The sequence below is a fragment of the Aotus nancymaae genome, unplaced genomic scaffold (genome assembly GCF_030222135.1).
Source record: "Aotus nancymaae isolate 86718 unplaced genomic scaffold, 86718_ANA_hifiasm-v0.15.2.pri h1tg000043l, whole genome shotgun sequence".
Taxonomy (NCBI): domain Eukaryota; kingdom Metazoa; phylum Chordata; class Mammalia; order Primates; family Aotidae; genus Aotus; species Aotus nancymaae.
Genome location: NW_026988457.1, coordinates 14702863 through 14774951, shown reverse-complemented (window position 1 = coordinate 14774951; position 72089 = coordinate 14702863). Strand labels below are relative to the sequence as shown.

The 72089-nt window shown below is 41.8% G+C and overlaps 1 protein-coding gene across 1 annotated transcript; it reads right to left on the bottom strand.

The window, feature by feature from the left end:
• Positions 1-19305: 19305 nt before the first annotated feature.
• On the bottom strand, positions 19306-52491 carry TNFSF11 (TNF superfamily member 11). Its single transcript, XM_012473568.3, has 5 exons — positions 52158-52491; positions 45412-45579; positions 26140-26185; positions 25956-26054; positions 19306-20824 (listed from the first exon to the last, which is right to left on the bottom strand). Exons 1-5 carry the CDS (start codon positions 52374-52376, stop codon positions 20403-20405), a joined length of 954 nt encoding a protein of 317 aa, XP_012328991.2. The 5' UTR covers positions 52377-52491; the 3' UTR covers positions 19306-20402.
• Positions 52492-72089: the final 19598 nt, after the last annotated feature.

Here is a 72089-nt window from a genome sequence, read left to right as displayed (position 1 = left end):
GAAGCAAAGCTGCCCAGCCAAGCCCAGCATACATGCCCCTGTGTGAGCCACGACAATGAACCATTGTTGTTTAAGGCCTCTGAGTTGTGGGGTAGATTTTATTTAGCAATAGGTAATTAATAATATAGGGATGAGAACACTAATATATCCCCAGGTCACAAAATTAGTAAGTGGAAGAGTTGCCTTTCAAACTCAAACCTGGCTGATTTCAGCGCTCACTCTTAACCATTAGACTGTCTTTCTAATACCACCACTTATATAACCATTCCTATGTGCCACACCTAAGTTGTTTTCTGTGCGTGGCAATTGCAAATAACACTTTAGTATACACCTTTTTACATAGAGCTTTATCCCCAATACTAATTTCTGTAGGATAGCATTTCTCTATGAAAAGACTTGGGCTTTTTAAGGAACTTGCTGCCTTTGGACTGAATGATTTTTAAAGGTGATTTGTATCATGCAATTCGTTCTATTAATTAAGAAAAATCCCATTACTTAATTAAGAGTTTAATTAATATTTCCTACAACCAGCATTATAATTTTAGATAAAATATGTAACGCATCAGAAATGGATTCTTAGGCAATGTTCATGCAATTTAAAATGCATGAGGAACATTTATAGTCAGCCATGGAGTTTTATAGTTTTATGCATGATGCAATTCATTTGTGTTTTATATTAGATATCATAAGTTGGTTCTTATATCTGGAGAAATGAAACCCACTTCTATAGCAATTCATTTTCAGGAGGCATTTTTAGGGATAAATCCAGTAAAAAAAAAAAAAAAAAAGGACCTGTCTAAACAAGACACTGCCTGAAGGAGAAGTTAGCAGCAATTGTGTAGCAGCAGAGGGGTTAAAGCTGGCTGAAAGGTGATTTTTTAGAGGGTCTGTGTCTAATAAAACGCATGTCTAAGAGTGACACGTGAATAACGTGACTTTGCCACTGTAAGCCTCAGTAAAAAATATAGATAGATGCAAATGGCTTCCCAAAGCCAGCGTGTGACCCCAGTGTTTATTTGCACTTAGCATAACCACTTCAGTCTATAGATCATCACTGTCAAACCCCCCCTCCCATGGGTGACGGTCAGCAAAAACCAGTACCACGAAGAAAGACCATCACGGTTTCGCTAAAGGGAAGGCAGAGGAGACGGAATAGGTAGACCTGAGGCGAGAAACTGAACTGGGGTTTTACATTTTGGAATACATGTTTTGATATTGCCTTTAGATGACATCAGGGGCTGAGCCAACACCACCTCCTCTGCCAAGCCCACCTGCCAGGGAGCGCCCAACTCTGAGACTTGCTGGAGGACAGCAGAAGCCTAAGACCAGTGCAGTCACACAGGGCCCTGCATGCAGATGGCCCCCACACTTGGCACTGGAGCTTCTCAGTAATTTTATATTTTAATTTGTGCTTTACAATTGAAGTCTGATAGAACAATGGAGTATGCTCAGGGGGCTTGGAGTGTCCCCCACAGCTCATCCCTCTTCTCACTCCCCCACCCCTCACGGCCAGCACAGCCCCCACCCAAAGTGATGACTCCCTCCTTCCCTCCCTCCCTCCTTCTCTTATTAAATATTTCTTGGACAGCTCCTAGTTACTGGTCACTGTGCTGGATACCATTACAGAAACATGAATAAGACACAGGTCCCACACTAGCGAGGGGACAAAGAGGGAACTGAGTAATTACAACACAGCCCTCAAGCCCTATGCCACAGGGGCCCAGAGGAGGGACTAGCTGACTTATGGCCATAAGCGTGAAGAAAGCTTCATGTGGGCCTGGCACAACAGTTCCTGTCTGTAGTCCCTGCACTTTGGGAGGCTTAGATGGGAGGATTGCTTGAGGCCAGAATTTAAAACCAGCCCAGGTAATATAGCAAGACCATATCTCTACAAAAAAATGAAAAGTAAAATAAATTAGCTGGGCATGGTGGTGCATTCATCCCGGCTACTTGGGAAGCTGAAGTGGGAGAATTGCTTGAGCCCAGGAGTTTGAGGTTATAGTTAGCTGATCCAATCACCACACTCCAGTCTGAATGACAACAGAGTGATATCCTGTCTCAAAAACAAAAACAAAAAAAAAGGGAAGAGAAGGGAAAGGAAGGTTAAAAAGATGTTTGAGTGTACCTCGAGGATGAGGAGCAGATAACGAGATAGAGAGAGGGGAAAGGCTGCCCGGATCAGGATGTACAATTATAGGTGTGGAAGGGCATGCACGATTAATGAGGTAGCAGGTGGTATTCTGGTGAGACTGGGGCATAGCCCGTAGAGGCCAGGGGACAGAGAGTTTAGGAAAAAAGCTTGCAAAAAGAAGTTGATGCCAGTAGATGTTTTGCATTTAATCTGTTGGCGTTGAGAAATGATGTGAGGCTTTGGGACAAGTGATTGACAGGTCTCTAACCCTGTTTAGAAAAATTACCTTGCTGGATGCTATGGAGGAGGGCTGAGAGCCTCCTCGAGGTGGGAGTTGGGTAAGAAGAGCAGACTAGGGCTTGGCCACATCAACTTGCTGACATGAAATCAACTTGTTGAGTTGAAACATGTTTCTCAGTCATTTTTGTTTTTTTTTGAGACGGAGTTTCGCTCTCTTGTTACCCAGGCTGGAGTGCAATGGCGCGATCTCGGCTCACCGCAACCTCCGCCTCCTGGGTTCAGGCAATTCTCCTGCCTCAGCCTCCTGAGTAGCTGGGATTACAGGTACGCACCACCATGCCCAGCTAATTTTTTGTATTTTTAGTAGAGACGGGGTTTCACCATGTTGACCAGGATGGTCTCGATCTCTTGACCTCGTGATCCACCAGCCTCGGCCTCCCAAAGTGCTGGGATTACAGGCGTGAGCCACCGTGCCCGGCTTCTCAGTCATTTTAATGACCAGTTTCTGCAGCCATTTATGCCAGTTGTGCAGCTGATCCAAAGCTGTTATCAAGTCATCTAGGAACCCAAAATGGTAATCGATCTCATGTTTTGAGCAGCCAAGTAAATCTGGAAAAACAAGCTTTGATTAGCCTCCACCAGGCCAAAAAGGGCTAATGTTAAAGGAATGGAACATTTTCATCCCAGATCCTCAGTGTATTGGCTAGAGCAGAAAATCTAAAGGGATTTTTTCATTCCAGAAAAATAGACATGTGCTGGAAATTCAGTCCCAAAGCATTACATGTAAGCCAAGCAAGCATGGGTGGGGGTGGTTCAGAAGAGAGTCACACAGCTGTGAGTGCAGTGGTACTCAGTGGGGTTTTGCTGCAGAGAAATCTTCTAATTTGTATTCTGTACACAAAAGTGGCATAACAGTCCCTATCAGTATAAGCTAAGCATATAGCTCTCCTTTGACTTCTGCTCAGAGGCTGGTTCCTGAGAATTGCCAAACCTGTTCTTTTCACTGTTGGGGTCCCTCAAAGACCCTGGTCAAGCCTGGGCCAGTTGTGCTTCTTTTTGCTGAACAGCCATAAAGGAAAGCATCGTCTTAAGTCCAAGGGAAAGGTAGCCCTCTGTATCTTTCAGGGTAGGCTCAATTAGGCGGCGTCAACAAGCAACTCCAAATTCAAAAAACCAAGAGGGGGTTTCTTGCTCACACTCCATGTCCATTGGGATCAATGAGAGGCTCTCTCTTACTTCATTCCTGCTCACTCCAGGACCCAGGATGCTGGGAGCTATGCCATATGGAAAGCTACTCATTTTGGTAGCAAAGGGAAGAGACCACGAGATATTTTTGCATCAGAAATTAAATGCTCCTTCCCAGATGTGACACATGTCACCAAGCCTACAACTCATGCTCACCAAGCCTACAACACATGCTCCAGAACCAGTGTTATGACCCCATCCAGTTGCAGGGTGGTATAGATGTTTAATCTGCCCGTGTATTGGAAAGGAAAAGAGAACTGAATGTAAATGAAGACTAGTAGTTGCTAAAAGCAGAAGCAGGCATCCACTGAGCTGAGCTCCTGGGGAAAGCTTCTCACTGTATAGAGCAGGAAAAGAAACAGGCGTGGAAGGGTTGGTTCCCAAAGGCCTCAGGTGTGACGGCTCCATGGTGTGACCTGCTCGTTTCAGACCTCACTTTCAGTTTCCACAGGAGCCTACCCGCTGCCCTCTGCCAAACAAATGAGGGCAAGTTATACGGCTGATGTTCGAAGAAAGCCATTCTGAAGGATAATGTTTCTGTTCACTTCACTTTTGACTGTTAAGGAGCATGGGGAACTGCTCCCTGGTGTGACAGGGAGGATGCCGGAAGACTCTGTGAAGCTGCTGTTGGTCCTCAGCCCAGTATCCCTAGCTCCATACCCCTTCTCTGCTCTATCTTACTGGAGCTCCTTTCCTCTCTTCAATTGCCCAATGGCTCCATATTCTTTCTTTTCACTTCTCACCCATCCGAATTAAGTTCTACTCTCCACTCCTTCTCTCCAGTCCTTCACCCGCTTAACCCTACCCAAACTTTACCAAGGTTGGCTCAGACATTATCTCCTCCTGAGCCCTCTCTGAACTTTCTGGGATGGACACTGTACCTCTCTTTTGTGTTCCAAAAGTCTCAGGGGCATCCAGTAGTACCCCCTTATCTGGGGTTTCAGTTACTCCTGGTCTGAAAACAGTTGAGTACAGTACAACAAGATATTGAGAGAGAAAGAGAGACCACACTGACTTAACTTTCATTACAATATACTGGCATAATTGTTCTATTTTATTATTAGTTATTGTTGTTAATCTCTTACTGTGCCTAATTTATAAATTGAACTTTATGCATGTATGTATAAGAAAAAAAACATAGAATATGTAGGGTTAGATACTATCCAAGTTTCAGGCAACCAGTGAGGGTCTTGGACCACATACCCTGTGGATGAGGGGTCCACTGTATTTATATTATGACACTTTTCACATTACATGGAAATTTGCAGTCTCTTCCTCAAAGGTCCTGAAAGTCAGGAGGCCTGTCATTCATCCTTTTGTCCCCACTGCCTGTCTGGCACTAACAGATGCTAAACAAATGAAGGCCGAAATTTCCACAGAACCTCTTGGCCTAGGATAGTACCAACAAATATCCTACAGAAATCCCGCATGCCTCTTCCCTCCAGACAGAAATTTCAAACACCCCAAGAGTTATGAGTTGCAAACCTGCCAAAGCTACGCATTCTTGAGATTGGAATATTAATCTCTAATGCCTAGAAAGAGAACCAGGCAGAAAACAGGTACCTGAACCAGGAACACCATTTCCACTAGGAGACCTGGAAGTTTGCTGCTCATTCCCAACATTTTTTCCTTCCATCACAGTCCCTTGTTCTGGCATCAACTCATCACATAGAAAGGGGAGAGGGGAAGTGAAAAGGAGGATGGAGAACCTGGGACCACCGCCAAAAAACATCTTAGACCACAGTGGGATCACACGTAAAGAGCAGGAAGGTGCCAGCTCTCAGAAGAATTGATCTGCCCCAATTCAAGGCATGCAGCTCTTGCTGGAAGAGAGAAACCCATCAGAGCCCCCACCCACCCCAATTCCCGTATCACCAAACCCTGCTGGAATGACAGCTGTTCCCCACTGGGGATTTCATCAGTCTCCTACTTGGCAAAGCTTCCATAGATACTTTTATTAGCTAAGGAAGCCACCATTACATTTTATATAAATCAGCAATAGGCCATTATTTTTGTTCCCAGAAGACCAAAAATGACACTATTTGAAAGAAGAGGGACATGAAGAAAAAGAATTAACTCTGTTCTGCAAAACAGGACACATGTCAATTGTGCTGAAAGCCAGTACTTTTCTTGCTCTGTGGTGAGAGTCTTGCAAATTGTCTGAACAGCTGGTAATGTGTTCCTCCTCTTCCTAATGAATTTATACTATATGAGCCTAATGACTTATGCTTGTCTTTGGAAGATGCATGTGTGGGTGTGTGTGTGTCTTATTTAGCGGTTACTCACTGAAAAAGTAAGTAGACTAAAAAAGGCTCTCTGCAACTCCCACTGTGATGGGATCTTCCACATGCCTGGAACTGCAGTCCCATACTCTAGATGTCTCTGTGGGACTCAAAATGCAGAGAGCCTTCTACCCAGGCTCCTGTCTCCACCATCAACCTCAGACTAGCTGAAAGATTTGTAGGGCAAGAGACCACAAACTGTCTGCCTGCCATCTGCCCAAGTGGGAGATATGTTTGAAATCCAGACTGGTCACCAAGCACTGGGACTCTTTGCTAGGAACTGGGAATTCAAGAGGTGGCATCTTGCCCTACGCTTGTAACCCCCAAAACTTTCATCCCTGGTACTACACAGGATTAAGAATAGGCCCTTGACCCTAGGTCTCTCCCTGGCCAGTCAGAAATAGGAAGATATTACCTGGGGTGCTTTAGGAAAAGTTACTCTGCTCCTTACAAGGCAAGATGAAGGGATAGTTCCCTTCTTCCTCTGAACATGGTTGCATCTGGTTTTGATGGCTGGAACTGCTCGGACCGTTTGGTTACCATCATGGCATCATGAAGGTGAAGCCAACACACAAAAGGGAAGCGAGGAAAGGCGATAATAAGTGGAGCTGGAGCCCTGACATACCACATCGGTAGCTTGATCTACTGCTGGGTTGCTTATTATGTGAGAAAACAAATTTCCTAATTATATTTATTTAAGCCACTTTGAGTCAGGTTGTCTGTTACTTATATTAACAAAAGCATCCCAAGTTATACCTCTCAAATACACGTGGACACACACACACACACACACAATATCTTCTCTAGCTAGTCTTTGCTGTCGGGAATGCTATTCCTTAGTGAACCATCCCTTTCATTGGGGAATATTCTTTCTCCCATTTCTGGGAAATGTTTTCCCAAAGATGATTTCTGGTTCAGAAGGTGACACCAAATCCCCAGAAATGATGCTGGTTCAGGAGCCAAAGTGGGAAAGCAACTGAGGAAAGCTTCTAGATGTTCATCGGGTCAAATTGTGTAACTAACTGGTCTTACTGACTTCAAGAATAGGGCTCTATTCAATTCCTATTATATTTTATTCTTTATGATGTGTTTGCACATCTATTGTTTTACTTGAACTCTCAACAACTCTGCAATATAGGTAATGTGGCTATTAATATTTCAATTTTATGAATAAAGAAATAGTTACAGAAAGTTTAAGTGTCTTATCCAAAGTTTTGAAATGATTATTGAAGAGACCGGACTAGAGCTCTTAACTCCCAACATCAAATTCATTCATCTTTCCACTGTGTCATATTTTGCTGCCATGGGATAATATGTAAAGGCACTACACCTGAAAAAACCAACAATGAAAAATGGCCCCTTTGTCTCCAACCCAACCCTCTCCACTTACCTAATTCTATGTGGTTCCAGCAAGAAATTGGGGTGAGAATTTGAAGGACCCTTAAGTGCCACATGGCAAAAGCTGGGCTGTAGATGCTCACAGTTGACCAAGGACACAGGTGAATTCAACAGTCATGTATTCAAGAGGCCTCTATGGTGCTCATCTCTGCCCTTATTATGCACTCAGCACCTTTGAGAATACAAAAGAAGCACAGAGAACACACTCCCCCTGTGCTAAAGCAGCTCACATGTCTCTAGGAAGACAAAATAAGACGCGGGAAACAATTAGTGGGTGGTCCAAGACAAGAGATAATCATGTCTTAGATCATGTGATGAAAACATAAAGAACAATAGGAGTTCACAGAAGAAATAGGTCACCGATGGATTCATAGGGGAGGTGGGGCTAAGACAGAGGTTTGAATGATGGTGGGAATCTGGCCAGGTGAGAAGTGGGAGGACAGTTCAGGTAGAAGGAACTACCAGTCACATTGTCTGTGACAGCAGAGTGCAGCAAAAAAAAAAAAAAAGCCCTGTGGTCTTGTATTCAGATCCCAAATACACACACACACACACACACACACACACACACACACACACGAACACATGAACACACACTCCAGATGTCACAACATTTATGAGTCTGTAAAATGGGATAATGATGGTTACTGCATAGAATAATAGTGAGGGTTTAAAGAGATTATGTATGAGGTCAGCCCCTAGCACAATGCTCAGCACAGAGGAGATTCTCCATACTTTTCGGCTAACCTGAAGAGAAAAGGAGCATGTCCCGCTACTGCCCAGTTCATAATTTTTAACCGTTACACACATGCTGGCATGGATCTTTGAAAAGAAACAAACCTAAATATTTCTTAAACATTGATCCTTGTTTAAAAACACAAAAAAAGAAAGAACACAAGGTGGGTGTGGTAGCTGATGCCTGTAATCCCAGCACTCTGGGAGGCCTAAGTGGGTGGATCACTTGAGGTCAGGAGTTCGAGACCAGCTGGCCAACATGGTGAAACCATCTCTACTAAAAATACAAAAAATTAGCTGGGTGTGGTGGCAGGCACCTGTAGTCCCAGCTACTCCAGGGGCTGAGGCATGTGAATTGCTTGAACCTGGGAGGCAGAGGTTGCAGTGAGCCAAGATCACGCCACTGCACTCCAGCCTGGGCAATAGAGGTAGACTCTATCTCATAACAAAACAAAACAAAACAAAAAACACACAAAAATGCTTTAATGGACAACTGATAATTTCTGACAGTTGGATCTAAAATAGTCCATAAATCCTTTTCAGTGATGACAGGGAAGTTACTGTTTATGGAAAGACTGGTGACTACAGTACTACCTTTTACAAAGCCAAATTGAAAGGACCAGAGAGGCTGGTGCCTGAGGCACTGGAAATTTAAGAAGATGGGAATGGGGAGAATATATTTACTTCTTGATGCAGAAAGAAATTCATTTTTGGCTCCAGGGGTCATCTGTAAGTCAGGCTCCTAAGGGGGACTTGGAGGGAAAATAATAACCCCCGTAAGTTTTTAGTTGGAATAGACCCCTGCTGCAAAAGACAGATTAACAAGAGAAAAATAAACAAGTGTATTAACATGCAGATATCATATATAAGTGGCAGACACCCAAAGAAGTAGTTCCCAAAGAGGTGGTTTTGAATTCCAGCTTATATAATATCAACAAATAACAGTAAATGTTTAGAGAAGTGAGAAAATAAAGACAAAAAAAAAGAAGTTGAGTTTCTAAGGCAGCAAATTGTGGGGGAAGGCAAATAAATGAAAGGTAAAGGCTAGTCCCATTTGTTGATGTAGATTTCTCTGCTATTATCTCCAGGCTGATGAGGGTCTAAAGCTGTCTTCAGTGGCTAACTTTGTTCTCTCTGGTAGAGTAGGGAGGGGGGCAGGATGCATTTTGTTTTTGTAAATCTCTGCTCTGCTTTTAAGCAAATAAAGGGAGGGCAGAGAGCTTTCCTGCATCTGCTTCTTAATTGCCTTAAACTCAACAAGCCTTCATATTTCGGTTTGACATATACTGAACTCCCACAACAGTTTCCTCTAACAAAGGGAGCTGTTCAGATATCAAGGGGGATTCTGGCGGAATTCAGGAATTCTTTCACTGAGTGAGCTATGCAAGTCTGGGCCGGATTTGAACTGCTCAGGGCAGCCAAGAGGAGGCTTCCTGCCTCCAGCAGCAACGCAGCAACAGGCTTCTCTGTCCTTTCATACACATTGTTCTTCTCTCTCCTAAACAAATCTTCAACAGATATTTTAAAATATTTATTTATTTATTGAGACAAGGTCTCACTCTGTCACCCAGGCTGGAGTGCAGTGGCGCAATCTTGGCTCACTGCAACCTCCGCCTCCAGGGTTTAAGCAATTCTACCATCTCAGCCTCCTGAGTAGCTGGAATTACAGGCGTGCACCATCATGCTTAGCTAATTTTTTTTTTGTATTTTTAGTAGAGACGAGGTTTCATCATGTTGGCCAGGCTGGTTTCGAACTCCTGACCTCAAGTGATCTGCTCGTCCGCACCTACCAAAGTGCTGAGATTACAGGTGTGAGCCACCATGCCCAGCCTTAAAATATTTATTAAAAGTAGACTACATTGGTCTGCCCCATGTGGTTCAGGACCTGCATTCTGATACATCCAGGACATTGAATGACAGCAAAAATCTCCCTAAATCTCCTATAAAAACAAAATTACGTCATAAGAATTGCTTGTTTTAATAACATAAAGGCTGTAGATATTAACAGTGCATAAAATTTTCAAAGGATTTTATTGTAAAGCACAAATGAGAAAGATTTTCTCGACCCTATTTGCTTGTTTTTCTCCCTTTAGCCAGCTTTCACTAACAAGAAATCTGAATTCTTCCAGTGCTCTTGGGCCACAATCTTAATGCTCTTTTCAGGCCAGCAGATGGTCTACAGACATTGCAGCTCGTAGAGTTGGATGTTATGGGCCAGTATCTGAGGCTTACTTAGGAATTCCTAGGTTTGAAATGTCAAGCTTTCTATTTTAAAAGAAAGACTTTCTCACAAACCCTTATTATATCACACAAAAAATGTACGGCTGACTTTGAGTTCCTTTCAACAATCCATTAAACACACACAGTCACACACACACGCACACACCTTACTAAACAGCCACCCCACAAGGATACCATCTTTTCCCGAGCAGCTTACATGCTACAGGGACATTTCAATTAATATATCTCTGTCTGCAGTGCTTACTCCCTTGTTGATGGCAGTAAACAAGGTGAACAAGCTGTCGAGTCATCTTTTAAAAATTAACTCCAAGCCTCTTGGGTTTGTTTAAGGCATTTAGGAAAACATCTTCCTTTCATACTGCCCAGCTTCCTCATCCTGTCTTCTGGAATCAGGAAGAAAGGTGAGAAGACAAGTGTTTAGAGGGAATGATGGGGTGTTGGACGTTAAGCAGGATTTTCTAACCCCTAATTCTGAATACAATCTAAGTCAAAGGCTGTAAACGATGAAAGACAGCAGGTGGGGGAGAAGTCACTTCTTCCCATTCAAAAAAGCCGGCTCCTGGTTCCTCTCTCCTCCAGCTGATGTGCTTTTCCCAAGCCTCTAGTGTATTCTTTTTCAAAAATGCACAGGCCTGCAGCCCTGAGCCTAATTCATTTAGCGCTAAAAGCTGCAATCTCATTTCTCTATTGAAAAGATCAGTTTTAACGCTCTTTATTACTGAATTCAATGGCGGTGTAACAACAGTCACTGAAATTTTGAAAAGAAGAAAACATCCGTAATCCCACCTCTCCAACACAGCAAGATTCTCATGTTTGTCTCTCCCCTCTGGGATCTGTCTCCCTGAAGTCACCCTTTTAGAAATGTGCAGATCTAGGCATTCACATCATTCTTTATTTTACTTACTGTTTTCCCAATCTCAGACTCTTCCTAGTAGATTTCCCAGCTCCTCTCTGGGAGCCAGGGAAAGATTTCAGTGTCTGGCCCCATTAACACTTGGGGTTGGGACACAGTCCCATGGAGGGTGTTGCAGGCTGAATGACCCCAACCTGCATTTGGGGTGACCCCAAAAAGATATATCCATGTCCTAAAGCCTAGAACCTGTGATTATGGCCTTATTTAAGAAAAGGGTCATTGCAGATGTAATTAAGGAGCTTGAAATGAGAACATTCTGGATTAACGGGGCAGACCCTAAATCCAGTGACTAGTGCCCTTTTTACCAGTGGTGAATCCGTATGAGTCTGCAGCAGTCTCAGTTCTTGCCTCCTCAGAAGAGTTTAACTGAAGGGGGTAACGCAGAAGGAGAGACCAAGGCAAGTTTAGAGCAGGAGTGAGTCTATTAAAAAGCTTTAGAGCAGGAACGAAAGGAAGTAAAGTACATGTGGAGGAGGGCCAGGTGGGCAACTTGAGAGATCAAGTGCATAGTTTGACATTTGACTTGGGGTTTAGTCCTTGGCATACTTCTGGGCTCTTGCATTCCTTCTCCCCGAGTTTTCCCTTAGGGTGGGCTGTGCGCATACGCAGTGGCCTGCCAGCACTTGGACGGGGCTGCATGCGCAGTGTGGGTACTAAAGCTGTACACATGTTCACTTGAGGCAGTCTTCCCTTACCAGTTGAGCATTCCTAAAGGAAGGTCATATACCAATTAAACGCCGCCATTTTGCCTCTTAGTGCGCATGTGTGAGCCCACTCCGTCAACTCTTGTAGATCTTACCGGGAAGCTCCTGATCACCAGTTTCATGTGTTGCTATCTATTGGGAGTGTGCCTTTCCCTGGCGCCGGCTGAAATCAATTATTTTAGAGAGTTTGACAACTACCTGATCATCCTCTGACGGTCGTCTGACGTTCCTGGTTGGGGGTGTTCTCCTGCGCTACTCAAGTCTGACTAGCTACCTACTGTAACACCCTTATAAGAAGCAAAAACAGGCTGAGCACGGTGGCTCATGCCTATAATCCCAGGACGTTGGGAGGTCTAGGTGTGCAGATCACATGAGGCCAGGAGTTCAAGACCAGCCTGGCCAACGTGGTGAAACCCTGCCTCTACTAAAAATACAAAATTAGCCAGGCATAGTGGTGCATGCCTGTAATCCCAGCTACTTGGGTGAGAATCGCTTTAACCTGGGAGGCGGAGGCTATAGTGAGCCAAGATCATGCCACTGCAAAAAAAAAAAAAAAAAAAAAAAAAAAAAAAAAAAGAACAGAAAGAAGGGGAGAAGGCCATGTGAAGACAGAGGCAGAGATTGGAGTCACACAGCCACGGAAACTCCTAGAGCCACCAGAAGATGGAAAAGGCAAAGATTCTTCCCAGATCCTCCAAGAGGGAACCTGACCCTGCCAGTACCTTGATTTCAGACTTTTGGCTCCAGAACTGCACGAGAATAAATTATTGTTGTTTTAGGCCACCAAGTTTGTCATTATTTGTTACAGCAGCTCTAGCAAACTAATATGGAAGGTAATAGCCTTTCACAGTTTCAGGGAAGAGATTTCATAGCTTCTTTCTGAATCTACCCTCCAGGGGAGCCTGTCTTCCTATCTGGCCCATTCTACCCAGGGATCATGGGCACCTGGGGTTTCCTCCCACACCTACAGCTCCCTGGTGTCTTGACAGGTGGCACTGCCTATACCCCCAGCCATCTGAGTCTGACCCACTTCTAAAGATTCTGCTAGTCTTCTAGCCGAGCTAAATCCCTGTTTTGGAGACCTTGACCACACACAGAAATTGTTTCCATGTTAATTGCCCTTAGGCCTGAACAGACAGGGTCTCACCCTCAAGTTGCACAAGTGTCTCTTTCCCACGGACCAGACACTCATCACTGCTTCTGTGCTGTTGACTTGTGTCTGAATTCAAGATAAGACCTGCCTTTTGGAGTATGTATCACCTGTGTTGGTGATGTTGTAGAAGACAGGGAAGTGGAAGGTGCTGCACCTGTCCTGCACAAGCTGTATGTATCTGATGCTCTCTGGGGGTCTTTCTTTCCCCTGTTGCTATAGATAATGTCTCTCTGAACCTTGGCTATTTAGGTAAACTTACACAAACTCTTATCTCCTATTTCATGACTTAATTCTTCATTTAGAAATTTTTTAAAGTCCTGTTTATTATTGGGTGTCACTTGTCTGTGGACTTTTCCTCTTTCATCTATTAGAGTTTAAGATGTTTTCCTTCTAAATTTGAACAAGCTACTTTATATCTGACCTGAGTGGCCTCAGTGCAGCATGACAGTTAACTTTAGGTGTCAGGTAAACTGGGCTAAGGGATGCCCAGATAGCTGGCAAAACATGATTTTTGAGTGTGTCTGTGAAGGGCTGTCTGGAAGAGATTAGCATTGGAATCAGTGGACTGAGTGAAGAAGACCCACCCTCCACAGAGTGGGTGGGCATCACCCAATCCATTGAAGGACTGAATAGAACAAAAAAGACAGAGGAAGAGCTAATTTGCTCTCTCAGCTTGAATTGGAATGTTCATTTTCTCCTGCTCTTAGACATCAGCACTCCTAGTTCTCAGGCCTTCAGACTCAGACCTGAACTTACACCATCAGCTCTCCTAGTTCCCAAGCATTTAGGTTTGAACTAGAACGACACCACTGGCTTTCCTCGGCCTTCGGTTTGCAGAAAGGGAACTTCCCAGCCTATACCAATACTGAACACGCTGACTGACACAAGAAGGCCTCCCTACCCAGAGAAGGTTCAAGGATCTTGCCTCAAGGTACCAGCATCTCCACCCCTGAGATTGGGTCGTGGCCTTGTGCTTCTCTCTGCTCCTGCCTCTGTAGTCTGCTCCATTCCATATCTTGCAGTGCCAGTCAGACTGCCTTTCCACTGGCTCCTGCCAGTAATGCAACAATAACAAACTCATGAGGATGCTGGTAACTTTACCAAAAACCTCAGAGTCACCACTATGGTTCTCTGCTCTTGGCCCACCTGTGCCGCCTGCCTCACCCACATGATCGTCCTGTGGCCCCCCGGCATGCAGGCAGAACACCATGCTAAGTGCCAGCCCTGCAGCTCCCCTGAGAAAAGCTCCATCTGGCTGGTGTACTTTCCTCTGCACTTTGGAGCTCTAGGGAGTAATATTTTCTCCATCTTATTCCATATTTATTAAAGAGGTGAACTCTTTCAAACTGATTAAACTCTAATCCTTGAGCAAAATCACATTCACCATTAGAAGTAAGAAGTAAATACAAATCCAGGTAGCAGTCACCTGCAGAGCCAGGATGTCGTAGTGTAGGGTGGGTGAATTGTGTGTGTGTGTGCGCGCGCGTGCATGTGCGTGTGTGTGTGCATGTGTGTGTGCGCGTGTGTGTGTGGGGAAGGATCCAAAGAGTGGAGGTAAAAAGGAATGCATATGAGCCTTGTTCCAACCCCAAAATAATCTCTTGAAAACATGCAGCCCACGCCAGCACATTGTAGTTGTTCAAATGTCATCAAAATATAGTTTCATTCATATTTCAATGAAAGCAAACCCTCACTGAGTTCAACAGCTCATTGCTTATGCTTCTATTATGGCATTTATTTCATTATAATTTGTTTATGGCTTGACTTTTAAATATTTATTTCATCCCTGGACTCTAAGTTTGTTGTATCTATACTCGGTTGAATAGCGTCCCCCAAAATTTATGTCCATCTGAACAGGTGCAGACTTAACCAAGGTAAGATGAGTGAGCCCTAAATCCAATGGCCAGTGTCCTTGTAAGAAGAGAGAGATTTGGAGACACAGAGAACAGAACACACAAACAGAAAACACACAGGGAGGAAGAACCATGTGAAGAGATGGGAAGGAAGCCATGTGAAGACAGAGGCAGAGGCTGGAGTGATGCAGCTGCAAGGAAAAGAACACCCAGGGGTGCCAGCAACCACCACGAGCTGGGAGAAGCAACGGATTCCTCCTGAGAGTCTTCAGGGGGCTGTGGTCCCACTCACACCTTGATTTTGGACTTCTAGCCTCCAGAACTGTGAGAAAACATATTTCTGTTGTTTTAAGCCAGACAGTTTGTGGTCATTTGTTATCTAGGCAGCTGTAGGGAATTCATACAGTATCTATTCTGGTATCGCTCACAACGCAGAGCACAGTACTTTGCTTAATGTGGGCCCTGCACAGCATCTAGAGAGAGAAGAAAGCATAAACTTTGGTCAAGGACATAGCAAATGGGCTAGGAGGATTGTGACAGTGGCTCCTATTTGTTGAGCCTCTGTCTTGTGCCAATACTTATGACTCAGCTCGGACAGGATGACTCCTGCTTCACAAGGCAGGAAACTGAATCTAAATGATGGCCATCTGCCAAGGGTACCAGGAGATCAGACTTTAGGCCTGTGTCTGGCTGACATCTAAATCTGCAATCTTTCTTTCAAAAGACGTTCACATCTCATGAGGTGTTTTATTCCATCAACCTGAGCTTGTTGAGATCACACTTCTGAGAAAATGAAGTGTCTGCAGAATCCATAGGAAAAGGAAGAAACTGGCATTTGCCCAAGAGAGTGATATCCCCTGATTCTAGAACACTTGTAAGGGAGGCTGAAGTATCTATCAATCTTTATAGAAGACTTCTTGCCTCTGAAACCACCTCTGATGCCCCGGATGCTGCTAAGGGAGTAACTTCTAGCTCACTCCTTTGACAACTGAAAGAGACACATCTAAGAATTTTCAAAACAGAAGACCCTACAAGCTTTCTTTACAGACACTGAAAGCCAGTAGCCATATGAACAATGTTGTTATAACTTGTCCACATCTGATGATATCAAGAGACCGCCACTGGAAACAGCCAGAGCACTGGTCAAGGTGCAATAATGACAAGCCCCTGCAAAGGATATCAGTCAACAAAGGAGAGGGAAGGTGACGGTAGATGACTAGGAAATGAAAATTTTAAATTACAGGAAGAGTAGAAGTATCATAAAAGTGTTATTAATCAAAAGGACAGATTTCTGCTTTATAGCTGAAACCTAACACTCACTGTGTATACACTTTTTATTGTAAAAAAGTGACACAAGGCTAAATCATAATAATGTGAATCAATAACTAATTAGCATTTATAAATGCAGCTACTGGGAAACGTATTTCAATTCCATAGCAAGGAAACAGAAGAATCGATTAACAAGCCAAAAGTGAAGCGAGCATACGTTTGGCCAGGCTACACACAGAACTACAATTTGAGTCAAAGTTGTGCTCCCAAGATGTACAAGCATAACCTGATGCCACTAGCTCAAGCCAAACCAATAATCAGACCCAAAGAGAAAGGATATGCATGAGGTGCTCAGCTTCCCTGCAAAGGCACTGGGGAAATAGACCATCTTCTCTGGATATTTTTTTCTAGGATGGCCTAATGGAGATGAATAGAGAAAAAGAAATAGGCAAAGAAGGGGAAACAAGTATACTACACAAGAATTGCTGCACATGTGGCCCTCTGAAAGGTGCCAGAGTGCATGGTCTGGTGTAGCTGTAAGTCATTTCAAGAAGACAGATGGCTTCAAATTTAACACTCTTTCCTTCCTTCAGATTTGGCATGTGTTAGGAAGAAGATTGAAATGAAGTCATTAAAATGAGCAAACAATTCAGTTTGCCATTGTATGTGTTGGTTTTCTGATATGATTTTGTCACACCTCAACACACTTAGCTGTCGCTAAGTGCTGACATGACCTGGTTCCATCTCCATTAGAGGCAGCAGCCTCCTTATTCCCCGAGGCCCACCACGGAAATGAAATGGTCATCTGAGACAAGAGCCAGGCGTTGGGGGGAAAAGGAAAAGAAAAAAGGGAAGAGTTCAAACACACACAAAAGGGTAACAGGGATGATTGAGAAGAAAAAGCAGTGGTGAAAAAGTAGCATGTGAAGGGGAAAGTAGGGTATTGCATCCTGTATTTTAGACCCTGCAACTCAGCCTGGCAAGCCTTGAGCATGACTAGAACAAAGAAAACGCCTTTTCCACACCTCCTGGCATATCCACTTGCTACCATTGCTCCTTCAAGACATAGTCCGGTTTATACTCACTTTTCATTAAGTCATAGATTCATTCCAGCAAAGGGCTAAAACATCTCTTACCTGCTATGGTGCTAATGTACATAAAATTCACATTACAGGCAGGCTCCATTATTGGGGTCTTCTATAGAGAGGACCCTTGCCTTTGCAGGCCCTCTACCATGTTAGTTCTCCAATTTGGCTGGTGCCACCATGTCTTACCTCACTGGATTCTGGGTTTTTTTTTCCCCCCCATTCCTAGACCTTGTATTTTAGCTCGTCTTTGAGAGACTGCACATTTAGTTACCTCTAAGTTAAAAATGGTAATGGATATTCTTTATTTACTTTCTAAGCTTTTTTTAACCCCACTTCCTATCCAGTTTGATTTCTTTTTCAGACATTCTGTGACTCCCAAGATGGGTTCCATAGCCGCCTCTCTGCTCCCACAGCACACTGTGTATGTCCATATCCTAGGACCACACACACGCTTGCAAAGCTGGCTCCCAGCCTTGAATGGAAGAATGGAACTAGAATGGAAACTCCTCAAGGGCAGGGAGAGTGTCATAGCATCCACAGTGCCTGGCACAGTGCCTAGCACATAGCTGATACTCAAGAAATGATACAGAACAAATGAATGAATGTCATTCAACTTTGGAAATGACAGATTTGAAACTGTCCCTGTAAACTTTATAAAATTAATCAGGGAAGCAAGGAGGGGGAAAAGCAAAAATAAACCACACTTCCAGCACACTCAGCATCCATCACCAGGTTGGTTTGCTCTCCGACCCCTTCCTCATAGTTGTTTGCATATTTTCTTAGAATCATGTAGACTCTAAGATTATAGTTCCCTTTAACTGCTCCATAGACAACAGCTTGAACGTCACAAAACGTTAAGTTTTCCCTTTGAGATATTCTTTCAGGTCCTGCGATCAGCAAAACTACTGATGCCAGCTGGTCTGAAGAGGACCCCATGAGAAACTCCTTCACCAAGGAATGCAGTTTCCACATACTAATGATTTCATCCCTCTTACCCAATCCTGTCAATGACCCCAACTTTCTAACCCCTCACTCTCCCTTACCCACTTAAAAATCGAAGCCCAGAACTCCTCGGGGGAGATGAATCTAAGAGTTTCCTTCCATCCCCTTACTTGGTGCCCTGGGATAATTAAACTCTTTCTCTACTGCAAATCCTGCTATCTCAGTGTACCTGGACTGTTACTGTGCAGTGGGCACATGAACCTGTTAGTCCTGTAACAGAGTAGTATTATGAGAGTCAGGGTAGCTAATGAGGCACTCGACATAATAAGACACTGCCAGTGGAGAGTGGAGAAACTCTCTGATTGCTTATCAAAATTAATTTTTCCCTAAACCAAGGCTCAGCAATTGGGACATACAACACAGAAGTCATATTTTGTACCAGTTGACCTCAGATGTACTGATGGTTTTTAAATAGTAGGCCTCTTTTGGCCAAAGATTGAGTTTCACCATTGTAGCTCTGCTGTTTGAAATTTACAATTTCTTCTTTGTAACATCTGTTCTTCTTCTCCTTCTATCCTGTCACAGCCGTGTAGAAACATTTATCCATAAATGAAAAGTGCCTTAGACTGTGGTGTACAGTGCCTTCCCAAGCTGCTCATTTTCTTATACCTCTCCCACACAAGTAGCCAACCTGGGTCAGACAGCTTTCCTGTATAAATTTCCATGAGAACAAGAGTCCAGGACTCCTCTGCTTATTCCTTAACACAGCCAGGTATAAAATGTTGAGGTGTTACCCCAGGTCAAACAGTTATTCTTTAAGACATTACAAACTTATACAAAGACCCATATTTTTCTCACAATATCAGCATAATACAAACTTTGCTTTTTTGAGTGAAGCCTCCGTTTTCTATGTGAATATATCCTTGCATACAAATTCCTTGCAAATTATTTTTCAAATTCCAAGGATCATTAATTTAATTGAATCTGCTTCTAATTTTTAATTAAATCTGCATTTCTCCCAGTAACCTTTGGAAAGAGAAGCCACATTACCATATTGAAAAGAATAGGATCACAGAGCAAAAGAGACATGAAGAGTACAAAATCACAAGGTAGGTTTTCATATAAATTTATTTTTGTACCAAAAAAATTAACATTCAAAGGCAATGGTTTTATTGTACAGTATAAAATAACATTTACTAAATTAAAATTGGATTTTTTTGTTGATAAACCACTAATAACTTTTCTATTTTGAAAAAAACAAAAAATTTACAATTTGCAGCACTTGTAGAAAAACACCTGTTCAACAATTATATAAATACTCTTGACAGATTTCAGTGGCCCATTATGTATCCTCTTTGGCAATGTCAGCTTTCTAAAGTCAATTAGTTTCTAAATTTGAAAGGCACCTGGTGGCCGACATCCTGCTTATTATTCAAGACATCCATGTTAATTTTTTTTGCACAGGCTTGACAAGTCTGAAAAATCTATTCAGTTAAAAAGAATGAAGAAATACACTGCATTTGATATTAGGAAACAACATTTTTTTTCTCCCTCTTTAGCTGCAAGTTTTCCCCAGGGGATTTACAAAGTGCACCAGTTAAATATGTCTGTACATTTAAAACATTAAATATGTCAACAGCAAGACATTTTTAAATATTTTGAATCAAATACTATAGCACAAATATAATTTACAATACTTGGCACAGAAATCATTACATCTGAAATATAACTTTAGATATTATATAAAAATACATATATTTTCTCTCCTCATTAGAAAAAGTATTTTTTGCAGGTTCCAGCATGATGTAACAATTCAAAAGAATTTACCCCTTCAGATGATCCTTCAGTTGCACTAGATGATACCCTCTCCACTTTGGCTGCATAGGGGCACAGAAGCAGGGACTATCCTCTCCCGTAGCCCACATGCAGTTTTTCATAAGGTCAACCCATAATTGCTCCAATCTGGTTTAATTCTAGGAATTCATTACAAAATTTAAAAACCATTGTGTAACACACCATGAGTCCAGCATCTCCCACTGGCTGTAAATACGCGTGTTCTCTATAGGGTCAAGAGCTCGGATACTGAGTCTTGTACTGTTGGGGCCATGCCTCTTAGTAGTCTCACACGCCTATCTACATCCTTCTTGGCTTGTTTTAAAAAAAGTTTCCAAACATCCAGGAAATACACAACACTCCACAAAATGGGGCTCAATCTATATCTCGAACTTTAAAAGCCCCAAAGTACGTTGCATCCTGATCCGGATCCAGTAGGGAGGGGTTGGAGACCTCGACGCTGATTTCCTCACCAGACCGAAGCTTAAAAAATCCTCCAACGTTTATGGAATAAAAATGGTATTCAGAATTCCCTGACCAGTATTTAGTGCTTCCTCCTTTCATCAGGGTCTGAGAACGTGGGATTTTGACGCTGGTTTTAGTGACGTACACCATTAGCTGAAGATACTCTGTGGCTAGGTCTCCTGAAGTTTCATGATGTCGAAAGCAAATGTTGGCATACAGGTAATAAAAGCCATCCTGATTAACTATTAGTTTTCCGTTGTTAAAAGTCATGTTGGAGATCTTGGCCCAACCCCGATCATGGTACCAAGAGGACAGACTCACTTTGCGTGAACCTGTGGAGAAGAGATTTAAAAATCACTCCTTAAATGAGAGGGACATCTTCACAATTCTATGAGGTTAGGGAGAAAAATAGCATAGCAGTCATTATTGCAATGGGAGAATAACTTCTTGGGATTTCTTTTCTAGAAGAGGAGAATACATTCAGATTAGGCACAGTAGAGGGTACGAAGACAAAAACTCATTTTTCCTGCCCTCAAGGAGCCTACAGTGCACCAGGGTAAGTACGATACGTGTTCAGATCAGAATTAAGGCATGAGTACCAACAGGCAAGGTTCACTAACTCCTATGGGAGTTCAAAGCAGGGAGAGACAAGGACAACTTTCCGCCCCTAAGGATCAAGAATGCCTTTGTGGAGTTGCTGCTAAGCCTGAGAACTTAAGAGAAATGGGATTCAGCCACACAGACTGGAGCAGAAAGGTCATTCCAGGTTGAAGGAAGAGATTAGCCAAAGGCAACTGAGACAGGAAAGCAAGAAACTCGGATAGGAAGACAATTTCCATGTGTCACAAGTCTCAACCTTCTCTTTTAATTCATGAAGCGGGAAAGTAGAAGGGGATGAAAAACTGGGTCATAGTAACTTTGGCTAAGGTCAGACGTCTAAAGTCTATTCTCATCATCTATTTCTTCATCTCCAGTAGCCCAAATGTCTCCCTCCTTGGCTTACACAACTGAAAAGCTATCCCCAGAGAAGCTCAAAAAGAATATATTCTTGACATTGCCCTCCCTAGCTTAACAACTTCACACAATCCTTTCTGACCAAAGGTCTGTAAAGCTTCTCCTGACAGACCAGAATTCTTGTTTAGCCCCTACTCACACCTGAAGTGAGGTCACACCTGGTCCTCTTGCTACAGCTTCTGAGCAGTAAAAATTTCAAAAGTAGCTTCTAAACCAGCAGCATGTCCAATGCTTTTTCTATTTCGGGTCCTTGGTGTATTTTCCTGGGTCATTAAAAATTGGCAATACCTCTATGATAAACCCAATTAATCAAAGATTTGTATCTATATGGATACTATTCTTCCACTGGAAAAGCTGGTAATTAATGGTGGGAAACTTGTAATACTGTGGAAAGTCCAAAAATACATTTTTCCTCCAGAGGAGTTTGTAAATACTTAAGCTAAACTAAGGTCATCATCAGTTTGAAATCAGGAAAACAAAACAGAGTTGAGTCTCAGACTGCAGCTGAGAGAGTTCCTGCAGCCATGAGAAGTTCACTGCTGCCTCTCACACCCACCCACAACCTAGATCAGGCCCTGAGACACTGAGGGAGAGAATGAGCCCAGAGACAAAAGCTTGCAGTGGATTCCAGAGATCTATCAAAACTGACAACTGTCTGGTCAAGAGTGAATCCTTATGAGAGCCTCACAGAGAAAGAAACACACACTAGTTACCTTAGCAGCCTAGCCTGGGTTTGAGGGGCCTTGAACATCTACATCTTTATCCAGAGGCCCACAAGATGGAGAATGTTCTACTATTTTATCTGAAGAACTGGGAGCCTGGGATATGGTTTGGGAGCCTCGAAACTAGGCTGCAGGAATCAAACAGGCAGTTCTTCCAACCACTTGGGAGAAAAACTGCAGCAAGGGCCATCCGATGGTGGGGCAACCCTCCATGAGAAGACCAAGAATCCAGTGGTTCCAATCCCTCTGTCCAGAAACAGGATATTTCCTGAACTCCACAACCGGTCTGCAGCAGGGTCATCACAGGCCCTCTTGCCTCCTGGGATCACCACAATAAACACCCTTCTTTTTCATGGGAGGTCTTATTTCAGGTCATCCCAGATTAAGGCATCCCAGATATAAATACCATCCTATGGTTCCAAGTGAGGCAACATGATCATCACACCCTCATGAACACTAGTAAAGCAATTCCTCTAATCCATTGACAAAACCCATGACATTCAAGATGTTTCCCATCTCCAGTTACCCCATATTACCCTCATTCTTATCCCACTCTTGTAGTCAATCTGCTGTTCAATGATTTTTCTTATAGTTAGCTCTTAACAGAACAGAAATCTACCCTCTCAATGGGATGGATCAGCTGGCAGAGGAGCAAGATATGGCCTGGGAAGGCAAGGAAAGAATATGAAATAAAGAGGCAGGAGAAGATAGGAACCTTGACTGATGACCACTTCCATTGTTAGGTAAGCCAAGTGGAAGAAGTGCCCTTATTTCCAGCTAAACATCTCTCTATTTTTATGGATTGATTACTCATACATTTACTGGTTCATGCTTCTGATCAGTCATACAATATCAATGTGGTGCTTTGTAGGGACAGTCACTCCACTTGTAATTAAGAATTACATCAACCAACTAGACCTTAATGACACTTACCACTAATAGTAAATAGAAAATGTGCATATAAAATATGCATTTTTACTTCTGCATGTTGCATAGCACATGGTTGACATTCAGTTACAAGCAACTGCCAAGTGCAAGCTACAGAAATTCATGGCAAGCAGGAGAGTTCAGCTGAGGGAGGGGACAGAGAAGCTAGAGGACAGCAGGGCCTTGGGTCAGACTTGGATGGGCTGAGAAAAGGGAGGGTACTGTCGGTGAGGGAAACTGAGCAAAGAATGGAATGTGCCTGGCACGTATGGATGAAAAGGAGGAGACCCAGCCGCTGCGAACAGAAGACTCAGAAACAGACAATACCAGGAAAAAAATGAGAAAAATACGCAGTGATCACATGGTAGACCTCACATGGAAACCTGGATTTTCATCACTGAGGCACACTGACAACCTCTGACTCCAGCCTCCCAGCTTTGCCGGCCTCCCCTGCCCTGCACTTCAGTTCTCGCTGCTAAGTGCTACAGGAGAGGTCTCTGCAAATATTTAGCCTGGGTATCCTCCTAAAGAAAGCCATGTATTCTGACCTCACAAAATACTTCCCAACACATTTCATCTAAGACGTTTTGAAAACGCAAGCTGTGGCAGTCCATATAAGGCAGATTCTGATTTTACACGTGTAAATAAGTATAAAACAGAGCCCCAAAATAAACAAGCAAAATTAAAGCCACTTCCTCTGAAACCTCCAGTGCTGGCCAAAGCTGGGTAATAAACGGACTCAAGGAGCTGTGGCCCAGCCAGAGCCACCAATTCTATTTTCTTAAACAGAAGTATACACTAATTCATTTCAGTCAGTCACAAACTCAATAACTGTCAGAAAATAACCAGGAATTTTGCCTTGTGTTTTTGGCAGTGATTTGATGCTAGGTGCCTGCAGAGAGAGTTTTTTAACTAAAACATGCTTGCTATTGCCAAACAGACTTTGGCACACAGTCTAATGCAATATTTATCATATGCCATTTAAAGTGAACTGAAAAGATAAATGTAGGGTACATTAATAGCACACATAGCAGATGCATTCGTATTAATTTGATTGCCTTTGCTAACATGCAAAATAGTTTTCCACTCAGAGAAGTTAATACAGTTGCATCCATATTTATTTGATTGCCTTTGCTAACATGCAAAACAGTTTTCCACTCAGAGAAAATTAGTGTAGCTCCACCATAAGACATGCACAGACACACAGAGAGAAAAACTATTTATGAACCAAGTATCTGGGACAGAAGAGGTCGTTTGGAAAATCCTGTAAAAGCCGAAGAGTTGGTTTCTCCCTTTCTGTGTCTTCGGTCAGGAAAAAGCCCTCTCTTGTCCATGCCGTAATAAAGTTTTCCAAATAATTTAGTAAAACTTGAATTTTCTTTCTTTAACTCCAAGAAAAATTTGCCTTAAATTTTTTGTAGGAAAAAAGTGGAATATGTATAATTATTTAATTAAACTCAAAAATAACAAATCACTCTCGCAAGTGCTTACTCTGGCCATTCTTTCACACAGAATGTCAGTACTCTACCTCATTTAATCTTCATAGCTACCCCTTGAGGCAGATGCTATCATCATTCCCATTTTAGACGTGATGAAGCTGAGGCATACGTGATTTAAATTGTACAAGGTCACAGAGCCAGTACAATGGAGCCTGAAACCCAGGCAGTCAGATTTTAGCACCCCTGTTATTAGATGTTACATGAATCTACTGACAGGAAAAGAGAAACATAAGGGCTTTGACTTCTTTCCCTCTGGCCAAGCCAACTGACCACAGTACCTTGTGGCCTGCTTATGTGATAATAGAGAACACAGAAAGCAAGGTCTTAGCAATCAACGGGACCGGAATTCAACTTCTAATCCTACCATCATTGTGACCGGGAACAAATGACAACCTATGTATCATTCAGTTTCCCTGTCTGCCAAATCCACAGTGATAATCCCCCCCTTGCAAGACTGCAGTAAGGATGAGAGATAATGAGCAAGGGGAAAACGCCTAATTGACAGGTGGAAGAGTTCATCGAGTAGTCACAGACTCAGCCACCTCCTGCAGAGTGCCAGGGAGGACACCTGGAGATCCCGCTTTAAGATCTTCAAGTGTTCCGTTAGTGGTATGATAACAAGAATGTTCAACTGTCATTTTATCATAATGTTCTTTGCCATCTCTTTGATAGCTATCTAGCCCAAGGCGAAGTAACCAGTGGGGGTTGTATCATGGAATAACTGATGCACTAGGGTAGCCATAGGCAGGGAGCTCCTGGTGTCTTCATTTTCAAGATAATCAGGTCTCTAGTCCATTGAACTAAACCTTTACTCAGAGAAAATGATAAGCCCCTGGAGAAAGGGGAGGAGGTCTCATTTTCTAGAGGCTTACTGTCTCTTAAGGGTCTTAAAGGCCTCCCTGGACTTCTGCAGGAGATGACTGGGGTATGTGACTACCTGATGATTTCAGTCATCTCTGAGGTCAGCAGCAGGGCTGTGTCAACTTGAGCTTGGGTAAGTACAGATGAGCATGACAAAGGATTGTCCTTCCCGGTTACAGGCTCTCAGCTGACAGTCATTTAAAATAAGCATCCATTCTGATGATCTGAAAATGAATAGACTGATGATGTCCATTCTGACATTTTTGAGAATCACGGTTTCCAGGATGTGAATCATCAACTGAAGATAAATGGTCTTTCTTTTCGCTCTGAAGTAAGGGCTCTCAAAAATTTAGTGACAGGCTAAAAATAGGTTTCAGTATTGAAATGGGCTGATAAATGACTCTTAAAATATTTTCAAGCTGGATGCAAATGGAGCTTACCAGATGGGATGCTGGTGGCATTAATAGTGAGATGAGCAAAAGGCTGAGCTTCAAGCTTGCTCCTCTTGGCCAGATCTAACCATGAACCATCCATCATCGCTGGAGAAGAGAGAAACCATATTGTTATAGCCAACAGAGTAGTGACCCTGTAGGATTTCATACATACATATGGATCCATGCTTACCTTTCTCTGCTCTGATGTACTGTGATCCAACGATATGCTGTAATTCCTGAAATAAAAAGGAAAAATAATTTTATTTATAAAATCATTCTTTCTGTACAGCAGTAAGAATTCAGGGCTGTTACATATGCAATAAATTAACCCTCTTTTCCTTCCAAAGGTGCCATAATAGCATTGGCAGTGAAATTCCTAGATGCTCTAGATGGCTGTCAAGGGAAGTTCACCCCAAAGAATTGATGTTGATGTGTTTGAGACCATACCCAACATCAAACAAAATACTTTAAGACAATAAGAGGAAATAAAAGATGGTGTAAATTATAAACCGTAGCATAATTGAAAATAATTAAAAATCTGTAGCAGGTACACAAATGGAGATGAAGTTAACTAGGAAAATAACAATTACACAGAATATATGACCCTCTTAAATATTCTGGAAGGCTATTTTTATGTCTATTTCATTAGTGAATTTCTGTTATAATACTAAAGCTCAGCCCACAGGAAAGAGAATGATGCTTAGCTCCCAGTGGTTAATTTTTTATTTTAAAGTTACAGTGTACTTAAAGTACTATACGGAAGTCTAAGAGCCTTTAGAGTACCAATAATTAACTTAAAATACTGCCACAAATAGAGGGTTAGAAGCACAAGCTAGAAAAAGAAAAAATCATAAAGAGCGTAGGTAATTGCATATCTCAATTTGAGCCCTGAGAATAAAGGATTTAATAGGTAACCACATGCCCCCCTGGATCCAGACATTAGCTGACATTAAAATGTCACATCTTAGGGCAAGAGTAAGGTGGAGGGGATGAAAGCTCAGGGTTTTACCTTGGTTCAAGTCCTTGCATAAACAGAGGATATTAACAGCACCTCATCATAGGGTACTTGTGAAGACTAAATGAGGTAACGTGTGTAGGGACTTAGCAGAGTGCCCAGTACATTTACATGTCTATTATATACTCATAATCCCAGCACTTTGGGAGGCTCAGGTGGGTGGATCACGAGGTCAAGAGTGTGAGACCAGCCAGGCCAACACAGTGAAACCCCGTCTCTACTAAAAATGCAAAAATTAGCTAGGTGTGGTGGTGGGTGCCTATAACACCAGCTACTCAGGAGGCTGAGGCAGGAGAATTGCTTGAACCCTGAGGTGTGGGGGGAGGTTGCGGTGAGCCAAGATCACACAACTGCACTCCAGCCTCAGTGACAGAATGAGATTCTAACCACCCCCCCCAAAAAAGAGATATCTATTATAAGGTTACTTAAAAAAAACCATTCTGGAGAGATTACCAATTTCCCTTGTTACTGAATAACTTATTCATGCTAACCATTCTCCCCATGATGTTTAAAAGATAGGCCATGCAGCTTAAGTTCTTTAAGTATCTAGAGAGGAGGGCTTTGAAACAGACAGACAGACAGACAGACAGATAGGCAGACAGAGGCAATATCAACTGTTATTAGTTGGAATGATTCTGGAGATAAGATAATACTGATTCTTCTTTCTCCTTCCAAACTTCCGAGAGAGAGAGAGAGAAAGAATCTACATTGTTTTTGATGACCGTTAGAGATGGCACAGCTGTCTTCACTGACCTGTTCTGAAGTTCTAAAGTCACAGTGTGGCTATTAGAAAGAAATCCTAGGACTCACTCACAGCCACTTTCTGCTGTTACCTAGATCCAGGGTGCTGCACTGCAGAGCTCTGGGAGCGCCATGTGCAGGGAGGGTATTCAGGCACATGGTGGCGCCTTTTGGGTGGAGTGGCCCTGACCACGCCTCGTTTTCTTCCCCACTCATGCTGACCTCCAGTCTTCCAAGTTTTTCTCAAGACCTCTGGATTCTCAGTGGTGCCCAATTTCTGGAATTTCTTGGTTTTGTCTCCTTTGCCTTCACAACAGATTTAAAGGTACACAATGCATCTTTTTTTTCTTTCAGCAGGTTTTTACTTTCTCCCTTTAAGGCTACAGTAAAATTTCATTATTAAGCAGCTCATGGTGCTCTACAACCTGCTGCATATGTGAGTGTAATTGTGCTGTCTTTCTCACATCGCAGTTTCCCAGCCATAGGGCCCCCTCTTCTTCAAACGCTGCCGCTTGTTCAGCTGGCTTCCAGGCATTTTTCTTGCTGCAGCAGGTGCAAGTGCTGTGGAAGTGTGTGCAGGGGTCTCACACGGATCAGGACATGCCTTGATAGCAGTTTCTTCTTTCTACCCAGTTCTTGTCAGGCAGGTGGATGGGTGGCCTTCGGGAATAGACCTCCCTCTGCTCCTCTCTTCTTCACTTTGGTGCCAGCAAAGGTGGATACACAGTGTATCTCTATACAGTGTGTATATCTTCATATGGTTATATATACACAATATATCTTTACTTGAGTACTGACTCTTAAAGATTGGAACAGGAGCCTTGGTGACAGAGTAGTTCTGAGATTTAACGCTACCCCTCATTTTCCCTCTAGCTCTGATCTGCCTCTCCATCAGAGGAGAGTACGGGAAGAAGAGAAGGAAGCAGAACCAAGTCTGGCATATACCTACAAATGCCTGTTTTGTGATTTCCTATATAAGCACACCTATGATCAAGAAAGCCAGGCCAGCCATGATGGCTTATGCCTGTAATCCTAGTACTTTGAGAGGTCGAAGTGGGAGGATTGCTTGAGCCTAGGAGTTTGAGAACAGCCTGGGCAACATAGGGAGACTCCCTTCTGTACAAAAATAAATTTTTTAAAATTGCTGGGTGTGGCAGCATGCACCTGTAGTCTTAGCTCCTCAGGAGGCTCAGGCAGGAGGATTGCTTGAGCCTAGGAGGTAAAGGCTGCAGTGAGCTATGATGTGCAGCTGCACTCTAGCCTGGGTGACAGACTGAAACCCAGTTTAAAAACAAACAAACAAAAAAACAAAGAAAAATGCCTTTGTCCTAGCTCAGTGGTCCTCAAAGTTGAGCATATATGCATTGCACCACCACCTCCTGGAGGGCATGTTAAAACAGACTGCTGGGACCAGCCCTAGAGTTTCTGATCCAGTAGATTTGGGGTGGGGCCTGAGAATTTGCATTCAGCGAGCTGGTGCTGCTGGCCTGGGGCCTCATCTGAGAATGACAATCCCTTTTATATCCTAAAAGATTCACAGATGCGGAGACTGGAGATTTTCTGGAAGCTTGAGACCTAGGCCAAAGAAGCAGCAGACTCAAGCCACTGACTCAAGGGACAGGGAAAGTTTGTCCTCTTCTACCTGAGAATGAACTTTGTTTTCCCTTTTCAATCAGAAACTTCTAGGTTGCTACAGACCCATTTTGTTTCAAGAAAATTCAATAACCAGCAGCACCTCTCAGATGCACTTTCAATATCTGCTTAAAAAAAAAAGGACAAAAGGCTTCATGACCCAGGAGGAATTATAACTCTAGCTAGAGACCCATGAGGTCATTCTGCTCTCATTTTCTCTCTTTTGGGTATCGAAGGATTGCAATTCCACTAAGAAATTTTATAGGTAAGTTTTACAGACATGACGTGTCTATAACCTCAAGGTACAAAGAAAGTATTCCCAGTATCTGTATCTGCACCCCAGCTTTTTGAGCCATAAAACCATTGTTATTTATGTGCACAGACATTGATCATAAAAATGACATTCTTCTAAGACTACACTTTCAGGGTGTCTTCCAGCCTTGAGATTGTAACTGAAGTTTTGTATTCAGTACTTGATGCATTCCAGTGGGGAACCTGGCTGCGCTGCAGAGCCACCTAGGCAGTTTAGAAGATACCCATACTCTAACTCCAACCTCAGCCAGGATAACAAACCCAATTAGTCTGATAGTGACTTGGCAGTTTTTTAAAGATACTCCCAGGTGATACTGATATGTAGCAGGTATTGATAAACGTTGTTACGAATTAAGTGTTCTCATGAATAGTTGTTTGGTGACATCTCAATTTAGTCGAGGGTTTATTGTAGTCTCATGACTTGCAGATATATTCCACATGTTGAAAATTTAATAACCTCTTACATTTGTAGACAACAAAGTATTTTCCTTGTTACCATATTTGATTTTATTAGAACCAGAGGCTGGAAAACTATCACTACTACTGACCTCGTTTTTCAGACTAAGGAACTGAGGCAGAGAAAGAGAATAAACCTTCACCTAATAAAGCTGAGACTTGAACTTTGGCCTCTGGATCTATACACCCATATCCCTTCACAGGGCATCATCATAAAATACACTCTTGGAAGTTGGGACAAAAATATCAAATGAGCACCCATGTCCAGCTCCCCAGGAGGATCTGTGATCTGCCTTCTCAGGATACAGCATATTCATCATCTGTTACAAGCAAAGGGCAATCCTTAGTGTGATTCCCTCCCTCAAGTAGTAATTCAGAAAAGGAGGCTCACCTTGATGGGCATCTGGCTGCTGGGGATCTGGGGATCTGACAAAAAGGGGCTGGGACATCAAAAAATACGATCTCAGAATTCCCAGGGGCTTCAGAAAACAACTGGCTCAGAAGTGCCCAAGCCATGTTTATGGCTTGGCTGATGAACCCCCAAAACTAAGACCTGCAGGACATAAGGGACATTGCATCTCCAAACATGCCCCTACTGAGTCCACTCTACAGAGCAGGAGTCATTCCATGCTGCCATCTTCTCAAAGATCAGAGACTTTGCTATACACATGCCAAGCACAGACCTTTCGCTTGTCCCCTGATATTTTTCATTTTCAGGATTATAGGAGTCCTTCTGAAGAAGAACCCAAACTTCACCCCAATTGACAATTCCATTTATTTTCTAAGCTTTGCATTTACATTTCTTTTCATCCACATTCGTCCTCTACATCTGTCAGATTAATTAGAGTGTTTTAAAATTTCTGTAGTTCTTTATTCCCAAATCTTATCATTCAGACGGCACTGCCGTTTTCTTTGAATTCAGAAAGTTCTGATAATCTAATTTTGGAAAAACACTACAAAAGAATATCCCGACTCCTTTCTTCTGAACAAATTATTCACATGAAAGAGATCTCTTAAAAAATGTATGTATGTTTTATCTTATTTTAAGCCAGCTGTAAATTAACAAAAAACAGTTAGTTAACACTCTGAATAAACATCCAGCGCAACCACATTACCTACCCCATCAGAATGCCTGCAGATTTGCGTAAAGAAGTTCAGGTAACTTCAACACACCTCTCAGCAAACAGCCTGGAGCAGACACCAGAAACAGTTACCAGACTGAGGAAGCTGGGCAAAGGGCGCCCCTAAGTTCTTCTCTGGCTAATGAGCACCCATGTCCAGCTCCCCAGGAGGATCTGTGATCTGCCTTCTCACGATACAGCATGTTCATCATCTGTTACACGCAAAGGGCAAACAGAATTGCCCTTTGGTTTCTATAAGCGACCATGACGACAAGGATCATTACTTATAATAAGTTACCAAGAAAATTCACATGAATGAATAAACTTATTTATGGTCACATTATAACAAGTAGGCCTTGCAGTGAATTCATGCAAGTGTAATTTTACATACGTAAATTATGATAGCTTCATTTAACCCTTCAAAACAAGACAAAACACAGGAAACCGAACTACCAAAGAGAGCAATCAAAGATAACGCTGCCCATTCAAGGATAAAAGAAACCCTCTGACATACTGCCACCTAGTGGACACTGTCCAACATTGACAAGCCTGGGACACCACCGCTGCCAGCCTTTGCAGATTTGAAACCCCAATGTCTAAAAACAATAGAGATGAAGGTATTTCACAATATTTTTTAAAAATCCTCTCATTGTGGTATTTTTCTATTTAGACTACATTAACTTTTCATCTTTGCTGTCAGAGTACATTTGAAGAGACAGGAAAACAACCAATGTGATTTTTTTTTTTTAAATATCATCTTTTATTTAACTCATAAAAAAATGCGGGGATTACACAATTTCTTCTCCAGGAAACAAAGTATACAAAAGATCAGTGTGATTGTGTAATGTGGTCTCTAGTACTGCCTCTCTTCAACTTCTCCTAAAGTCAACATCCAAGAAGTACAATTCCCAGGAGCCTGGTAGTGCAGACTTTGTCTCTGCTCCATTGAGACCAGCTTCCTTCAGATCTTTTAAACAACTTTTCAAATGTTTTAGGGATCTATTGCCAAACTTAAGGAGATAAGAGATGTCTCAGAGCTGGCTCAATCTCGATAAACTGGGGCCACTTAGGAGAGATGGTACTGTATAAGAATAAATATAAACACTTATGGGTATTTTCAACTCCTTTAAGTAGTTATGGGAATTTGGCTCCAGGTAATTTAAACATTTACAGCAAAGGATACACCCCTTTTTGTAAACTCAGCTGAGTAACTGCCCCAAACAAGACTTTGATAACATTCCAATTCAGGAGAGAATGTTACTAAATTGGTTTTAAGAATGTTTGACCACAATGTGTTTTTCAACTTACAAAATAATATAAATAGGCCTGGAGCAGTAATTTATGGCAGACCGATGGCTCACACCGGTAATCTGAGCACTCTGGGAGGCCGAGATGAGTGGATGAACGTCAGGCCAGGAGTTCGAGACCAGCCTAGTCAACACAGCGAAAGCTTGTCTCTACTAAAAATACTTTTAAAATTAGCTGGGGGTAGTGGCAGGCACCAGTAATCCCAGCTACTCAGGAGGCTGAGGCACGAGATTGCTTGAGCCAGGGAGGCAGAGGTTGCAGTGAGCCAAGATCACACCACTGCACTCCAGCCTGGGAGACAGAGTAAGACTCCATCTCAAAAAAATAATGAAAATAATAACACAAAAAGATTTCAGCTCCAACTAAGAATATTCTCAGCTGCAAAGATACTCTGAAAAGGTCAAGTTGCTGGAGTCTGAGCTTATCAGACTGAAAATCTCACCTGTGCGTTGTGATGTGAATTGTGTGATCCATGTGGTACCTGTCAATCAGAGCATAGAAGAAGGAATTTGTACAGCCAGATGCTTTGGAAATCACGGGCACCAGCTCATAGCTGGGGTCTCAGGTGGCTGCCTCCCTCTGCAATACCAGCAGCAGCTGCAGAGACATCTGGCTGGTTGAACAAGGATTTAACACCCCGTTTGCCAGATATAATACAGGGTTCATACACTTGTTAACATATGTAATGCATTCATTTTAACATCTTAATGATACCCTTCATGTAATTCTTCTCCAACCTAGTTACAAGAATAGTGCATTCATGAACCGAGTTAGCACATGAATGCCACACATGGGTTATTTCTGAAAATGAATAGCCAGTTTCCAATTCCTGCAGAGAAGTCCTGCAGATTTCCACCTTGTAAATAGCTGGGAAATCCACTCCCTCCTCTCCAGCCTGGGTACCACTGCCTTCCTTCAAGTTTTCATCATTTCTCATTAGGACTACAATAATAGCTTCCTACCACCTCTTCCTGTCTCCTGCCCTCCTCAAACTGATCCAGGTCCCTTCTTAAAATCCTCCAGGGGCTGCTTACAGACTTCAGGTCCAGGTCTATGTTCCTTACCAGGGCTTGGAAGGCCCTGCAGAATTGGGCCTGTGTAATATTATAATATAATAAGAAATATGCGATTTGTCTTCATCCCACGTTCCTGGCACCGAAATCCTAAAGCCTTTGGAATTTCCTGCATGACAGGTGTCACAGAAGCATCCCTTCTTGCTCAGAATGAGCCCCTTCCAAACTTACCTGAGTTTATGCCAATGATGTGACCCTTAGAGAATGGGGTCTGGTTCCAGAGGGGCCAGTCACGTTATTAGAAGACTGGACCTTTCAGTCCCAGCCTGTATTAGTCTGTTTTCACACTGCTGTAAAGAACTGCCCAAGACTGGGTAATTTATAAAGGAAAGAGGTTTAATTGACTCACAGTTCCGCATAGCTGGGGAAGCCTCAGGAAACCTACAGTGATGGTGGAAGGCAAGGAGAAGCAGGCACCTTCATCACAGGGCGGCAGGAGGGAGTGAGCGCAAGCAAGGGAAATGCCAGATGCTTAAAAACCGTCAGACCTCGTGAGACTCACTATCATGAGAGCAGCATGGGGGAACCACCCCCCATAATCCAATTACCTCTACCTGGTCCCACCCTTGACATTTGGGGAATTATGGGGATTACAATTCGAGGTAAGATTTGGTGGAGGCACAAAGCCAGACCATATCACACCCCTTGACTTCCTGACCTCCCAGTTGACATCAACCACCAATGGCCAATGATGTAATACACTATGTCTAAGTAATGAAGCCTCCATAAAAACTAAACAATGGGCTTCAGCCAGGCTACTAGCCTTCCTAGCTTGTGAGCATGTCCAGGTGCTGAGGGAGTGGCATGCCCTGAGAGGCATGGACGCTCCACGACCCTCCCCATCCCCATACCTTCCCCTAGGCATCTTTTCCACTGTGCAGATCCTGATTGTATCCTTTATAATAAACTGGTCATAGTAAGTCAAGTGCTTTCCTGAGTTCTGTGAGCCATTCACAAATATTATCAAACCTCAGTAGGGGGTCATGGGAACTTCCGATTTGTAACTGGTTGGTCAGAAATACAGCCAACAACCTGGCACTTGTGACTGGCATCTGAAGTGGGGCAGCCTTGTGGGGCTGAGCCTTTAACCTGTTGGGTCTGTCTACCTCCCAACAGTTAGTGCCATAATTGAATTGCAGAACACCCTATTAGTGTCTGAAGAGTTGGAGAACTGCTTCATGTGAGGGCAAACTCCACATATTTGGTGTAAGACAGGTTATGAGAGTATATAGAAAAACAGTAATTTTTCACTTAGTTTGGTTACCACTCCCAAATCTCCTACTATTCCTCCCCTGTACCCCCAAACCTCACCACCTGGAAGGATGCTTCAGGATGCCATAGGTTCCAGCTATATGAAATTACTCTTAGTTCCACCTGCAAGAACCCCGCCCTCCTGTGCATGCAGGTTTTGCACACACTGCTCCCTTAGAAAAATGCTTTGCCAGTGTTTCAACAACATCTCATCCTTAATTGCAAAGCTCGTATTTCCAGGGCATTCTTGACTAACAAGGCACAGAAAGAGTAGCCACCAGGTGTTGTGCAATAGCTAATGAGACAGGCTTTAGTATCACTTTCCTCCCTCCCCTAAAGCTCACACTGACCTTGCAATCCATGGGATCTGGGGGGAACATCTATATGCACCTGGATGAAGCTGGTGATCCCGGGTTCCCTATGAAGAGTCCATGGTGCAAAAACATCCAAAGCAAAGACCTTTAAGAGCAGGATTCATTGAGTTCTCTGTTGCCTAAATACATGTTGTAAAAGATCATGGTAGTGGTCTAGGTTCCTTAGAGCAGAGCCCTAGAAGACACCAGGAAGGAAGAGGAGAGAAGTGCTGGGGGAGGGGAAAGGGCAGGTCCTCATCCTCCCCAAAGGAGGGGGGTGTGGAACATGAAGTGGGCGAGAGGTCCAGTGGCCCAGCAGGCAGACAGGAGGAGAGAAAGCAGGTAGGGTATAGACCCCACTCATCCCGAAGGTAAAAGCTACCCTTAACTTAAATTTGTAACTTCACATTCTGATTCCTAAAATTCTTTATTTTTAATATAAAAGTACTGACTAATCGAATTTTCCTAAAGCCAAAGTTTTCTCAACATGAATTCTACACACTGCACCACCACTGCCACTGCACTCAGCCTCCTAATCGCTCCAGCTCCGACTGAATCAGTGGCCACCATCCCATGCCCATCTATGAAAATTCTCAGTGAAAAACTTTAACAAGATGTGAGTTGGCCTTCTTCCCAAACCCCAAATGCAGTCACTGGTAGATCATTTCTTCCAAAAGAAGTCTGCTGATTGGAAGAGACATGTTTTTGCAAACAGCTCATGTCCTCTACCTACCAAAGGGCTAAAGAATAGGGTGTCCTCATTTTCATAAAGCAGACTGATGCTTTTCCTGGGAGTGCAATGGGTATGCTGGGAATAGAAAATTAGTTTTTATTGTTTAACCTTCATGGTTTAAATGAGAAAGCTTCTGCTACAGTTGAAGGTCCCCTTGGGTTTTCATAAAGTAGTCTTATGACAGCAATATTAGTCTTCATAAAGAGCCCAATTTTCAAATGTCTCATACTATACTACTCATTTAAAAAGTGTCATGTAAAAGTTTGTCAGAGTAACTGCAGTGTGGCATCTTGGGATAACTGTGCTATTTACCATATCTCTGTTTTCCTCTGCCACTTGAAAAATAATAATGCCACCTTACATTGGCCGTGCTTTCTACATTGACAAAGACTCATCTCTTCTGGAAAAGACTTTGCTCTCACAGACTTCTCCCTAAGAATGAGACTCAAAGGAGGTCAGAGGTACCAGGCCAGCTGCTTTAGCTCCACGAGGCCAGGAAGGAAAGGGCGAAGGCTGCCAGTGAAGAAGCGCCCCAGCCCCAAGGTCCCTAATGTGTTCATGCTCCAAAGAAGAAAAGAACTCTCCTCAAAGAAGCAGGAAGACATTGAGCTTGTGAGACCTCCAGCCCCTTATGAATCCTGTGGATTGATCACATGGCTGCTAGCTACTGGCAAAATTAAACAGCTCATCACCTGAGCACACCAAGTACACTGTGGGCACAGAGCACTCACATGTCCATTAAACTTCTTTAAACTTCCGTTGAGTACCAACTATGTGCTTACCACTGTGGCTGGAAACATAGAAAGGAAACATCACACAGACCCTGTCCTTGGAAAGCTCACATTCAAGGGAGCCAGCCCAACCCAGGTCTGCGTGGTTACCGCTGTTACAAGAAGCCTTGTGTGTGCCCAGGAGGGGCGCCTAACCCCGCAGGTAGGTGGGCGGCATCTGTGGGGTCCTCCTCCAGGAAGTAATGCCTGAGTTGGATTTTAAAAGACAACTAGAAAACCAATTACACAAAGAAGGGCATGGAATGGCATATAAAGGACTATGCATAAAGGCTCATCATTCATTCATTCATTCAACAAAGTTTACTGATGGCGGCTAGGGTTCAGGCATCCTGTGGGTTGCTGAGGACACTGTTCGCAGGACAGACATGCCCTTTGTCCTCTCTGCTCTTGCTGATTACAGCAGAGAGGCGGAGAGGCGAAAGGGTATGGCCAGGTCAGGAGAGCTTGGCACCATAGTATGATGAACCCATGGAATACAAGTTGAGGTGGGGGTGACGACATGGAGCATTCAAGCTAACGAGCCTGAAGAGGCAGGGCCTGGAATGAGGCTTTCCAGAATAGAAAAGACTTTTTGTTACACGTTCAGCAGCTCAGACTTCATCCTGACAACCATAGCGATTCACTGAAGGATGCTTTCAGCAAGAAAAGGAATGACCTGTTCAGATGTGCATTTTAGAAGTCCCTCGGCTATGGAAAGGATGGACCACAGGCAGTGAGACATGGAGGGGTGGCCAGATGCAAGGATCCCGGCAAGAGAGGATGATGAACTCTGTCTATGTGACCGCCACAGTGAGCAGAGTAGAGACAATACTTGAAGGTTTTGTAAGGGGTAGAATTCACAGGATGGGGGAGAAGTGAAGAGTGAGTGAGTAAAAGGATAAGACCATCTTCTGACTTCCAGTTTGGGGTGGTGGAGATGATGGTATCGTCATTCACCGTGAAAGACTAGTTCAAATGAGGAGCAGTCACCAGCACAGAGAAGAGTTCTGAGGGCTTTCGAACTTTCGATGAATATGAGCCTTTATAATTACATAAAGGGTTTATAATTGTAATGATTATTTTTACTGGTGCCACCACCACCCCCACCACCTAAGGACGGGTGTAGCAGCCTAGTGATGAGGAAGCTAAGTGAAAATGGAACTACCCCAGACCCTGAACTTCCAAAAGTTCGAGCAAGCATTCGTTGTCTGGTCATCTCAGAAACGGACAGCTATCGACAATTTCTGGGACCCACCTCTTCCATCCCACACAGGCTTGATTCTCCTTCTTAAATACAGTCACTTCATTCACGATGGCTTCCCTGTCCATCAGTGGCTCTCACCTCTTCCTAGGATGCTTTGAGGAAATCATAGATTCCACCCTGGACTACCAAATCAGAGTCCCCACTGATATATCTGGGGGCCTTTTCTCTTCTCTTTTTAAAACAAGGGTCCCAAGTGAGTCTTAAGATCCAGCAGGTCTGGGAAACACTGCTCCAAGACACATCCTTCTCTTCAATTACACAGGCTGCACCTCTCCTGCCGCTGCTGGCAGACAATTCAATCTGACCCTTGCCGTCACACTTTCAGCCAAGGACCCTCAGTTTCATCCACTTCTGGAATCTCAGCCCAAGATCCCAGGCCACATAACAAAGGCTCCTCTTTCAAGCATGTCCTTCCAGCTCTCTGTTTCTTTAAAGATGTTAATGCAGAATATCTTTTCTTCCATCCTAGGGTACTTGTAGCACAAAGATAAGCCCACTTCTGATATCACTCACTGGTTATTTTCCTCTTGAAAACCCTCCTGCTTCCTACCTTCTTTCCTGGGTCACCCCTGAAACTGAGTACAAAGCCAGTAACTTATTGTTGAGCTAAAGGCAATAGATGGTCTTGTTTTTGTAGGAAAACTCTGTGGGTCTTACTTCAGCTTTCCCACAAAGACAGCTTTTATAAACGCTAAATGTGATTGGGGTTGAATCGCAGTTTCCAAAGCTTTATGGCAAACAGAGATGAAATCCTATTGGAAAACCACTACATGACTAACATCTTGACTTGGGAACATGAGTGCCCCAAAACCCAAGTATCCTTGTGGGTTTATGAGAAACTTTCTTCAGACACACATTCTTGTATACAAAGGCAAAAAGGCAGTGAATGGGGTTTAATCCCTACCCTCCTTCTTTTAACAGGCAAATGACAAATAGCGACATATAACAACTTCAATTATTACAATTTCACAAGTGGTTATAATCTATTTAAATTTCAATTGATTTCTTATTTACTTTAGTTTAAAAATAGGAATGGGCTCATTATAATAAAGGAGATTGCAGTTCAAGGAGATCTGTTTCCCATATGTAGAAAACACAATCACTTAACTGATGAACTTTCTAGTTTTTAATTAAGGCTCTTTTTAATCTACAAAACCCAGCAAAAGGTGTGCAGTTGACAATCAAGGTTTATTCAATAATCACAGATGCAACCTCTAAATAGAACTTCCTCAAAAAGATGAATGCTGTTGAATCTACTTTCAAATTTATCTCTCTCTTACAATCTAAATAATCCCAAAGTATTTTAACCTTTTGAAAATACAATCTTGACCATTAAAATTTTTAATAGACTTAGGTATTCTCAGAGTTAACTCTTGCTCATATAGTGAGTTCACTTTCCTACCTAAATAGGGTTTAGTGAATGTCAGAGACTGCTCATCGTCCCCTCATCTCCTTCCACTCCTTTTTGACTATTAGTTATAGGCAACTCCCTTCCTTAAGCTTTGTGGACAAATAGCTGCTCAGTTAGAGACTACCTTGTCCAGCCTCCCTTGCAGCAAGATGTGGTCTATGAGCAACTTGCAGCCAACATGATGCTACCAGAAGTGCTGTCTTAACTTCCAGGTGCTGGCTTCCGTTTCTTTTACCCTTCCCCTATCTAGAATGGAATAGGGTATTTCCAAATGGAAAAGCCAACTTGGAAACAGAGATGGTGGGTTCATGTTGAGAACAGAGGAGCATCCCTACTGGTCCTGGATGACTCACCTCCAGATTGTTATGTGAGAGAGAAAAACTTCTTAGTTAGTTCACTGAATATATAGGTCTCTTTGTTACCCAGCTCAGACTATACCAAATGACAGTGACTATTTCATTGAGGATCAAAGTGCTACAAATCTTTGGGTATGCTAATCTTAGTATCAGAGGATATTGTGAATTCTGAATTCTACATTATGAATTCTGAAGATGAGACCAAATATGTACCTGATCGGCAGGGAATAAAAAAGAATTTCAGGTAAGAATGAATTGTTTAATAATTATGGCTCTCTGGTCTTACTTCCTGTTTTCCAATTAAGTCGTTAGAAACTCAAAGGCTTATATTCCAGGAAATGGTTGGTCAAGCACATGCCAAAAAGATAACTTATTGGCAGTCATTACAGTATCATTGCCTTTTCCTATTAAGGAGGGAAGTTAGAGAGTTTTATCAAATTTAACTCATATATGGAGCCAGAATCATGTTTTTAGTTCACATTATAAGTCCACCTCTACATAGCAGTCAGGCTGTGCAGGGCAAAGAAACCTGATGAAAATGTGACTGATGTGAGAGGGCCAGCTGGAGGTAACTTCTAACAAAAATAAACCTGTGTTATTATTGTACTGAAGCATTATTGCCTCACGCTATCATATTCCTAATTATCAATTCTCAGTCTGGTAAGAAAGTATCATATAAATGAGAGCCAGGCTTATAACATTCTGAATGACTTTATGAGTTGGCTGATGTAAAATATTAGTTTATGGCGTTCAATAAGTCATTGATCATTTACTTATGCTTTTCTCCATTCATTCCTAAGAATAAATTGTGTGATATATTCAGATGTGTGCGAAATGGCTGTGGTCCTTGTCCTGATGGAGCTTGCAGCTTCACTCCGTGATCTGTAAAAATGGCTGACTGTGCAGCTCCATCAGGGAAAAAATGTTTCATGCTCTCAAATGTACATATTTATTTATTTAAATATTAAATAAAATCACTCCCTTGTATTTGTACATTACAAAATATTTGCTAAAGCACAGCCTTTAAAAGCTAATATTAAAAAATACATATACAGAAAGTCCTTATGCTTCTTTCCCACATCCCAGGGGATCATCCTGAATGCACTGAACATCCCATTTTGGAAAAGAAAGCGATGTGTGCAATTTGTTTATCAACCTTTCTCCTGCACATTATTCTTTCAAATACCTTTGCAAGTAAGTTTCAGGAAGGTAACTGCAAACAAGTACCCAATATGAAATTAACAAACCAGCAAACTAAAGTCAAGTACAGTCACAGCTCAAGTGCTTAGAATGTATAGCGAGTGCATGAACAGACGGCTTTCACCCAGTCTGGCCAAGGGGTCTATGGGCTGAGTGTCCTCACTGCCATGCTAGGTAGTCCTCGTTTGGGTCTGAACTCACTACTTCCTTACCCCCGCTGGCTGGCAGAAGCAGGGAGGCTGTGAAACTGGAAACAAGAATCACTTTCTAAATCAGACACCATATTTATACTAGTGTTTTCTTTATTGTCATAGACTGTTATGATAGACTTTATAAATTGTGGTTGGTAGGGTTGGATCACTAAGAGGCTTTCAGAGTTCTGTGCTAAAGGGGGCAGGGGAAGCCCAGAAAACCCAGCCACAAACAAAAATGTAGAAAAAAAACAGCATTACATGTCTGACCAAAGACAGGCTGGGTAAATACCACTTTTTGCACACATATAATGTGATATTGTGCTTATGTCTGGTATCTGCTACCACTGCATGGGTTGATCTCTCAATAATGATTCCAGCCACACATGTAATTCTGTCTTAAGTGTTCACTCAATATCTATATTAGAAATAAAACTAAGATACAAACTTACTTAAGAATGCCTAATGCATCCATCGTATTTTCAGCATTGGCAAGAGAAATGAGAAATCTGATTATTTTGGCAAGATGTGCAGAATGTCATATTAACCAATAATCCTTATCAAAGGATAACACATTTGGTAAATCATTATTTGAATAGAGTAAGAGAAGAGTAAATCCTTGGGTATAGGGCAAGACGTGGCAAGGTGCCTAGCACATTATATACACTTAATGAACGTTGGTTGAGTCTAATGATAAGGTATAAATAAGACGTGTCTTCTTCCTAAAGATCTCGTCTAGGGGGAAGAAATGGCATCTTCCACCCCCAAACACACATTGGTATAGTCTAACAGCTTTAATTTATAATTCTTCAGAAAGAATTAGTTGTGTCTAATATTATTACCTATGCAAAAGGCTAAGATCCTATAACAAAACAACAGCAAACGTGAAATTGATGAAATAAAGTTCTGCTCTTCATGTGAGTCATAATAATCTATCAACATAATTAAGACTATGTGCCCTTAATAAGTGCAGTTGCTTATTCCTGCTTGACGACAAATTTTCTCCGTATGGTTTGCCAAGTAGTGAATCTCTCATCGTTAGCGTTACTCATTTGGAATGAGCCATCAGGTCTCCAAAAGGATTCTACAATAGGGAAAATCCTGCCATTATGGCTCACTAACAACTTTACATACGAATTGGTGTTCCATACTACCTATGGGGTCACTTAGAAGTCTCAAAGGAAGTGGGACAATGTTCTGATAAGGCAGGAAGTGATAGAAAGGTTCACTGAAGCCACACTAGCGTTAAGGGACGCTACTGCCAGTGAGCAACAATTGGCTGCCAAATACTCTCTCAATCTGGGATTTATTTTCACTTAGGACAAGAGAAATTACTATAATGTGTTTTTAAAAGGATAAACAAATTTTTTCAATATGTTTTTAAAGAATTCAGAGTATGCTCACTTATTTAAAAGTAATGTAGTATTATATTAAATTATATATATACATACACTCACACACAGAGAGACACACAATAAGGTCTACTTGAAGCTGATTGTTCTCTTCCAAGGATTTGTCTGCTGTCCTTGGCCCAAGCTGTATTGCAAAAATTATGGTGACTATGCATAGCCATGTCTTTACATTCTCCAATCATATTTTAAATGCCTCTGTAGAGGTTCCTAGTTTTATTCCTATAAGCCTTGTACATTTCTTGTTATGTTTATTTTTAGAGCATTTTAAAAATTATGACTGAAATCTTTCATTCATGTTTTCTAGTTATTTGAAATGAGGACAGCTAGTGATTATTACTTATTAATTTTTACAAACTGATTATTTTATTTTGCCTGTAGCATTTCATCTTCTTTTGAATTTTCCTGAGTATATAATTATATCACATGAAAATTCTACCTTTTTTTCTCTCTATATATTTTCTTATTTAATTCTCTTATGTAATTACATTAGCTAGCACCTTCAGAACAATGTTAAATAATATAGGGACAGTGAGCATCTTTGTCGTGTTCCTGACTTTAAGAAACATGCTCTTATGTTTAATCGTTAGGTAACTTTTAGTTTGAGACATTTGTAATAACATCAAGAATCCATCCAGTTCTGTTTTCTAATGGATTTTAAACATTAGAAATTGTGAAAAATTTTGTCAATCACTTTTCAGGATCTATGAGATGGTAATATATTTTTTTCCTTTAACCTGTTGGGATTGAATCATTCTTGCAGTCTCATAAATAATGTTAATAATCTTTTTCTTTTCTTTCTTTCTATTTTTTTTTTTTTTTTTGAGGCAGGATCTTGCTATGTCACCCAGGCTGCCAGGCTAGAGTGCACTGGTACAACTGCAGGTCTCTGCAGCCTCCACCTCCCAGGCCCAAGCAGTCCTCCCACCTCAGCCTCCTGAGTAGTTAGAACTACAGGCACATACTGCCCTGGCATTTTTTTTTTTTTTTGTAGAAATAGAGGTCTCACTATGTTGACCAGCATGTTCTTAAACTGCTGGGCTCACGTGATCTTCCCATCTCAGCCTCTCAAAGTGCTGGGATTCCAAGTGTGCACCACCATCCTTGCCCTTGTTCTTAATATTATTTATTTTCAGAATTAACTTGGCTGATTTTCCATACTTACTCTTCCATAAGAAACTCAAAGGATAACTTTTAAGAACCAGCACATCACTGACATTAAAAATTTATCTCATCATTTTGAGGACTTACAACATGGGTCAATCTAAATAGAATATTAGGACACAATCTTTTGCCTGACCAGAATTACCTTAATACGAAATGCAATTCTGAACCAGCAGATTGCCCCTAGTGCATGTGAATAGTTGTTTATAGACAGATTACTCAGTATTTAAGAGATAAGCTTCACAAGTGGGATAAAAAACAAACGAATAACAAAGAAATATAAAACAGAACAATAAAAATGAATAGATTAACAGAATTGCTGTTGCTATAGCTCAAAAATTATACTGTTAGATTAAAGATCACTGAATTTAAACATATAATATGTCTACTGCACAAAGTCAAGCACCTCCACACTAATTACAATGAAAAAGTAATTTTTGTAAGAAATGTGTTTTCTTAACACATTAGACTAATAGGTACTTCATGCATTCTACAATGCACAATTTTTAACATTTTGATATCTCTGGAATTAAGATGCAGCTAGAACCTATGATGAGCGTGTGTATTTTTTAATCGATAGTTTCTTCTTTCTTAGTGATGCATGAAATAATAAAGTAGGCTGAAAATTGGTGGTATCTTTGATTTGATAAAATACAGCAGATCTCAACTTTCAGGGTATTACAAACATTTACTTTTGTTAGCTGGCTTTATAAAACAGCTACATCTTTCTACCTCTACCTCTGACACATGTCCTCTTTTTAAATAATTATATTACCATATGTGGATTTTTAAAAAGATAAACTAAATTAAAATAAATTTAGAGGTAAAGGCTTTGAGAACTTGAGAGTTACTCTGGAATGACCAAAGAACCAGGGAGTTGCAAGGTAGAGACTGGGATGTGTAAGTAGATGCATGCATGCATGCCGGTATGTAACACACACACAGGTTTCACACTGGGGTCACTGTTTGTGTTCTACCTGGGTTTCGGTGGAGTCAGTAAGTAAAATAATTCTTGGGCTGCAGAATTCTTAGGTGGCTTTGTCCAGGAAAGTAAAACAGGCAGTTATCACAGCGTTTCTCAATTGGGGCTGTCGGTGTAAGAGAAGTGATTGGTCTTCTCTGACCCGAATTCTTCTCTTGTCACTCAGCTCTCCCAGAAAATGAGAACACGGGCACAGAATCTCCATCTCACATCGTTTCCTGCTCTGCCTACTTACCTCCTCACCACGGAAGACAGCAAAGGACCAAGAGTTACAACTGCTTCTCATCAGAGCCCTGGATCAACAGATGTGGAATAGGCGGTCCTGCCATTACAAAGCCAAACAGAAAGAAAACTGCTACCAGAAAGTCCTGTGAACTGCGGGGATGGTTTCTAGGTCAGGGAATTCAAAATGGCAAACTGACTCACGGACAGGCCACAGCCACCTTAGTCTTTCTTCCAAGTGTGAATTTAAATCCCTCCTCTTTAAAAGAAACAAGAAAGGAAAGAAAAAAAATATTTGCATGAACATCCCTGGTCACCATAATCAATCACTACCAACTTCAAAAGAATTCTGCTAATCTCTTTAAAACATTCCCTGTAGCTCTTTTACAAATTATTAGAATAAAAAGAACAGAGTCAACAGCACTTAGCCAGTTTTAATTTTCAGTACTGGCAGAGTCAGCAAGGGCCCTTGACTTATCAGCCTCAGTGTGCCCTTACCTTTTGCACAGCTCCTTGAAAGGCCTGTTTAATTCTCCTACATGAATCAGGTATTAATTTTGTGTCTTGACTCTCCAGACTTGGGTCTTGAAAATCTTCATTTTCATGGAGTCTCAAAATTCTATAAATGCAGTGAGTACCATCTTCTGATATTCTATTAGGATCCATCTGAGGAGGAGAAACAGTAAGGACGTTAGAGTGCTTATCACTAATCATCCTGCTATTTAATAAAGTGTGACTTAAGAACAAAAAATTCACGCTTGCAAGAGTCTTTATGTTCCTAACGATTAATAGGTAATACAATGACTCTCAAGATGGTGAAAATATGGACTTCTAATTCATCTAAATGAGTAGCTGACTATCATCCATAGCACAAGGCACAGTTAGTCCTGCGGTGGACTTTTAACAATGACAGAAGGGTATGTGCATGATTCATGGGGGAAATTGTCAAAATTGACTGGCAACAGGAAAGTGTTCATAGAGGGGAGGGGCACCAAGGAAATCGCAAGTGGTCACTGCAGGCAGAGGAAGTATGGGTGTTTAAATACTTTCTCTGCCTTTAAATACCTTTTTGTCTTTAAATCAGCTATATGCAACATGCTAGGTGGGATTACGAGGCCCACTTTGAAATTCAAAGCATGAAGCCTACATAAATCAGGTGAAATCAACATCATCTTTAACCACCATGTTTGCCTGGCCCTTTTTCCTTAATCAGCCAAAGAAGAGAGAGAAAAATACATTTTCTACCTCCAAACAAAACTTGAAGTCAGACATGTAATCTCTTTTTTGTTGACCCTCTCATCAGTGCTTCTCAACCTGAAGTGGTATACCTGTCAGGTGGTGTTTGGGAATGGGTGCAGGTAATATTTGGTGTCATCACACTGGGGTGGGGAGGCTGCATGAGCAGATATTACACATGTGTGATGGAGGGATGCTAACATTCCTGTAATGTAAGGAATTGTCCCACCCAAAATATACCCGTTGAGTAATTAGCTGATTGCCTGTTAAGTATAGGTGTCTAGCATTAGAATATCTTTAATCACTACTCTTTAAAATTGTCTGCCTGCTTCTTCCAAGCCTTTCAGTGGTTTCAATTGCCAAGTAAAGGTAAAGAGTAGCAATAATTAGCTATCACCTGTTTTAATAATGAGAATTTAACTTGTCCTCTTTGTCGAATATTCAAGGTACTTCACTTCATCTGCATTGTGTTAGTTACAATAAGCAGGTACAAACTAGGTGAAAAAGAAAAGCTACGTGAGTTTACAAAGCTCAGTCCAAATTAATGACAAGTCTCTCTTCCTCTCTTTTTAAAAGTAATCAGAATGATACATTGGTTTATTAACCAATCATTAGAAATAAACTGAAAAGTAGCCTATCCATATCTGAGATTTTCAAAATGAAATAGACAGCCTTTTAACATATGTGCACCCACTAATAACAAATTTTATTATTTTCAGTCTTGCACATACAAGGATTATCTATAATCATCACGGAAGAGATACCACCATGAAGGAAAACTGTGTACAATCTGTATTTATTTTTCCTATGTTCTTTAGAATAATTAGTATGTGAGCTTTTATACAAGGAAAGTTTTCAATCACACACTTTGGAAAACTAAAAAGGCTTACTTATGCCAATATGTATCCCACAAGACCAGAAAAGCCTGGGCAACTGATATGAAGGGTCACTGGGTTCAGACCTCAGGAAAGAAGATTCAGGGAAAGGCCTGAATTGGCGCCACCAGAAAACTGCTGAGCCAAAGGAATAATGTGGCCTTAGTAGGGAAATGCCTGGGGACCCTAAACTTGGTTAAGTTGGAGTCCTGCTGACAAGCTAAGAGCTGTCTAACAAAAGCAGCAGTTCCCTTTATTCTTTTTCTTTCTTTTTTTTTTTTTTTTGGAGACAGGGTCTTGTTCTGTCACCCCCACTCAGGCTGGAGTATAGTGGTATAATCATAGCTCACTTTAGCCTTGAAATCCCTGCGCTCAAGCAATCCTCCTTCCTCAGCCTTCCAAGTAGCTGGGACTACAGGTGCAGGCCTCCATGCTTGGCTAATTGCTAATTTCTTTTTTCTTCCTTGGTAAAGATGAACTCTTGCTATGTTGCCCAGGCTTGTCTTGAATTCCTGGGCTTAAGCAGTCCTCCCTCCTTGGCCTCCTAAAGTGCTGGGATCACAGGCACGAGCCACCGTACCTGGCCCCTATATTCCTGAGCCTCAGGGTAGTCCAATCAGTAGCATCGTGGGCTCACTGAGGGCTTGCTAGAAATGTAGAATTTCAGGCTTCACCCTGGCACACTTCCTGGGAATATTCATTTTAACTAGATCCCAGGTGATTCTTACCTACATTAAAGTTTGAGAAGTCATGCTTTAAAATATAGATTTTCTGCTATTAAAATCATTCCAAAGTTCCCTGGACACCAATTTAAAAATTGTTTCACAAGTAACATCAATTCGTACAAAGAAACTGCAACTAACTGTTAATAATGGTTACTGATTTGATGCAAATAAATACAATGCAAAGATTTTGTCCCCTTTCTCCTAAAAAATACCCATACCCAGATCCCATCTCACTTCTACCCCACCCCACACTGGGCCAATTTCATCAACATCCCTAAGGGTAGTGTCCAATCATTGGACCTCTTCCCAAATACTCTGAATGTGCAGTTGAGAATCACTGTTTTGGAATGCTGCATTAGTGTTAAATGCCCATCAATGTTTTGTTTTCCCCAAAGAAATCAAGAATGCATGGCATAATTGCTTTTAATATACTCATTTATTTTGTTTACTCAAGGATCACACATTAGAAATTTATTTTTAACTTACAAACACAGGTCTCTCTCATTCCAGTGCCCTTGCCTCCTTTCCTGAAAATGGAGACTAGGAGAAAAGGGAGGAGGAGAGGTCCAGGGTGCAAGGCCAGCTACATACACAGGTAAATGAGGGCCTCTAAGCTGAAGGAACTGCAGGGCAGGGAGAGAGCCAGACTGATGCTGGACCCTCAGCAAATGCCCACCAACTGACTGAACGAATGTATCACCTACACAACAACCTACCTACTGGCACACAGTAGTCTGGCTGGAGGATTGCATGATTGAAAAATTATACTATTTTAGCTACTAATCTGATAAGTTGCATATTACAATCAGAAATTGACATATCTGTAGTGTTACAAATCATTAGAAAATATTTTTCAGTAAATTAAACATACCAGGCACTGGGCTAGATGCTATGAATAAGGTGGTGTGCAAAGCAAGCAGTCCCTGTCTCCATGAAACTTACACTTCATTGAGGAACACAGAAATTCGACCAAAAGTCACAGTAAACTGAGTAACAAATAAATTCATTGTACTTAGACATGTCTGAAAACATTAAATAAATCTTGAATATCTGACTTAAAATGGACTGTTAAAATGCATTTGTCAGACTACGTGATGCCTATGAAATACACTGTCTCATTTTTTAAACTTCCTTGAAACTTAATCATTTGTAGGGTTAAATGAGGCAGGATGCTTGACATTTGTACTACTTCGTTATCTGTGTTTTCAAACAGGCAGTGCACACCTCTACATCAGATTTTCAGTAGTGACTGTTGTCCTGGGTAACAAGCAGGGAGGTTGGTTTGTGCCTATTGGGGGATTGAGGGAAGAAGTTAAAAGGGCAAAAGATCTTGAGTTTTCTGAAAAGCTTATCTTATAGCTAAACCCTAAGCTTTGAATATGGTTATACGAATGTTAAAGAAACACACACACACACAGAGCAACTTTTTGAAAGGGTTTTTTGTTTTTCTTTGTAAACCAAACTATGAATACTATGTGGCAAATATATAGCAGAAACCACACGCTATTTTCTCTCTGGCAGGGTGGCGGGGGAAAGCCAAGCTACACTGGATCTAGTAGATATGTATTTTTTAAAATCCAGGCACAGGCACTCTGCAAACATGCAGGAGGCTGATTTAATTTTATCTATTCAAACATTCAAGAAAACAAGTTTTTTTTAATAGTCACTGTAATTTTTACACTATTCTGGGCATTCTTCTAAATGCATTTAAAAACTCAAAAGCTTTTCCTGGATGATTTGCATACCTTCTTTTCTCCACCTTTAAACGAAAACAATAAAACTGATTTCTCTCATCATTTTTTAACTGTAAACTACAAACATGTTACTGGATATTTGTTCTTATTCAAATGCATTTAGAAACCCCAAATAGCTGATTCACAACTTCAGTGGAAATCAAAAAACTACTATGATTTATTTTGTACCAAGTTCTAATACAAAAGAGCTGATATAAGGGAAAATGTTAAATCAGCTGCAGGTCACATGGAGACTATTCTCTTAAGACCTTGAAAGAAAGTCTCTAACACATATAAAAGAGGAAAGAATTACAGAGTGAACCCCCATGCACTCATCAGCGCTTCAGCTATTACCAGTGTATGGCAAATCTTTTTTCATCTGTAAGCAACCAGAAATTATTTTGAAGCAAATTCCAGACACCATGGCAGTTTTTATTTGTAACTATTTCAGAATGTATCTCAAAATGATTAGGACTTTTTTGGGTAACAAATGTAGACACAATATCCAGTAAAATGCATCCAGATCTAGTAGTATATTCATATGAACATATTGTTCCTAATATTGTTTCTTTACTGAAGGAGGTGGCCTTTTAAAAATGCAGTACAAAAGTGGGTTCAGACTAATGGCTAAATTATTTTGCAGAAGTCAGAGGAACCGAATTTTCATGGTATTTAAGAAAACCGTACCCCAAAGTCTGATGGCATTAACTTCTCCAAAGGAGACTTCCTAACTCACATGTTTACTTTGAAAAAGGGTTTTGAGTGTTCTACTATTATTCATACAGCATTAAGACTGCTAAATGATGATGCGAGATCATTGAAAGCCCTGACTCCTCAGCCCATGGGGACCACTGAGAATTCCTATGGAAAAGCTCAACAACTGTAACAAAAGCCCAGCAAGTCACTCTTTCCTACATAGCCATGCCACTGATTTTCACAGCTCCTGCCAAGCCAAGCTGTTCATGGTTCCTAGAACTCCTTCATTCCCTACCGCTCTTTCAACATTGGACACTGTCTTCACTGTTACGGCAATGAAAATGCCATATCCCTACGGTGTTAGAAAAGATTTACAGTGGAGAACTACTGCACCTTTGATCACTTTTCTGAATGTTGCTCTTTTGTTTGACTAAGAACTTTACGTTTGATTAGGCCCCTCTGTTACCTGGCTCCATGCCCATTGTAAGTGGGCACTGTGTGTTGAACAAATGATTTTTAATTCATTCAGTCGCAGGTGATGGGGCCATGCTCAACGCTGGCACTCCATGCACAAGCACTACATGGGGTTATTAACAAAATGCTGGATGGGAAAATGGATGAACCATTCTTGACCACAACACGCTCCAATGAAAGAAAGGCTTTTAGTCACTTTTGTATAGATGTGTTATCTGTGTTGCAAGTAAGCCACTCAAAAGTTGTCTTTTGGGGGAAAAAACTCTCAATGGGTAGATTATATTTAATGCAGATTTTCTGAAGCATGGCTCATGGCATTTCTACTTTTAGTGAGTAATCGCACTAGTTCTAGAAAATGCAAACAAGCGGATAATGAACACTTCACAAAAAGCCTATGATTAAAAGTAACGGAGTTCAAGACATTGGCACATGTCAAAAAACCATACAATCCAGGCAATGCCATGTTTTGATGCATCTCGTTTGGTTTAGTAATCACCTTTGAATCTGAAAAACGAACGTCGTCCAAACCCAACTTTCTTTTCCCATAAAAAAAATGCACAGTCAGCCCCCCACTTCCTCTGAGAAAGAGTTCACAGCACCAGACAAGAATATTTGAATGAATCCAACCAACTGCACTGCAATTTCCAAGAAAACACAAGAGCATAAACCACCAGAAAGCATAATATTACACATTTACCCCTTCCTTCCTACTATCTCCTTGCAGTTCCGAGCCGTCGTGCAAAAAAAAACCTCTTCATCTTTTCGAAGGTTGGTTATTTGCTAGACTGTAGTAACCCTGTGCCATCACACACACCTCGCTTCCTTCCTCCGCCCACCTCTCTGGCAGGCACGTGGGGCTGTCCCTCTTCCTTCGCCCTCACGGGACAGCGCCACAGCCGCAGAGCCCCCGTCCCGAGCGCTCGGCTCTCTGGTCGCGCTGTGTCATTCTGCCGACCCACTGGGCGACCTGGCACGAGCACCGAGACCTCCCACTCTGCGCACCCCTCCAGCACTGTGGACCCAGCACACCTGCAGAGCAGCCAGGCGCAGGAACCGAAATCCGCCGAGCGGTGGGCGGGAAGGGAGGGGTGGATGCCCAAGAGAAGGCGCTTATTTTTTTTTCTGACGGAACAGAAGTTGGTTCTTAACTTCAAGTGAGAAATGACAGAGGGCGAAAAAGTGTGCAATAACTACTAGAAGAGGTGAGCGGCCAGTGCTGTCTCCCAGGGTGGGACCGGGTGAGATTCAACGAACCCACTGCCTGGCCAGTGGAGCCTGGCCCCGGCGCGCCGCGGGGCTGGGGGGCGTGCGCGGAGAGCAGAGCGCGCCCGACAGCCCCGCGCCAGGCCGTCCCCGAACCCGACACACCCTCTTTCAGAGTCACTTTCCCCTCCTGAATATGCAAGCTTGGGGAGCCCAGCCCCGTGGCCAGACTCAATTTCCAAGTGCGGGCGGAACGAGAGGGGCGCTTCTGGCCGCGCACCCCTGGGAAGGTGGCCACTCACCTGCGCTCTGAAGTAGAGGAACAGGGCGACGCTACAGACGACCTGGCCCAGCCCCAGACCCAGGAGGGCCACGAACATGGAGCGGGAGGCGGCGGGGGGCTGGTGCGGCGCGGGCGGCGGCGGGGCGTGCAGGGGGCCCTCGTGCGGGGCTCCGGGCCCGCCGCCCATCTCCTCCGAGCCACGCAGGTACTTGGTGTAGTCTCTGCTGGCGCGGCGCATGGCGCTCGGCCCGCTCGCTCCGGCGCTCTCCTCCCTCTCCCGCTCCCTCCCCTTCTCGTCTGCGGCCAACTCCGGAGGCTGCGGCGGGGCCTCGACTTGGACGCCGACTTGGAGCGGGCAGGGCGCCCGGCAGCCCCAACTCTTATAAACCGCTCGGAGAGCGCTGGCCTCGGGAGCCAATCAGCCCCTGCGAGGCTGCCTCTTCCACTCCCACCTCTGGCTCCCCTTCCTTCCTTTCGCCCTCCCTCTCTCTCTCTCTCTCTCTCTCTGAAGGGCCTCCTTCTTGGGGGCCTTCCGAGGAGGAGGCAGGAGGCGACTCCAGTAGTTCCAGACTCCGCTTGCCATCCTCCGCTGTCTTTCTGAAGGTCCAAGAGATGCTAAAGAAGACACAGAGGAGACCTTGGCTGAAGGATAAGGGTCGCACCGCAGACATTCCTCCTGCAGTTCACATCCTGGAGCCTCCGTTTACTCCCTAAGATTTAGAAAGTTGAATTTGATGATCTCTGAAGACCCTTCCTGTCCAACCTCTCCCTCCAAAAGTGGTTCCAAATATAGCTTCTCAAAGTATTTTGGAAGACTTCGAAAATTCCAGAATTTCCTTACCAAATCCCCATTTCTGCATCTTGAACGTGACTTTGAGTGAGGCAGGTCTTGAATGTGGCAGTAGAGAGCCTTTAGACACCAACTCTGACCTTATAAAGATGAAAACCGTGCAGAGAAAAGGGTAAAGAGGTGTGTAGCCAGAAGCAGGCATCCAAGGAGGGCTCACCCAAGGGTGACTCACCCAAGGGTCAGGAAAGAAATGTTACACAAAGCTGATGATATAGTTAAATGTTAGCTTCATTGTTAAAGAAACCTTGCTAGGGCTTTTTAAAAACCTCTATTCAGAACTGTGGCCCTTAGTGAGAAAAGAAAAATACTAACATTGCTCACAAATCTGATATATCTTCAGAAGGAAGGTGCTGACTGATTTAAACACCCATAAAACTTGGAACGTTCCGCTTTTTTAGTAATACAGTCAGCTCACATGGATTCCACATCTGTGAATTCAATGAACCATGGATCAAAAACATTTGAAAAAATAATGGCTGGCTATGTCTAGACTAAACATGTGTAGACTTTTTTCCTTGTGATTATTCCTAAACGATACACAACTAGTTACATAGCATTTACATTGTATTAAGTATTATAAATAATCTAGCCATAATTTAAAGTATACAGGAGGATGTGTGTAGGTTAAATGTAAATATGCCACGATATGTTAAGAAACTTGAACATCCAGAGATTTTGGTGTTTGCGGGGAGGAGTTTGGTGGTTTCCTAGAACCAATCTTCCATGGATATCAAGGGACTACTTTGCCTTTTTATTTTGCATCCTCTTTCTGCCTAATTCACTAATGAGTACTTCCCCAGGCAAGATTTGTGACAAATGACAGGTCTCTGAGTTATTAAAACATGTGTTCTAAATTGAACCCTTAGACCTCAGTACATGTTGAAGAAGAGTAACCAGGTTGGATATTTTTAAAGGCACCCATACAAAGAAAATGATTTGTTCAAATTCAAAAATGCCTTTAGCATTTATATATGTATCAACATCTAGTTTGGTGAAGGGACAAAACATTTTCAAACTCAAACACAGAAACAATTGATGGTTAATCTTCTACTCCTTGCAGTCATTGGCCTCTTCCTACTTTTTGTTTGTTAACTTTGGAAAGTAAGTTTATTGTCTCTTCCTCCCCCTCCTCCTCCTCCTCTTCCTCCTTATCCTGCTCCCCCTCCTTGAATCAGGAAATAATTCCATATTTCTTCTTTCTTATAAATATTTATTGGGATCAAACATTTTTAAAATGTGTTATGACAACTAAGGCTACAATGACTTTACTATAGTGTTTTCTATTCTTTTTAATGGGTTTTTATACAACAACGGTTTATACATGTTTTTTATTCCTTGACATCTTGATCCTCAGTTTACAAGAAAGTTCCTCAAATCCCTGAATAATGTTCAGGGATGCTTGATCCAGGAGATTCATATATGAGACCATATGTTACATTCCTACAGAGTTCTTCATATGACATTTCTACCAGTACTCCAAAAATGTCATCTCACTGTATTCTAGCTTCCATAGGAGGTATTAGATACTCCACTGTCAGTCTACCTGCTGCTTTTTCAAAGGTAATGTCTCTTTCTTGCCTATGTATTTACTTATTCCTTTGTCAACATTCCACTCCCCAATTAATAGAGAAACCCCATGTGTTCAAGGACTCCTGCTGTATTATTCACCTCTATGACATTCACCATTTCCTAAAATGCTGCCTGCTATAATAGGTGCACGGTAAATACTTGCTGAATAAAAATTGAGCAAAGGAATCTTCAAAGCCTCTGCCAGTCTCCCAGTCTAAGCCACACTATATCTTATCTGAATTAATCACACTTGCCCCCTGAAGAATTCTGTGCAAACTGATCAGAATTTTCTTCTAAAAGGAAAAGTATATGTCATTTCCATATCTGCAATTCTTTGATGGCTTCTAAGTGTTGCTGGTATAAAGTAAAAACTCTGGAGATTAAAACCTTCAATAGGCCAAGCATAGTGGCTCACTTCTGTAATCCCAGCACTTCGGGTGGCTGAGGTGTGAGGATCACTGGAGCCCAGGAGTTCAAGACCAGCCTGAGCAACATAGGGAGACCCTATCTTTACAAAAAATGAACAAATTAGCCAGGCATTTTGGTGCACATCTGTGGTGCACGTCTGTGGTCCCCGTTACTCGGAAGGCTGAGGTGGGTGACTTGCTTGAGCCCAGGAGATTGAAGCTGCAGTGAGCCATGTTCATGCCACTACACTCAGCCTGGGAGATCGAGCAAGGTTCTGTCTCAAAAATTTTAAAATACATAAAAATTTTAAAAACCCTCTGATAGTCCCTCACAAGCTAACTCAGACTCCTTTTCTATATCAGCTTCAAATGCTACCCTTACCTGGAATGCACGTCTCTCCAACTCCTACACCTGGAGGACCCTCTTACTTGTCTTTCCTTTCTCAGCTCAAATGTCACTCCTCCAGAAGTCTTTCTCAGTTCTCCTAACCCAGGTGGCTCTCTGTTTTATGCTCCCATGGCACCCCTAAACTCTCCTGTCATGTCACTCATGCATTTCTTCATTTACTCTACAGATATATTAGTGAGCACTCACTATATGCCAGCACTGGGCTAGATCCTAGAAACACGGTGATCAAGATAGAATGTGGGGCTTACATCCTAGTGTGGAAAAAAAACGATTCAACAAATCATTACACAAATCACTAACAAAACCGTGATAAATACTTTGAAGGCAAAGTGCAAGTACAATGAGAATCTTATAATAATACTGGGGTCTAAATCTATTCTGGGGAGTCAGACGAAGCTCTTAGGCAAAGATAATGATTTAAATGAATACCAGAGTAACAATCACCCAGAGAGAAAGTGGCCAGGAGCTATCATAAACTGAGAGTGATTGTATTATTATAAGTATTTGTTTAACATGTCTTCCCAATAGCATGTCTGTGCTATTTATCACAAATTCATCAATATATTTATTTTAATAATATATCAATTAATCAATGAACTCATTATTAAAATTATAAAATATTTAAGACAAAGCCTAGTAAGCTAATAGGTATTAAGAGATGCCAAGTCCCCACATCATAATTGAAGAGTCAAAGTTTATGTTAATACTCCACTATAAATAACACAATGATGAGATCAACATTTCTCAAACTAGATTTACTAGTACCTTAATATATTAAGATAGAATTCTTTTGGACTCATGTGAAAATTGATTGGTTCATGTTGTTGAAAAACAGGGCTAAGTCTAGCTTCAGGAATGGTTGGATACAAGTCCGAATTAATTGCCTTTCCCTTGAGCCAGGAAATTAAGTTAACCCAATGTAAACACCATGTCATGGGCTGAGAGGAGGGGAGAGAGTTCTCAAAGGAAAATTAAAGAGCAGATATGAGAAGAATAAGGAATTGCTGCGCTGCTGGGCAGGGACAAATACTAGCTGTTCATGATCGGTAATTTGCTAGATCGACAATTTTCAAACTTTTTACATTCTTGAAAATTATCGAAAACATCAAAGAGCTTTTATTTATGTGAGTTATATTTATAAATATTTGGTGTATTCAAAATCTAAGCCAAATATGGACATAATGTTCCTGTCATTTTACAAATAATTCATAATACTTTTATAAAATTATTTTATTTGAAAAAACAGATTTAAAAAAAAGTAGGGAGAAAAGTGCTCCTGTTTTACATTTTTTCACAACTCTACTATTGGCTCGATAGTCACATTCAGTCCTGCGCTTATTCTATTACAATACTGCACCTCATGCAGCCTCTGGAAAACTTCAACTGTATGAAAGAAAACGAAAAAGGAAGTAATTCATTATTATTATGACATACTTTTGACATTGCTGAACTCTGGAGAGGATCCAGCTTCTAGAGGTGATCTAAATTCCTTGGTTCACTGCCCCTTCCTTCATCTCCAGACCTCATCATCCAGTCTCTGACCTCTGATTCTGTCCTCACAGCTTCTCTCTGATTCTAACTCTAATATTTCCCTCTTACTAGAAGGACTCTTGTGATTACATTGGGCCCACCCAGACTATCCAGGATCATCTCTGCATTTCTAGATCCTTAACTTGATTACATATGCAAAGTCCCTTTTGCCATCTAGGGTAACGTATTCAGAGTCCGGGGCTTAGAATATGGATTCCTTGGTGGCGGAGGGCATTAATCAATTGACTGCAGTGTGGGAAAGCCATCCTGCTTTTGCTGGACCCTGGGTTCCTTTCCATCTGTTGTTAATTTTCTTAACCCTGACCACAACTCTTCAAATTAAAGTCTTTTCAGTTAAATCCCTTGGATTTGCCACCTATTTCCTGCCAGGACCCTGTATAATATACTCGCTAAATCTGAAGCCAGTTACAACTAATTTATAAGTGTGGGTATTATAAAATATATATGCAGCCCTTCATGCTAATAACAATTTTTAAAACGTTCATAATCATAAGTAATAAGTATGTAAAAATATCCTACCCTGGAAATGGGGTCAGCCTGAGCAACCTTATGAAACTGGTGGGCTTTGCCTTTTGTACTCACCACCTCTCCTTTGATCACTCTTCCTCCTTTTCTGTCTGTTCCCGCCTCTCCTGATCTCAGGTCCAGGCTCATAGGCTGCTCACTGAAAACCCAATGAAACCCCTCACCTAGGTCTGACCTCCCTAATAATCTAATCCAGTTTACCCGTTACCCTTTACAAGCAACTTGTTCTTTTTACACTCCCTTCAGCTAACACATTAGCTAATAAGCGATAACAAATTAACACTGACTGTGTCAATGGACAATTGAATTAAAATTTTATGTTGGCAGTCTTCTGGAAATATACTGCCTTACCCCTGTTAACTTAAATCACACAATTTATAAATTTAGAAAGGTGAGCTTTATTTCTTAAGAATGGAATTACAACCTGCAGGCAGAAAGGGCAGCCTGCCACTGGAAAAAAACCTAAAGCAAGCTTTTCAACAGAAGGGAAGAGTAACACAGGAATTCAAGCTGAAGGGGTCGGCAAAGCATACATATTCAACAGGATACAGGAAGTGCTATGAATATTCATGAAAGGGCATGAGCATGCATGATAAGCAGACATGCATGTCACGTGCATCCCATAGTCCCGTTGGGATGGAGATTTAACATTTAAATGTATAGAATTAGGTGAAGCAGGGACAGGAAGGCACTCAAATGTGCATCCTCTGTAAAACCAGCCGGAACCAGTCCATGGTTGGTGGGCTCTTATCAGGAGAGAGTTACAGAAATCAATCTCTTGTCCAATCAAAGCTGTCACTGTGGCTTGTGGAACAGGTGGGGGCTCAGTTATTCAGTGTCTGATGGCTGGCCAGCTGCAACTGCTTCAACATCACTTATCTCAAAGCCAGTGTTGTTTAGCTGCTGGAGAAAGAGGGAGAAAAAACCTTGTGGCCATTAGAACACAGTTATTTGTTTAGTGTAAAGTGTGTGACTTAACCCATGCCTGACATGGCCACAGGTCTTGTTTATAATTTGGTATCATATCGCCATAAACAGTCTATTCTGCCAGTCTTAGGGTCTCTGTTTTAACATTAATGCTGGTCAGCTGCTGTGTCTAAACAGCAAAAAGAAGGGGATATAATGAGGCATCTTACCTACTGTCCCATCATGGTTGGGAACTCAGGTGGGTTTTTTAACTATTATTATTTTAAGGTTTCTCTGAGGTCCCCTTGGCCAAACAGCCCATTCGGTTGGTTGGGGGTTTAGGATTTGATTTTCAACCCTCAACCCTAAAGGAGTGCATTTCTGATGGTAAATTATCAGACATCATGCAAAACTGAATGGGAGGTGGAAGAGGAAAAAAAAATCTTGGTCATGTATGAATGAAGTAAACCTGTTTGTAACTGTTTATCTCTTCTGTGCACAACGCTAGAAATATTTAGAGTACTTTTATCTCTTACTTTCTAGGAATCAACTCTGTTTGATTGGTTTTTAATTTATTAATATTATCTCAGACTTATTCCTAAAATAAAATTAATCTGAAGTATTAGAGCTTTTAAATAAACTTTTGGTAAATACAAAAATTAATCAGAGAGATTGTAGTTGTTTCAGAAAACATAATCAAATAATATCAAAGGGTCTTATTGGGGTCATTTCCTAAATGTTTCCTGAATCTGTCTCCACTTCAGTTTTTCTCAGAAAACAATTTTTTAAAAATATTTCTTCTTTGAACTTCTATTTTTGCCATATTAGGTTTTCCATAATACGTTATTTAGCTTGCAATTTCATTTCATTTATTTACATTTATTTATTTATTTATTGAGACAGAGTCTTCCTCTGTGACCCAGGTTGGAGTGCAGTGGCACAATCTTGGCTCACTGCAACCTCTGCCTCCCAAGTTAAAGCAATTCTCCTGCCTCAGCCACCTGAGTAGCTGGGATTACAGGCGTGCACCACCATGCCCGGGTAATTTTTGTATTTTTAGTAGAGACAGAGTTTCGCCACATTGACCAGGTTGGTCTTGAGCTCCTGACCTCAGGTAATCTGCCTGCCTCGGCCTCCCAAAGTGCTGGGATTCCAGGCATGAGCCATCGCACCTGGCCTTTACTTATGTTTTCATCCTGAATATGTTCCTTCATTTGATCTAGATCTATGTTCAATTTTTCATCAGTTTCTGTTCTATTATTCTATTATTCTGTTCTGATCTGTTGGATTTAAAAGTCCAGAATTAAATTTTATTTCAAGAAATCCTTTTTTCTCTTCAATTGATCCTTTGCAATAGCTTCTTGTACCTCCTCAATAATTCTCCTTACAATCATTTACAAATTCACCTCTGTTTCTTTATGAAAACTTCTCTGTAAACAAGCTGCTGAGTTTATTTGATTCAAGTCCCTCTTTTAAGCTCCTGAGACACTTTAAGTAATACCTGACTTTTCTTTTCCTACCAGTGTCCACTGGTGTCAGTTTCCATTGCTTCTGGATATGTCAGATTACTGGAAAGTTCTTGGGCAATAGTGGACATCCATGAAGTGAAGGGTAAGGAAGGTGTTTCCTCACCAGAATGGCAGCTTAAGAGGGACTGGGACTGTCTCAGGGCTGAACATTTCAAGTAGATTCCATATGTCTCTTAGGATGCATGGTGATCACCTGGCCAAGTGATTATAGTCTCTCAATAAGCTATGGGATTGATTCTCTTTTCAGACTTCCCCAAATCTGCTAATACTTAGGTCTGCTCATTGCTGTAAATAATTTTGTCCAGAAGTTGACCTGTGCTCTTCTGTTCCTATACTGTCTCCTCAGGTCCTGAAGCCTCGGATAGACTTCCCATCCCCACGTACTCTCTGTGTTATTGTTTGAGATGGCATAGGACGGTGTCAAGGAATAAGCCTATGCTGCCATATTCCCAGAGTGCTTGTCCCCTCCTTCTGTAAATAAGTCTTTCATCATTTCCTGCCTAAGTACTAAAATGCCTTCCCTTTCATCCTCCTGCCAGCAGTCTTCTTTCAGTTAAACCCATTCTTCTAGATTGATCTATTTATCATGAACAACTGGATGTATAATTTCCCGTCTTGAAACCACTCAGCAGCCTACCAACACTTAAGATAAAGTCCAAGCTCTTCACAAACTTTTCCTTAATATTTTCCCATCTCTGTCTTTAGCCTCAACATCCATCACTGCCTTGCACTTAAAGTTCTACTTTTAGAACATAAAGAATAACTTGTAATTTTCTTGTACATCATACTATTTGTTTCAGACCTCTATTTCTTTGCTCATGATGATAATTTATTCCTTCAACAAACATGTGCTGCATACCAACCATGAGTCTGGTACTATGGTAGGCACAGGAGATATAATGCTGAATAAGATAGATAATTGTTGTGCCCACAAAGCTTATACTCTAAGGCAAATGATGTAGTCACATCAAAAATATAGAACCTAATAGGTGCAAAGAAAAAATAAAGCATATTATTTCCTTCCTGCAATGAGAGTTTAAAACCATTCAGTAAACTGCTTTATTTGTTACATGGAAGATTTCATTTCTCACCATGTTGGCCAGGCTGATCTTGAACTCCTGACCTTAAGTGATCTACTTCATTCATGGGACACTTTTGTGTTTTCTTAAAGATTTTCCCACTAGAAACATTTGACTAAAACTCCCTCTCCCCAGCTGAATGTTTACAATTCTCCCCTCAATTTCTGCAACTAACAGCACATCTCATTCTTTTTTCTGGCTACAGCCTGCCTCTGGCTGAAAACCTTCTTGGATGGGGTCCCTTTAAAAATGATCCTCAGACTGTCCCCTTTCTGGTTGCCCACGTCACATCCCTGGTACACACTCTGCCCTGTTGTCAGTGAAAACACAGTTTGTTTTCACTGCGTGCAGCTTGGTCTTAGCTCTACCACCAGAGAGGCAGCTTCAGCCACACCATTTGCTTTTAGTCTTCTTAGATGTGAGACAAATCCCAGGCTCTTTTTACGAGAAACTTCACAACAAATATCAACCTCTCCAACTGCTTATCTCAAAGCCCCTCTCACAGATTTTCTAAACAAACTATTGCTTGACCTCAATCATGTATCTCCTTAACTTGGTTTCCAGATTCCTTCTATACAGGTATCTTTCTTTGAAATATAGGCGTTTTTGCCAAATGGGATTTAGTTTTCATTTTAACATACTGATACACAAGCAAACAGGCACTCACCATAAAGTGTAATTAGTAAAATGTGTTCTGGGAGCACATGAGAGAAGTCTTTAACCTAGACTTAGAAGTCCAGAATAGACTTTTTGGAGGAAGCCATATTTAAGATGAGGCTTGTGGGATGAGTCAGTTATCCAAGCAAAGTAGGAAAACACATATAAAAGCCAATAAGCAAAACAGGATGTATTCAAGGAACTGAAAGAAGTTTAGTGTAGCTTGATCAGACTAGAAGGAAAAATAGGGAAAATGAGACTAGAAAACAAGCAGGGATTGAGTCACAAAGCTTTTGTCACTCACAATAAAAATTTGAATTTTATTTGGGAGCAATGGAGAATCACTGAAAGTTTTTTTTCCTAGGAAAATGACATGTCTGTTGTGTAATTTAGAATGTGCTTTAACTGCAATGTGGAGAATTGGTTTGAGGGAGGGTGGTAGAAAGAAATGGAGAGAGAGCCAGTCGCTAGACCACAGCCACATCCAGCCCAGGAGATGAGCATGCTGGTGGCAGAAGTGGTGGACAGAAGCAATGGGTCTCAGATCCACTTAGGAGTGGAATCTATTGGGTTTGGTGACTGACTGGCCGTGGCAAGGTGAGGAAGAGGAAGGAGTCAAAGATGCCACACAGGTTTCCGTCTTTGCCAACTGAGTGGTGCCACTTCCTGAAATAAAACACTCTGGAGGAAGAGCAGGTTGACCAAGCTCCACTTCGCACGCATAGGTCTGAGATGCTTGTGAAGACTTTCCTGCTTCTGCTTGTTTAATTGACCCTTCTTCAACCTTCAAATTTCAGCCCAGAGGGTATCTCCCTCTTGTTGTTCCCAAATTCCCAGAATTTTCTACGACCACCCCTTCCTCTCTTACTCCTCACTCACCTTTATTTTTTATTTATTTTATTTTACCTTTTTGAGACATTACCCAGGCTGGAGTGTGGTGGCGCAATTTTGACGCACTGCAACATCCACCTTCCAGGCTCAAGCAATTTCCCTGCCTCAGCCTCCCATGTAGCTGAGACTACAGGTGTGCAGCTACAGGTGTGCACCTCTCTTTAGTAGAGGTGAGGTTTCAGCATTTTGGCCAGGCCGGTCTTGAATTCCTGGCTTCAATCAATCCACCCAACTCAGCCTCCCAAACTGCTGGAATTATAGATGTGAGCCACCACATCTGGCTTCCCTCTCACCTTATCCTATCATTTTTCTCTTTACAGTGACTTTAACTATATGAGTGTCTTCTCCAGTAGATTATAAAAGCCTTGAAGATATAGAATATGTGCTATTAATCATGTGAAACGCTCATAACCTAGTGAAATTCCTGCACATAGTAGGTTCTTTATTAGTGCTGTTGAATACAGTGGATCCTCCTGAATTTGAAAATATTGACGCAGTAATACATATGTAAACATGTGTATGATAAGACGTTTCTGAAGAAACACATATCAGACATACCCACTGGGGTACACATCATCACTACAGCAACACACACGTATCACAAACTCACATGCAAACCAGGTACTGCCAGCTTTCTAGGAAGGACGGAAGAAAAAGAGTAAAAACTGAGATATCCAAATTTTGCTCCAACTAAGAGAGATTGAATGCCTGAACCAGTGTACCGTCAGCTCTGTCTGACTGGAGATCTTATGTATCTCTCTGTTACAACAAGCTCCCACTCGTGAAACTGTACACAGGTTTTACCAAAGTTACCCCCTGCAAAATAGAGGATAGAAATAAGGGATTGTCTTACACATGAATATATTCATGCTCCATTGCAGAATGAAAGCTTTAGAAATCTATCCTAAAACAAAACGGCTACAAAGAGGGACTCGGAGCCCACATGTCCTGTGATTCATTCCAGGATCTGCCACTTACTGGCTGGGTGACATTTCTGTGCCTTAGTTTCATCATTAGAAAGATAAAACACTCAATGGAGTGGCTACAGGGTCCCACTGCTGTTACACCTAAGTGGTTCATGGTCTGATTCAGTACTTACGGGGTTGTTTCAAGTACAATATGAATCAATCTATACCAAATCCTTAGAACAGTGCTTAACATATGCATGTTGTTGTTCTCACCATTCTTCTTCTCATTATTATTATTTTGTTGTTGTTGTTGTTGTTACAATGACTACTACACAGCATCATTATTCAGCCAGTCAGATTTCCATCAACATCAGTCGGCACTGTAAGTAGGAGGAAAGGCACCGAGGGAAAGCGCTGTCACAAAGTCCATGTGACTTTCCTTGGTGGCAGCATAATGAATCTTGAGTAATCATCTGGCTCTTATCTTTGAAAATAAATCCAGTGTATATGAAAAGAGAGAAGAATTGAAGCACTGGCTAGACATGCCCTCTAGTAAAGGGCAGCCACTGGCCGTTAGAAATGCTGGGTGAAAGCTGGGGAGGAACCAGAGGAATCCCACAGGAAACAAGGAACACACAATAGGATGGCTGCAGGCTTACCCAGCGGGTGCCCCTCAGCAGTGCGATGGTCCCATTCAGGCCCATGGTGCCGACCATGGCAAGACCTTGAGGAAAAGCCGGAGTACATCAGTATGCCCTGTTTACTCAAGCAGAGGCAGTCATTGAAAATATGCTCAGGTGTGGTAGCTCACGCCTGTGATCCCAGCACTTTGAGAGGCCGAGGTGGGTGGATCACCTGAGGTCAGGAATTCGAGACCAGTGTTGCTAACATGGTGAAGCCCTGTCTCTATTAAAAATACAAAAAGTAGCCAGGTGTGGTGGCATGCGCCTGTAATCAGAGCTACTCGGGAGGCTGAGGCAGGAGAATCGCTTGAACCCAGGAGGCAGAGGTTGCAGTGAGCCGAGATGCGCCACTGCACTCCAGCCTGGGCAACACAGAGTGAGACTCCGTTTCAAAAAGAAAAAGAAAAGAAAAAGAAAGAAAGAAAGAAAAGAAAATGTTTAAGATTTCTATTGTGATTGGTTATAATTCTCAAGATGTGTGTGTTATAAAAGGTAAGATTAATTTTTTATCTAGAACATTTACTTTTCAATTGTAAAATTTTTTGAGAAAAAAATTATTGAGAAATATATAAATCATTTTTAATTGTAAGTCATCTATTAGCATGTTAATATTCCTAAACTCTTTTTTGTTACTGTTATTAACATACGTAAGGACGCCACAGGACAAGTGGGCAGACTACATAACCTCATTTGATTTTTGACATTTACACTACGTTTGACATCTACCCTTGATATATACAATTTTTATGGAAATTGTGTGACTCTTCTCTAAAGGCATTTATAAGAATATAAAATTTCTTAATATTTTCAAAGAAAAATTAGCATTTCTAAGAACCATGTACTGAATTATACTAATCGTCTTGGACTCAAGAAAGTTCAGATAAAATCTACTGCCTTTGAAGGTAAATATCTATTGTTGGAATTTTCAAGCCCAACATGGACAGAGGCTTGCTGGGGAAGATGTAGAGTGGATTAATCATTGGGTGGGTAGTTAATCTCAGTAATCCTGAAGGTTATTTCCAGTCCTGACACATAAACTAACAATCTTAACCGGCCCTTCCCAGAGTCATAAACTGCAGTTCACAAAATGTTTTGAAACAAAAATATTCTATATGAGTTCATATTTATTGTTCATTATCTGTATTCACTAGAACATTCTGCAGTGATCCGAATATTCTCTATGTCTACTGTCCAATATGGCTGCCATTAGCCAGGTGTGGCTATGGACACCTGAAATGTGGCTGCCACAATGGAGAGCACAGGTCTATATCCACTTTTTAAAATCTCTTATTTACATTTGTTTATTAGTATTTTGCATTTAAAACATTATAAATAAGCTGAAGCTCACTATGACCAATGACTCTGGAGAGAGTAGAGTTCTTGATAGAGCTAAGAAAATTTAACTTTATTCTTATCCTACAATCAACACAGTGCCTGGCACAGAGTAGCTCTCACTGAACATTATACAACTTTTTGTAATTCCTTGACTCTTTGGATTCAAAGCCAAACATTTAATTCACTCAATCCTATAGGCTGCTTTTAAAGATAGTAGCAGTTTCTTATTTCATTCTCATTGTGTCAGAAGTCTAAGGATAATAAAAGCTCAAGAACTTCATGAACCAGCTCAGCACATGAACTCGGAGATTAGTCAACAACTTAAACAAACAAGGCTGGCCAGCTGGTCTCTGCTCTATTTTACCACAGTCTGGGGCAGGAAAAAGGCATTTAGGAAAGGACTTGAGAGTGTTTCCCTCTCCTCATCATCCATCCCCCTGCCCCTAATCCATCAGTTTAACCTGCACAACTTTTGACTGATGATAAAGGACATGGTATTTGGCCCTAGGGACCACACCAGTCACTCCAAAACTGTGCCCCATGGGACCTGGGACTTGTAAGGCCCATCCCAGTGAGACACAGCGTGTCTCCTGTGTCCCAGATCTTCCTATTAGTCTGGCTGGGCCTCCTCACCATAGACCTGCAGCCACAGATGACTATGACTGCATGGCTTCTCACTTCTTTGTTGTTTAATGTCCAAGGAGGGCAGTCTGGCAACACCAAGAAAAGTTTAGACAAATAAACATGATCAGGGCACATCATAATTAATGGGCTTCGCCACACAGCCGGGCTGCCCAACTTCATGGTTTCAGAGTGTTTGGATTCGCCATAGAACTTTGCTTTTTCTGCAATTGCTCCATTTAGAAGGACAGCAGGTCCACCTAGGCTGGGATTGAGTACATGGTTCCTTCAGTACTTGCTGTAAGAGCAAAGTCTTGCATGCAATGTTGACTGGCCGAGTTTTACCACTGCTCTCCTATTGGTGAAAAGGATTGAGGACCTCAGACCTATAGGCACTAAAGATTAGGAGATATTCCTATGTCAGAGTTTACCATAGTCTGAAATAAGTGGGCTTTGTCAATGGGCTGAATTTTGCACCTCTTTCCCCCAGCCCCCCAAAAAACCCTCTTCTGTTGAAGTCCTAGCCTTCAGTACACAGAATGTGACCATATTTGGAGACAGGGTCATTATAGAGGTATTTAAGTTAAAATCAGGTAATTAGGTTGGGATCTAATCTGATGACTGTCCTGATAAGAAGAGAAAATCTGGATACAGCCACATACAGAGAGAAGACAATGTGAAGACACAGGGAAATGACAGCCATTCACAAGCCAAGAGGAGCCTCTGAAACAGATCACTCCCCCATGCCTTTAAGAATAAGCACACCCTGCCAATACCTTGACTTTGGACTTGTGGTCTTTAAGACCCTGAGAACATAACTTTCTGTTGTTTAAGCCACCTAGTCCCTGGTGCTTTATTATAGTAGACCTAGCAAACAAATACAGACTTCTGGTTCTATCTCTGTAAAGCCACAAACTTCTTAGTAGGGATACGACCTCTTTGCTTGGGATCCTCTTTTGCTGTCTTGAATATAGAGCCAGGAGCAACACGAGGAACTTCTCTGACCTAGGTTGGAGCTCTTTTCCCTTCCCGGACTTCTTTGTCCTAAATGTAACAGATAAATTGTGTCAGTTTACTTGATACCCCTCTGCCTTTTCTTTCTCCTCTCCCATTTCCCAGAATGAATTAGTCTTCCCAGGAAACAGCTCCAGGATCCAGCCTGCCCCCAGGGAGGCCAGGGAAGCTCTGAAGGATTCCCCAAGTCCAAGTCAATTCTTTCAAGGTTGGCCCTAGGAAAACCCAGGCTGCCATGAATAGTAACTCTTATCAGATCTTTCTAGTCCCAGTAGTATTTTGTCAGGATCTCTGGGAACAATGTACCTGCTCCATAAAATATTTTCTTCTATGTACTGCCCCCAAATAATCAAATTTATTAATGAAATGAAAGGTATATTGCCTTTCATTTCACGTGAAAGATTGCCTTTATTGCCCATCACAAGTAGGTGATTCATTTTACCACTTAAGATGGTCATATTATAGCCATTCTATTAGACAGTTAACCATATTTGGTAGCCCCAAAGGCTACTGAAGACCACAGAGGACTCTTCTGCCCTGTTCTGTTGCCTACCCTGATCTGGGTCCATAACCCTGAGAAAACTGGACTTCACAGTTCAAGAGCGAGGGTCAGAGCCAAGCATGAGGCAAGAAAGCTTAGGCAGCCTCAAGCTTTGTTAACTAAAACGTTTACTCCATCAGCATGACTAGTACACCGGTACAATACAACATATAGGAAACAGTGAGAGAAGTAACTCAACCCCACCACTCAGGGTTCCACCATCTGTAATGGGGGTTACACTGAAAGGGGATCTGAATGGGGGAAGGTGATAACAAGGAGGGATCTTATTAAGGATGGTGAAATGCAGGAAACTTGGTAAGAGAGGGCATTATTATAAATACCCTGGAACAGGTGTTTGAGCCACCTCACTGGCAAAGCATTTGTCAGAAGAATTAAAAAAAAGAAAAACATGGGCCAGCAAGACAGGGACCTGCTTCTGGCTGCAGCACTAGACCGTCCTTCCTGTGTCACCATCATTTAACAGGTGTTTAGGACACAAGAGGCATCCTGTGGTCCAGGGTTGCCCAGCCCTCAGATTCATTAACCTTTCAGGGAGAGAAATTGTCTTTCTTTCTCCATAACTCTCAAGGAGGAAGCAGCCACATATTTCACCAGAGGAGTTCATTTCAAGTACACTATTAAATACTTTTCAATTTTCCATCAATAAGTTTTTCTTTATAGTTAACCAAACTCCATCATGCTATAATCGTAAATGTTTTTATAAATAATTTTAGTTTAATATAATGTTATGTTTAATATAAATTTAATTTAATATAAAATTTTACTTAATATTGAGAAGAAAGTAATAATCATTCAAAATCACTTACTGGTGAAAATCGATGTTAATAATTTAGCATATGAGTATCTGTATATATTTATATAAATGTATGCACGTGTGTTCTGCTTTTATTTGATGTTATAAATATTTCTCAATAAGTTATCTCTTGTATTTCTCAATAAGTTATCTCAATATCATCAGTACATATCTTTCATTATCAATAAAATCTTCATCAGTAAAAGTTTGACTCTGTTTTTGGTTGTAATGTTTCTTTTAACATCCACAGTTATTTGGTGACACTAAGAATAAATCACTAAGCTTTTTATTCTAAATCCCAAATTACAAGAATGGTAGATGGCCTCATCCTATCTCTAAAGCCCACCCAATCCCTAATGCTCCTGAGGGTTAGAGTCAAAAGTAGAAAGAATTAGGGTTCCAGAGATTGCCAAGTGTTAAACACATCACTTTTTTTTTTCGACTTAGAAATTCAGTGGTTCGTTCTTTAGGGACAGAAAACATTTATGGTATCAAAAGAGCCACAACAAAATGTCCTACTTCCCACTTTAGTAGCTGCACCCCATAATTTTCTCAGTCATTGCCTATTGTTGGACATTAAACTCGTTTCCCACTTTTGGCTCACATATGTAACGATGCAATGAATTTTACTACTAGGTATGGATCTTTCGCCGATTTCCATATGTTATCCTTAGGCTATATTCCTACAAGAATTACTAGATGAAAAGGTAAAATTGTATGGCTCTTGATTCCTATGTTAAGCTATAATTTATACTCTTGCAGCCATTGTGATCTTCAAAAGAACGTAACATTTTATCATCTTAAAGTGGGTCATTCAGCTTCCTCCTCACCAGATCCAGTAACTTCAGTTTCTTTAAATTTTTAACTTCTCTCCAAGGAGAGATGGGATTCCAGGATCTCAAGGAATTATAATCAATCCTGGGTGGAGAAGCCAGCATACAACAAGACTCCACAACAAATAGGATGGAAGAGTGTTTGGAGTCCATTTTCCCTGGAAATCACAGGCTGCCTGGACATGCTGCTCCCAGCTCTTGAAGCGCCACTATCCCTGCTTCCATCACAGAAAAGGGAAAACAGATGCAATAACCATATCGATAAAACCCCAAGCCAGCATGATTGTCCTGGCAAATGCAAATGCAGAGACAAAGACAAAGGGGCTTAATATATTTGAAATCAGGACCATCCCAACTGATACATATTTAGTCTACTTGTAGACATTTCAACAAATAGGCACAAGGAGTCTGGTAGTGCCAGGCACTGTGGTGATTCTGGGTGTGCAGTAGCCAACAGCATAGGCACAGCTTTACCCACGTGAAGTTTAGTTTCTGTGGGTAAGTGAGTATGTATAAGAAGTGCCATGATGCAGTCAGAGGGGGAAGCCTTCCTGCCTAGCTGGAAAGCCTGTGGACGACCCAGTGCAATCTGACCTTTCTATCATCAGCCCAACCAGCCTCACTCCAATGCCCTCCCACACCTTCAGAAGAGAAATCTCTGTGTGTTTCTTTTACTTCTCTACCCTTCTGATGCTATTGAGAAGCACTCAGATAGAGCACAATTGAAGAGGCAAAGCACTGGATTTAATTGAGACACCAAATCTGAAAACAGAAGAGGAGATAGTCCTTGTTGACCCCTTTTAGCCCCTGTGTTCAATGTATCCACGAAGGTAGACAGTAAACAGGAAAGCTCACCACCACCCTTACTGTGACCTACTATCTTGGAGGCCAGACTGGCAAATTTCCCATGCAAATAAAGCCTCCTTGCTGCATGTCTAGGGCAGGCTGTATTTGCAGAGCAACTGACCAAATCCTGGGGCTCTGATGAGAGCCTAGACCTTCACGGACCTCTCCGCAGGATTTTGGGTCATCCCGAGTATGTCTGCTCATAGTGCTGGTCTGTCCAGGGGTGTCTGCCATCTGCTTCTTTGCTTGTCTGTTTGTCTGTTTGTCCTCTCTCCAAATCTTTAGCAACTCAACAATAAACCCCAGAAACCTAACTCTACTCAAAACATTCACAAGGCGCTGCAACCATGCTTAATGGCATTGAAGCGAAGGAAGTGGGGCTGGGGGAAACAGGGTGCTGGTGGGTGTTCCCAGTTCCTATGGTCACAGCCTTAGCCACAGGCTTGAAACACACAGTATCAGGTTCTCAGCTAGCCCCCTTGGCGGGGAGAGCTGGGAGTTTCTGACCTCCTTTGGGGTTAAGGCTGCTGGTCTCAGTCTGTGCGTAAGCGAGTGGTCACAGTCCTTAATTGCAAAAGGGAAGTGGTCAGAAAACACACTCTGTCCTGGCAAGATTGATAACTTGCAAGAAACTTTGGAAGAATGCCAGAAAGTAACACTGAGGTTGTCTATGAAACAAAATATACATACATCACTTACATGTTTGCTTATAATTTCCAACATGTTCTGAAAAGAGAAAGGAAGGAAGCAGAGGGAAAGGATTTTGAGAAAGAGTTCACAACAAAGCCAGTACAATTCTCTGCCATTTCCTTTTTTCAGTGATCACTGAAGTAGTCACATCTAACAAATCCAACAATTACTATGTCCAGGGTCCTAATCAATGCATTTTACATGTATTGACTCATTAATTTATCATTACGGTTTTATAGACAAGTCCTTTATTTAAAATAAATAAATGCCCCATTTTACAGATAATGAAACTGAAGTACAGAAAGTTAAGTCATATATAGAATCCCTAAGATCTAGTAAGTACTGGAGCCAGGACTTGTTCCCAGGCAGATGACTCCAGGTTAACACTAAACAATTACACCCTGCTGTCATTTAGGTCTGAATACTTTCTATCAAGTTCAAAATGAATTATTCCCATGGCAAAGGGACATAGGATTTGGATCATCCTGCTAATGAAGTTGTTGTTATCAAGATCAAGGCACAAGGATCAAGAGTAGTTTTAAACTGGACAGTGAGGCTCAGTGAGGCCCACAAGCTGGGAAGCATATTGCTTTGCCACTACCTTCACATTTCATAAGAAGAAGGCAATCTAGAGAAATGCAATAAACTTCGACCAAATGACGTTTCCAGTTTGATACTGAATGTTGTTTCTGTTTGGGGCCACCATGCTATCTGAGCTGTCATTTTGTTTCCTGACTGAAGGTGAAGGAGTTATTGCCAGGGCATGCTGTAATATTCCTCCTGGAGTTCAAAGTAGTTAAGTCTAGAAACAAAATAAAACCTTATAAGCTAGTAGACAGTGAAACTGAGACCACAAAGCACACTTGGTGATCATGTGCCCACACTTTGTCTTCCAGGAAAAACATGAGAAAGAGTGACTCTGTCTTTATGAGCTGGCTCTGCTTAAAATGAAAGTGAAGGGTGAGGCTCCCGGTCTTCACTTTTCGTCTCTGAAGGCTGGTGAATTTTCTGGAGCCTGCTTGGAAGCCTTCATTGGGGTGACCTGGAGACTGCATTAAGTCCGGCAACAGTTGATTAAATATCCACCGTATGAAGAAGACCATGCTAAATATTGTGTAGGACACAAAAATGGAAAAGACAAAGGCTGAGCCTTCCAAGAGCTCATGGGCTAAGAGTCATAACTGTCTGCATTGGAAGTCTGGCTGGGAAACAGGTCCTGAGACTTTGAGTTAGAGGGGAAATAACTCAAATGAAGAGATGGAAGAAATGTCTGGGGATTTCAAGGTTTGAACT

Excerpts from the sequence above, each read along its gene's own strand:
- TNFSF11 (XM_012473568.3), bottom strand. The coding sequence starts at position 52,376 with ATGCGCCGCGCCAGCAGAGACTACACCAAGTACCTGCGTGGCTCGGAG. Across the intron at positions 26,186-45,411 it reads TTCAAGGAGCTGTGCAAAAG|GAATTACAGCATATCGTTGG; the intron begins GTAAGGGCACAC and ends TTTTTATTTCAG. Across the intron at positions 26,055-26,139 it reads GTACATCAGAGCAGAGAAAG|CGATGATGGATGGTTCATGG; the intron begins GTAAGCATGGAT and ends TCTCTTCTCCAG.